Genomic DNA, 62,133 nt, shown 5'->3' with positions numbered 1-62,133 from the left:
AATTAATTCATGTTTAATTCCTATATGATATCATGACAATACCTTCTCCTTTAGCGCATTCTTGTCCTAAGAATATAGAAAGTAAGGGACTGAGCTGCTAACACAGAATGATTCACCCAAGTAGTGTCTAAGGTTGCTCCATAGTCTTCGTTTTGGAGTAATGTCTCCACGCATCTTGAATAAGAAGACTCATTGTGCCGTCAAGCCTCCTGAACTCTAGACACTACTGCAGGTCCAACATACCAGTCCATTGTGAGAGAGTAATATGGGATGACCCAGTGAATAATTCCACAAGCTCCCCTTTAGGGATTACTACCTGCTTAATAGCTATCGGGTCAGTGGCGAATATATGATTATTTAGTTGGAAGGCCGATTTTACGCCTGGTGTGTAATTTTTTTTTTTTTTGCTAAATTTAACTTGTTCAAATTTTTCCGTATATATACTTGTTATAATCAGAGTGGTCAAGAAGAAATTTTTAAGTACCAATGTAAAACTTTTTAAAATTAAGCTATATTATGTATAAGATTCTTAACGTGTAAAAAATTTGTGTCTAATAGACAAAATCGGATCTAGAAAGAGCCTAATAGGCAAAAAAACTCAGAATTTTGGATTTAAGAAGGGCCTAATAGACATAAAAAAAATTTGGATTTAGAGAGGACCTAACAGGATCCGGACCAATTTTGTGGTGCTAATTCAGCACCCGATTATTATTTCTTGAAAACAGGGGGGCCAGAACCACCACAACCTCAAATTTCGTGGAGACAAAGGGGCCGAAACTACTCGTGGTTATGGTGGTTCCAACAGCCGGAGGGGGCCAGGCCCCCTCTTGTCTCCGACCTTGTCTAGGGTCGCAGTTTAGTTTATTTATATAGTGTTTTAGATTCCTAGTGTATTTAGGGTTAATTGGATAATTTCACATTTACAATTATAATCTAATCACACAAATAAACACCTAAAGTATTTATATTATGTAATTACTTATAATCAGATTAAATATAATTACCGTAATAAAATAAATCACACTGCTTGTGGAATCTGACAACCTCGAAGCTGTCAAAATGATCTCTGATAATAAAACTATATGTTTGAATAACCAGAATTTAGTCAAAGAGATCAGAAGGGCTTGTTCTTTCTTTGATACAATCAACTTAAGCCATGTCTTTAGGGAGCATAATCAGGTGACGGACCGTCTTGCTGCTGAGGGTCATGAGAGGATGTTAGGAGTCTCAACCTTCTCTTCATCTCCTGAGTTCCTGTCATCTTTTCTTTTGGATGATGTTGTGGGGCTTAGCTTTCCTAGACTAATTCCGAGTTAGTTTTTTGGGCGTTTTTGTTTGTTTTTTAGTCCTTTCCTTTTCCTACCAAAAAATAAATAAATAAATTGATATATTAATTCAATTAATTATTTATTGAATGTAATTTTATTAATTTATAAATTAATTAATTACATCATGTGAACTAATTAATTAATTATATCCCAAACTCCTAAATCTATTAATTGATTACTTTGATACAAATAAAGTAACAATTAACCACTAATTAATTATCTTGACATTTTATTGTCAATTAATCCATTAATTTCATCTCTCTAATGTACCGTTCTATAAGTTCTAACTCAGATATCCTATGTGCATGGTCCTATGGGTCTGTCCTTAGCCAACAGTGGCTCACGACCCACAGACAGTAAGTGGGTTTTAGTAAACCATTACTGTCCCTAACTAAGACAACATATTAGCAGTCTAAAGATGCAAAGGCCATGTAGTTATCTCTCAATGTCTTTTATCATTTGATATCGATATTATAAACTAGAGGCATGACGACTGTCATTCTCTCTGCAGTTTATGATATTTCTTGATCTTAAGTAGATTGATGAATCAGATAAGTAAACTACTCATCAGGATATGACCATACACTTATCAATCTCACTTATCAAGTGGTTTGTGATATGGTCTCATTGTTACATGAGCGGTAATTCCATCACTTCACTAACAATCTCAAAGCGTTCACCTGTTTACCTAATCATATCCGTATTTGGCATCCTGTTACAGACATGTTAGGTATATATCAAAGTGAGCCTGATTCCACAATGATATTATAATGAAATATGGTCTGAAGACTATTAGAGATCCACTCAAGAAAACTTATGACACAACCACCATGTAGTTTTCTCAGATGGATCGATCCAGTCACATGTTAACATGTACCCATATTCACAACTAACTATACAAGTACTATGGCTAATAAGTATACTACCATACAGTCATAGAATATACAAGTATGTGATTCCATTCATTCTCATGATTAGAATAGACTTGGGATATTGTTTTACGATTGTCAATTAATGGATACTCTAATATATTATACCATAATATATAAATGAACTAGATTAATATATTTATTAATGTGACACAATCAATGTTTGTATACAAGATAAATCAAAATATAATACATTTTACAAGAATCAATGCTTATGAACTAGGGCACACAAATAGTCTCTCACTTGAACTAGTTCCAGGCGGGCATTGCCATAATCCCTATAGATATGGTGTGACCATCATGTAGGCATCGTGCAAGCGCTTTGGTAAACAGATCTGTGATATTGTTCTCAATGTCAACCCTCTGTAATGTAATGTCACCTCTGCTATGGAACTCTCGAGTAAGGTGAAACTTTCTAAGTACATATTTGGATCTCTTATGTGATTGAGGCTCCAATGCTTGTGCTATGGCACTGATGTTGTCACAACCTAAATCAGTTATGAACTTCTTGATCCAAATTGATTCATTTGTGGCGTCGCATACATCTATGTACTCTACTTCCGTTGTAGAATCCGCAATGGTTGGCTGCTTTGAGGACCTCTAACTAATGGCACCACCATTCAGGAGAAAAACATCACCAGACTGTGGCTAGTTCTCATCCTCGTCAGTCTCGAAACCCGCATCAGTGTAACCTGATATTGCCAGCTCCTATTGACCATCAAATACTAAGAAATGATCCTTTATACGGCTAAGGTACTTTAGGATAGCCCTGACTACCTTCCAGTGCTCCTCATCAAGATAGCCTTGATGACCAGCTCCTCCTTTTGGTTGTGGGGCGTGTCGTGTGTTTCGACAGAATCAGCTCTTTCTTCGAGCTCGTATCGGAGATGCCCTCATCAATTTCTCGGTTCGAAGTTCGTCTGGTATCTTTAGGTGGATTTTACCGCAATTTAAGTTTTTTTGAGTACATTAAGACTCGAACTTAAGATCTCTACTTTAGGCGATTTGAAACTCTTAATCACTAAAGTCAACCTTAACTAATAAATGTATTCTATTTCATTATATCTTACGCAACTACTTAATTTTTTAGACCTCATTATATACTTTCAATGTGAAAAAAAATTGAGATGATGTCACACCCGACCCTAAACGACCTCAATCGGCATCGGGCGTGAAATTGAAAGATCACAATCAACACCTAAGAGTCTCCAAATTATCCAAATATAATAAATTTCAAACTTTTCAAGTATTCCTCTTAGATATATTATAAAATAAATCTATATTTCTACTACATTCAAGTCCTAAAATATTACCCAATACAATCAAATCTCCAAATGAGAGGCAAATGTCCTAACTAAGGACAAAGTCAATGACTTGACACTTCAACCTTGTCTATCAACCAGTAACTTCTCATATGCCTTGCTCTTTCTCACTTAAAACATTAAAACATTTAAAACGTAAGATAAAAATCTCAGTAAGCAATTATCAACTACATAAAATACTCATACTCAAAATAACTATATATATATTTTAATTTTCAAAATGCATCATATAAAATTCATATTCTTCAAAAATAAACATTTTATGGATTAAACCATAATAAAACACTCCAATGATACTTTTACCAAATTTGCAACTTAAGACATCAAGTTTGCTATCAACATTATTTCTCAAAATATCACACATAGTCAAAACGTAATCTCTGTATTAAAATACTTAGTATAAAACTCGTGTTCAAAATAGCTATATATATTATTTGTTTAAAATCTCAACTATACAAAATAAATAAGTTCGCAATTAACCATTTACTCAAATCAACCGTAAATCAATATACACTTCATAAACTGTATTTCGATAAATATTTCATAAACTGTATTTCAATAAAATACTTCATAAACTGTATCTCAATAAATACTTCATCAATTGTATATCATTAAATACTTTATAAACCGTATATCAATAATACTTCACAAATCGTATCTCGATAAACACTTCACAAACTGTATATCAATAAATTCATCACAAATCGTATCTCAATAAATACTTCATAAACTGTATATCAATAAATATTTCATAAACCGTATATCAATAAACTGTATCCATCCGAGAGATCTCATAATTTTGCCTAACCCGCATGGTCTTACTCAACACTTTTTTGTCATACCCGATAGGTCTTTCAACTGTGTACACATGCCATATTTCTCAGTAAATACGGACTTTAATTAAAGCCACCTATCCAGATTACTCTTGATGGATACTAAAAATATTATAATTTCATAATATAATTTAAAATCGGAAATATATATATATATATATATAATTCATAAATCAACATCATAGAACTTTCTCAATACCTTTACTCAATCCATTTTCAAATATTAAATCATAATTCATTATTGAACCAAAATCACCAATAAATAATTTATTGATATATTTATCAATAATAACTTCAATTTCTTAAAACTAAAGGCATCAATAATCATATATATACTTTATTTCAAGAAATCATAAATTCATCAATATGACTATTTTAATAATCTTTAATTAAAACTAAAATTTACTTTGAGAAATAAATTTATAGAAAACCACTTATTATATATACATATACCTTTGATCACAAACCAGTTATCAATAAAGTTTCTCAATACACTTTCTTTTGAATTCTACTCTTCAAAATATCAAATCTTACACAAATATTAATAAAATATACTAAGGTGCTGTTTGATAAAACTGAAAATTAAGTGCTGAAAAAATAAGTACTGAATTTTAAGTGCTGAATATTATAAGTGCTGAAAATATTAAATAATTTAATTTTTAAAAAAGTATTAGTTGATAGTGTTTAACTTAAAATGATAAGTTAAATATTTTGACTTATCAAAATAAGTGGTTTTTAACTTAATTAACTAATTTAAGTGATGAAAAAACAACTATTATCAAACGCACTTAAATGAAATAAGTGCTTAACATTTTAATTTAAGCAATTAAGTGCTTTATCAAACAAGGCCTAAGTTCATCAAAACCAAACTCAATTCATGTATACATAAACATATATTATAGGTTGAAATTGACATGCAGATACATATATAATTACGTGAACTTAACTTTAAGCTCATGTTAAAAACTAAATCATAAAAACTCCAATTAATCAAATACATGTAAAAAATCACCACAAAATTTAATTTTTTTGAAAAATATAGAGTTATATATACATAAAAACTTTAAAGGGTAATTGATAGTTACTTACTTTAGCAAGAATTTGAAGAAAACTCTAAGAAAACATCAAATTCTCCTTAGAATCTTTTTAGGCCGAACTCCTTCTAGAAATATCGAAACCAAAATCCCTCCGGTTAGAACTTAGAAATATGTCTCTAGAAGCTACAGTTTAAATTTCACGACGATCCGACTGTTGAATCTCCGGGAAACATTAATTTAGTATGGCTGGGCAGTTTTGGTGTTTAAATGAGAGCAAGAGGATGATGGAGATGAAGAACTTGGGAAGAATGCAGCTCATCCGCAAGAAATTAAGGCTCTGTTCTTTATCGCTGAAAAAATTGAACTGAACTGAACTGAATTGAACTGAACTGAATTGAACTGAACTGAACTGAACTGAATGCTACTGAATACTGAACTGAATTGAACTGAACTGAATTTAATTGAATGCTACTGAACTTAACTGAATGCTACTGAACTTAACTGAATGCTACCGAACTTAACCGAACTTAACAATAATGATGATATTAGACTTTAAAATAATTTTAATGATAATATTGGACATTAATAAACTTATAATGATAATAATGGTTCTAATAAATTTAATAATATCAATAATAAATAAATATATTATTAAAGATAAAACTAAATTGCATATCAAATAAAAGCTCGGGTTGATAAAATCTTGGCTCGATAAAAGCCTATGAAATTAAATAAAAATGAGTCTATGGCGAAGGAGCGTGATATCGAGAGAGAGCGGCGGAAGGCTAGGGTTTCATCGACGATCAGTGGGGCAGGCAGCCGATCGGAGCTAGGTTTGGGGGATCGGGTGGGCGGGAAGGTGTTGGTTACGGATCCGGAGCCAGATGGGGAGTTGGTGGAGGGGGATGGGAGATCGGCTCCCTTTTTATGTGATAGGCGGGGGAGTGGCAAGAGAGTGCGAGAGCGCTCGAGGGAGAGGGAGCGGCCGGCTCGCAAGGAGAATGAGGGGTCGGATCCGACGGTGCTATTGGCTAGCGATGGGGTCGCGGGGACGCTGTGGTCCAGGGAGCAGATCAGGAGGGATACGGAGCAGGGCGCTTCAGGGGGCGGGATGCCGGCGTCTGGTGCGGCAGTGATGCCGGCACCTGCTGCGGCAAATCTATTTGGGGGAGCCGATGCTGGTGATCAGGCCGCGCGGCCCATAGGACCTGGTGAGGCGATCTCCTGCGCTGCGGGGGAAATCGCTCCGGCTGGGGAACTGGGCAGAAAGCGGTTGGTCGCTGATGCGGTCATAGGCGGTGATGCCATGGTTCTGCCAGCTTCGGAGGAGGCTGGCCAGGCAAGGGGGCCGGATTTTTCCGCGATGGCTAAAGCGATTAGGGAGTTTAATGCTGCCCCGTTGGGCGGGTTATTGGCCCAGGGACCCGTGGGTCAGAATGTTACTCTTTCTAGTGCTACTCTGAGCCTGCATCACTGTGGGGATTCGGTTGTTAATGTTGCTTTTGAGAAAGGTCTGGAGAGATCCTCCTGGAGAGATAAGGTTATGGGGGTGGTCGAGGAGGAACCCATGTTGGAGGAGGATATTATCGAGGATGAGTCGGAAGAAGTCTTTTCCGATTTTGATGTGGATGATGGTGAACAAGAGGACCCGCTGTGTCCTGTGATCCGACTTTCCTCTAAGGATAAGCGCGTGCTCAGATCAAAATGGAAATTAGCCTTAATTGTCACTGTGCTCGGGAAAAGGATTAGCTTTAGCTACTTTGCCCAGAGGATTCAAGCACAATGGGCAAAAAAAGGGAAGGTTACCATTACGGACCTGGAAAATGACTATTATGTCATTAAATTTACAAGGGCAGAGGACTTTAATGCAGTAGTTAATGGTGGCCCTTATATCATATCCAATCATGTGTTGGCGTTGAGGCCATGGGTCCCAAATTTTAATCCCCACGACTGCTCTGTGAATAGGATCCTTACTTGGGTTAGATTCCCAGGTCTTCCTGAATACTACAACGAAAGATTTCTGAATAAGATTGGTGGCCTTGTTGGGAAAGTTCACCATGTTGACAAAACTACCGTTGGGGCAGTGAGGGGCAAGTTTGCCAGGGTTTGTATTGACATTGATCTTGCTAAGCCTCTTCTGTCTAAATTCTGCGTTCAGAATAAGGTCTTTCATATTGAATACGAAGGTATTCACAATATCTGCTATGAGTGTGGCATGTTTGGCCATACTTATGATGGATGTCCTAAAAGAAGGAAGGTGGTTGAGGAGGTGGTGGTGCCTAACATAGGTAGAGCTGAGGAGAGTCAATGTGAAGGGAGGAATTTTGGCCCATGGATGCTTGCCAAAAGGTCGGTCAGAAGGAATCCACGAGCAAATGCTGCTAGGATTCACTCTCCAGATATCAGTAAGGAGATGACTTCTCTCTAGATTGCTCCTGAGATCAAGGTTAAGCCCCCTGACATCAAGAATGGTGCTAGTATGGACTCAGCATCCGGTTCAGGGTCTAGGTTCGGAGTCCTGAGTATTGAGGAGGGACATTATGGGGATCTTTCTAATGAGCATATGGAATTAAGCATGCCAGGCCTTGAATCGGCCGAGCCAGCTTCCATCCTAGGTGACTCTATTAATCCTCTTTTCGTCTCCAAAGCTGATGCCAAGGGGAGTTCCCAGATCTTTGGCTCAACAGGGAAAGTGATGACTAATGAGGTTAGTAATTCGAAAACTATTGTTGATGTCCCAATTGGAAAGTCTATGGGAGTCAATAAATTGAATATGAAGAAACCAAAGGCTAACCCTAAAAAAACACATAGTTCTTTGGATTCTTGGGACAAGATGGGGCCATTTGGCACCTCTTCTAGGCTCTCAGGAGCCCCGAATAAATACCTGATCTAGGGTGTGGGCCTGTGTCAGTAGTCTTCCTTTCTGATGGACTTCTTTGTTTGGAATGTTAGAGGTGCGACTAGCAAGGAGACCCGCATCCATGTCAATGATCTTATTAAGCAATTTAATCCGTCTTGTTTTTCTCTTCTGGAAACAAAAGTTAGTGGTTCCAAAGTAGATGAGGTGGTTAAAAAGTTTAAGAATTGGAGTTGTGTTAGATTAGAGGCTACTGGTCGGGCATGGGGGATTTAGCTTTTTTGGAAGCCAAGTCGTGTTAATATTGACATTATCAGTATGGATAATCAATTCATTCATAGTAAGGTGTGTTACCCTGGTAATAAACCTTTCTTTGTCACCTTTGTCTATGCCGATCCTATTTTGTGTAACCGGAAAAGGTTATGGGAGATCTTGTACTCTATGAGCACAAGCATGGTGGAAGCTTGGTTGGTTGCTGGGGACTTTAATGATATTGCCCTTATGAGTGATCAAAAAAGGGGGGGGGGGGGGTAATCATTATGTGAACCGGTGCCTTAATCACAAGCAGGATATGGATTTATGTGGGCTGTCGGACCTAGGAGCTGTTGGTCACAAGTTTACTTGGAAAAGGAATAGCGTGTTTGTTCGGTTGGACAAAGTTTATACAAATGTTGCTGCGATTTACAGATTTCCCGAGCTGAACATGCTGAATCTCCCTTTCCGTCATTCTGATCATTGCCCTATCCTCTTTAAGCTGGTTAAATGTCATCGGCTTAAAGGGAATAGACCTTTTAGGTATCTTGTTGCTTGGGAGTCCCATCCTGAGTTTAAAAATTTTGTGGAAAGCAATTGGCAACCTTATTCTAATGTTCTCCTTGCCGCGGAAGGGTTCAGAAGGAATGTGGTGGGATGGAATAAAAACATCGTTGGCCACATTATCAGAAGGAAAAATAAACTGTTAAAAAGAATTGAAGGCATTCAACGCTGTTTGGAGATCCGTTTCGAGCACAGTCTGAATTGTCATCTTAGATCTCTCCAGAACGAGTTGGAAGCTGTGCTTAGACAAGAAGAGCTTCTTTGGTTCCAGAAATCTAGAAAGGCTTGGATTAAGGACGGTGACCGGAATACCAGGTTTTTCCACCTTTCTACTATTATTAGGAGGCAGAGGAACCAGATCGATGCTATTAAAGACTCCAATGGTGATTGGGTTTATGAGGATGAAGACATTCATCGCCTTGCCCTTGACTTCTATAAAGACCTTTTTAAAGAGGAAAAGGTGGATCTGGATAAAGCCCACTCTGGGATCTCCTTTCCTAGGCTGGAGGAGGATGCTATTAAGGAATCTTTCCGTCCTATTGACCAGAAAGAAATTGATCTGGTTTTCTCCAGTATTGGAGCTACTAAGGCTCCGAGAATCGATGGTATTCCTGCTAGTTTTTACCATAAACACTGGGATATGGTGAAGGAAGGCATTTACAGTTTTGTTATAGGTGTTTTCGGCGGATCCAACGATATCAGGCTGGTGAATAAAACCCTCCTGGTTCTGATCCCAAAAATCGAAAAACCTTCCTCCTTTTTACAAATGAGGCCGATCAGTCTTTGCAATGTGTTATATAAAGCTATCACTAAAATTGTTGCTAATAGACTCCAGCGTATCCTTCCTGAGATTATAAGCCAGAATCAAGGTAGTTTTGTTCCTGGCATGCAAATGATGGATAATGTGGTTATTGCCCAGGAGGTGGTTCACTCCATGAAAATGAAGAAAGGTAAGAAAGGGATCGTGGCGCTCAAGCTGGATCTGGAAAAAGCCTATGACCGCTTAAATTGGAGTTTTCTTCTGGATAGTTTAAGGAGAGTTGGGATCCCGTAGAACTGGAGGAGATTGGTTGAGGATTGTATTTCTTCTCTTGTTTTCCAGGTTTTGATTAATGGAGATATGTCTGATGCATTCTCTCCCTCCAGGGGTATCCGCCAAGGGGATCCTATAAGCCCCTTTCTATTTGTTATTGCTATGGAGAGGCTGTCTCACCTAATTCAAGAGGTTGTGAGCAAGGGGATTCTCCATCCTATGTCCATCAACAAGTTTTTCCCTCATATTACCCATTTGTTCTTCGCTGTTGATGTGATGATCTTTGTGGAAGGGAATGAGGAGCAAGTTGGTGTGGTTATGGATATCCTTAATTGTTTTTGCGCTGCTTCTGGCCAGAAGATTAATATCCAAAAGTCTCGGATGCTTTGCTCTAAGAACATGGATAGAGGCGTTTGTAAAAGGCTTAGTGATCTGTCCGGCATTCCTCTTACTCACTCTTTGGGTAAGTATCTTGGGGTTCCCCTCCACAGCGACAGAGTTTCCAAAGCCTCCTTTAAAGAGACTCTGGATAAAACTAATGGGTTGTGTGCTAGTTGGAAAGCTAACTCTCTTGTTGGTGTGCCCTAGTTCATAGGCATTGGTTCTTATAAAATGTATTTGTGTCACATTAATAAAGGCATTAATCTAGTTCATTTATATCTTGTGCTATAATATGAATAGAGAATCCATTGATTGATAATCGTAAAACTATATCCCAAGTCTATTCTATCATGAGAATGATTAGGACCACAGACTTATATATTCGACGACTTATGGTAGTAATTGATACTAGCCATAGTACTTGATAAGTCAGTTGTGAATATGGGTACATGTGGTATACATGTGACTGGATCGATCCGCTCGAGAAAACTACATGGTGGTTGTGTCATTAGTTTTCTTAAGTAGGTCTCTAACTGTCTTCAGACCAGATTTCATTATAATATCAATGTGGGATCCGGTTCACTTTGACATATGCCTAACAGGTCTGTAACAGGATGCTAAATACGGGTATGATTGGGTGAACAGGTGAACACGTTGGTATTGATATTGAAGTGATGGAATTACCACTCATGTAATAGTGAGATGATATCACAGGCCACTTGATAAGTGAGATTGATAAGTGTGTGGCCATACCCTGATAAGTAGTTTACTTATCTGTTTCATCAATCTACTTAAGATCAAGAAATATCATAAACATCAAAGAGGATGACAGCCGTCATGCCTCTAGTTTATAATATCGATATCAAATGGTAAAAGAAGTTAAGAGATAACTACAGGGTCTCTGCATCTTTAGACTGCTGAAACTCTGTCTTGGTTAGGGGCAGTAATGGTTTGCTAGAACCCACTTACTGTTTGTGGGCCGTGAGCCCACTGCTAGCTAAGGACAGTCCCATAGGATCGTGCACATCGAACATCTGAGTTAGAACTTATAGAACGGTACATTGGAGAGATGAAATTAATTAATTGATTGATAGTAAAATATCAAGGTAATTAATTGGTGGTTAATTAATTGATTAATTGATACTTTGTATCAAGGTAATTGATTAATGGTCTTAAGTGTTGAGTATTTAATTGATTAATTAGTTTACGGGATGTAATTAATTAATTTGTAAATTAATGAAATTGCATTCGGTGAATAATTAATTAAACTAATACGTTAATTTATTAATTAGTGTTGTTTGTTTAATTGGGGTAATTAAATTTAATCTAATCATAATTAATTGCATAGAATAAATATTATTGGTATTTATTTATATAATTAGATTATGATTGGATTAGTTTTGTAATTAACCAATTAACCCTAAACCAATTAGGTTTAGGAATACACTATATATATAAATTAAAACACTCTAAAACCCTAATTAACCTACACATATTCGGCCACCACTAATCCAGAAAAGGATTTTCGGCCAAAAGCTTGTATTCCACTTGAAAAGTGGGATTTGGATTTGGAAAATATCACAATCTCTCCCGTTCTTCGTTCGTTCTTCGGCTAGCACCGGTTCTAGCTCAATAGCTGTTCGTGCACCTGACTACGGAGATCTTACTGCCTTGTGGATTCTTCAGCCGTCTCTAGAAGAGACAGTCCGGGTATGTTTATATCCTTAAACGGATCAAAAGATTTTATTCAATCAATGGTTAACGGACAAAGATCAAACTAAAAGGGATTAGAAATAAATTTTAAACCGCAATTCCGCTGCGCTACAGTTGATTAACTGGCTTTAATCCCTAACAGTGGTATCAGAGCCATGGTTTAGTCCGTTTTGATTAATTGAAAATTAATAAGATTTGGTTTTTATTATTTTTTCAAATCAGTTTTGAGAATTCCTATTAATTCCTCGGATAGAAATTGTTCTAGGAAGTTTTCTATTTATTATTTCTGTCTGTATTTTGTATTATTTGGTTCTGAAATTAATTTTAAAATAATTAAAAATTAAATAAAAACTACAGCAGCAATTTTTAAACAGAAAAAAGGAAAAAATAATAATTTCGGACATGGAATAGCAGTCGCGGGATTGCTGTCCGCGAACAGCAGCCCCGCGGCTGCTGTTGGGCGGACAGCAGCACTAATGTTGTCCGCCAGACAGCAGCCACGAGGGTGCTGTATGCGGACAGCAGCCCCGTCGCTGTCCCGAGTCCGTTAAACAATTCAGAATTTGTTAATTTTGGATTAGACGGGACTGATTTTTGTTTTTAAATTTTTCTCAGGTAATTTTAATAAAATGAGGGCCCTAGTACCGTTTAATTTATTAAACGTGTTTTAATAAAAACTAATTGGTATTAAAATGTTTTTGATTGGCATGCATATTTAATTTTAATCGAATTGATTATTTGTATAAAATTGAATATGGTTAATTTGTGAAATTGGCCCAATAGACCGTGACACCGGTTTAAATTGGGAGGGCTAAATTTTAGATATGTGACGATCCTAAAAATTAAGTGGGAGCGAAATTATAATTTTGCATACAAATGGATGTTAACCGTTTGGGCCTTTCTGGGCCTTAGTCACATATGGTAAAATTGGCGATTTCACCCTAAGTAACTCGACTTAACTTTATTAGATGATTTTGGAATGCCATGATCATGCATTATATTTGTATGTCTTACCGTGCAGCAATGTGTTATAGAGTTCTATGGGCCCTAAATTAAAGTCGGTTTGTAATTTAATTTATTTTGGGAAATATGGCATGCGTGCCATTCTTTCATTAATGTAATTTTAGAATAGGTTCTATTCATAAAATTGTAATTGGTCGTGAAGAAGCCCATGGTGGGAGTCCAAGGAGACTTGAAGCAAGCCGGTGAAGATTAGATAGTATATCTAGTTTCACTAGGATGTATTATAAGGCCCATAGAGTCTCTATGTTTATTTTGATTATACAATTGCTTAGTATAACATGAAATATAAGTAGCAACGATCACCAGATCATCACCCGCGATAATTATATGTTAAAGCCGTATCACTTAATTAATCCGGATAATGAAATATTGAGTCGCTTAAAAGTGCTTTCCAGATTCACATCTCTTCCTCCCAGGTAGTGCTACAGTGTATGACGTGCCCTAGCAGGTATGCTGTAGTAATTAGTGGGCCGTCGAGGGTTAGGATACTTCGGTATGGCTAACACGTGTATGGTGGTTGGACTCAATGTGGGTAGCATTAGCTCAGAGCGGGCCCTAAGCACAGATGGGCTAAGTGTCACAAAGCCCATCAAACCAAGAGTCCTTGCGGAGGATTGGATAGTTTATCCTACCAAATCGTCAATGGTCGATGGCGGAGCCCTAGCTCGATCGATTATTGATGGATTGTGGATCTTGGTCAAGACAGCCAAATAAATATCACCAATAACAAATTAAAATGGATTATTAATTTGATTTTTGGCTTAAGCCCTTTATTCTAACTCTAATGCAATTTTTCCACGTAGATTAAACTCCACATCAAAATTACACGAAAAGAAAATTAAATGGCTGCAACAAGCAACAACTCACTCAGACCACTCCTGGAAAAGGAAAAGCTTTCAGGGACTAATTTCCTTGACTGGTCCAGGAACTTGCAAATAGTTTTTAGACACGAGTCAAAGGAATATGTGCTGACTGTTGCCTTGCGAGCAGCTCGTCCTCCAGGTCGGGGCGTAACCGTTGATCAAATGGCGGAGTACGACCAACATGTTAAGGATGACAGAGATGTGTCATGCATTATGCTGGGTACCATGGTTCCTGATCTTCAGAAATAGTTCATGGAGCAGCACGCCTTTGAGATCATGGATCAACTCAAAAGGATGTTCCAAGATCAAGCTCGTCAGGAAATATACTTGACAACAAAGGCGCTATGCAGCACTACGATGCAAGCCGGGACTTCTGTTAGCACACATGTGCTGAAGTTGAAGGGTTTTATTGACACATTGTCAAGGCTTGGCTCACCAATGCATGCACAACTAGCAGTCGACATCATTCTTGGATCACTTCCGGCATCCTACAATCAGTTTATCATGCACTACCACATGCAGGGCGTTGATAAGTCTGTAGTAGAATTGCATGGCATGTTGAAACTTGCTGAGCAATCCTACAAGAGGACTCCAGAAGTGTTGCTGGTTAACAAAGGGAACGTACCTAAGGGAAAGGCCAAGTCCAAGTCCAAAGCGAAGGCCCAAAAGGCCAAGCCCAAGGCTAAGAAGGTGACAACTTCTAAAGGTAGGTTGGCCTCAGCAGATGATATCTGCCATGAGTGTAATGAGAAGGGACACTAGAAAAATGCGTGTCCAAAGCTAAGGGAGAAACAGAAGGATGAAGCTTCTGGTTCAGATATTTATATTGTTGAATTTAATCTGGCTATTTCTACATCTTGGGTTGTAAACACTAGATGTGGTACTCACATTTGTTCAAATGTGCAGGGACAAAGAAATAGGAGATTGATGGGATCTGGTGAAGTGGATCTTCGAGTCGACAATGGTGCTCATGTAGAGGCCTTAAAGATCGAAGATTATTCTTAGAGATACCTAATGGATTAGTTTTAGAAATTAGAAATTGCTATCTTGTACCTGCAATGTGCAGGAATATTATTTCAGTTTTTATGTTGGATATTTATGGTTTTAATTTTTAATATTGGACGTGGTATGATTTCTATACATCGTGGCAATATTGTTTATGGAACCGCATTTCTAGAAAATGGTTTGTATATCCTTGATCTAAAACGTAGTGAATCAATCTATAACATAAAAGCTAAAAAGGATTAAGACTAATGAACCGAATCCTACATATATCTGACACTGTCGTCTTAGCCACATAAATGAGAAACGCATAACTAGGCTTCACTCTAGTGGAGCGCTAGGGTCATTTGATATGCAGTCTTATGACATGTGTGAATCTTGTTTAAGAGGGAAGATGACAAAGGCGCCTTTCACCAAAAATGGTGTAAGGGCCACAGAGCTATTGGAACTGATACACCCAGATGTATGCGGTCCAATGAGCACCAGTGCTAGATCTGGTTTTCTGTACTTTGTTACCTTCACAGATGACTATAGCCGGTATGGGTATGTATATCTGATGAAACATAAATCTGAAACTCTTCTGAGATTCAAAGATTTTAAAAATGAAGTAAAAAAAATATCAACTTGGCAAGAAAGTAAAAGCGCTCCGGTCTAATAGAGGGGGCGAATACTTGAGCCAAGAGTTTGTCTCATTCTTGAGAGAGTATGGGATTGTATCCCAACTCACTCCTCCTCGTACACCCTAATGGAATGGAGTGTTAGAAAGGAGGAATAGGACCCTGCTCGACATGGTCCGCTCAATGATGAGTCAAGCTTCTCTCCCTATCTCCTTTTTGGAGATTTGCTTTGGAAACCGCTACTCATATAATTAACAATACACCGAGCAAGGCAATTGAAGGAACACTATATGAATTATGGACGGGCTGAAAGCCCAACGTTTCCTTCATGAAGATTTGGGGCTATGATGCACATGTCAAGAAATTGATAAGTGGCAAACTAGAGTCCAGATTTGTTAAATGTCAGTTCGTGGGTTACCCTAAGGAAACTAAGGGTTATTGCTTCTACAACCCAGCCGAGAATAAAACATTCGTGGCTAGGTTTGCAATCTTTTTGGAAACGGAATTCCTTTCCAAAGTAGACAGTGGGAGCGATATTGATCTCGTTGAGATTCAAGACTCACAAACTCCTGTAGCTTATGCTGAGGATGCTTGGGAACCGATATAGATCCTCAAAGCATTGAGGAGGCTAAACCGGTTATACAGGTGGCGTTTCAAGTAGATTCATACAGAATTCTAATGAACCCTGCGTGTATATGAAATTGAGTGGGAGCATATCCACTTTCCTAATATTGTATGTCGATGACATACTGCTCATTGGAGGCAATATATTAACACTACAAGATCAAGCAGTGGTTGAGTATATGCTTCACAATGAAAGACTTAGGAGAAGCCGATCAAGATCTACAAGGTTAGATCCAACCGACTTCTAGGCTTGAGTCAGGCATCGTACATAGACAAGAATCCATCATGTACTCTATGTTATGTACAAGGCCAGATGTTGCATGTTGCACCAAACATGACTAGTCGGTGCCAGTCAGATCCCGATAAGGAACACTGGAAGATAGTCAAGGCAATCCTGAAGTACCTCAACCGTACCAAGGATGTTTTTCTTAGTATTTGATGGGTAGGAGGAATGGCAATATCAGGTTACACTGAATGAGGTTTTAAGGATGATAACCAGTCACATACTGGGTATATATTTCTCCTAAATGGCGATGCCATTAGTTGGAGATCCTTAAAGTAGCCAACCATTGTCGATTCTATGACGGAAGCTAAGTACATCATTGCATGCGATGATGTAGATGAAGAAGTTTGGATTAAGAAGTTCATAACTGATTTAGGAGTAGGTCAAACTCTCCTAAGATCAGTTGATGTTTTCTGTGACAATAATGGGGCCATAGCACAAGCGCTGGATCCCATGTCACACAAGAGATCCAAACGCGTACTTAGATAGTAACACCTTATCCGGTGACATTACATTGTAGAGGGTTGACACTGAGAACAATGTCGTTGGTCAGTTTACCAAGGCAATTGGTAGTACTAGATCTATAGTGTTTAGGGCAATACCCGCTTGGAACTAGTTCAAGTGGGAGACTGTTGGTGTGCCCTAGTTCATAGGCATTGGTTCTTATAAAATGTATTTGTGTCACATTAATAAAGGCATTAATCTAGTTCATTTATATCTTGTGCTATAATATGAATAGAGAATCCATTGATTGATAATCGTAAAACTATATCCCAAGTCTATTCTATCATGGGAATGATTAGGACCACAGACTTGTATATTCGACGACTGTATGGTAGTAATTGATACTAGCCATAGTACTTGATAAGTTAGTTGTGAATATGGGTACATGTGGTATACATGTGACTGGATCGATCCGCTCGAGAAAACTACATGGTGGTTGTGTCATTAGTTTTCTTAAGTAGGTCTCTAACTGTCTTCAGACCAGATTTCATTATAATATCAATGTGGGATCCGGTTCACTTTGACATATGCCTAACAGGTCTGTAACAGGATGCTAAATACGGGTATGATTGGATGAACAGGTGAACACGTTGGTATTGATAATGAAGTGATGGAATTACCACTCATGTAATAGTGAGATGATATCACATGCCACTTGATAAGTGAGATTGATAAGTGTGTGGCCATACCCTGATAAGTAGTTTACTTATCTGTTTCATCAATCTACTTAAGATCAAGAAATATCATAAACATCAAAGAGGATGACAGCCGCCATGCCTCTAGTTTATAATATCGATATCAAATGGTAAAAGAAGTTAAGAGATAACTACAGGGTCTCTGCATCTTTAGACTGCTGAAACTCTGTCTTGGTTAGAGGCAGTAATGGTTTGCTAGAACCCACTTACTGTTTGTGGGCCGTGAGCCCACTGCTAGCTAAGGACAGTCCCATAGGATCGTGCACATCGAACATCTGAGTTAGAACTTATAGAACGGTACATTGGAGAGATGAAATTAATTAATTGATTGATAGTAAAATATCAAGGTAATTAATTGGTGGTTAATTAATTGATTAATTGATACTTTGTATCAAGGTAATTGATTAATGGTCTTAAGTGTTGAGTATTTAATTGATTAATTAGTTTACGGGATGTAATTAATTAATTTGTAAATTAATGAAATTGCATTCGGTGAATAATTAATTAAACTAATACGTTAATTTATTAATTAGTGTTGTTTGTTTAATTGGGGCAATTAAATTTAATCTAATCATAATTAATTGCATAGAATAAATATTATTGGTATTTATTTATATAATTAGATTAGGATTGGATTAGTTTTGTAATTAACCAATTAACCCTAAACCAATTAGGTTTAGGAATACACTATATATAAAAATTAAAACACTCTAAAATCCTAATTAATCTACACATATTCGGCCACCACTAATCCAGAAAAGGATTTTCGGCCAAAAGCTTGTATTCCACTTGAAAAGTGGGATTTGGATTTGGAAAATATCACAATCTCTCCCGTTCTTCGTTCGTTCTTCGGCTAGCACCGGCTCTAGCTCAATAGCTGTTCGTGCACCTGACTACGGAGATCTTACTGCCTTGTGGATTCTTCAGCCGTCTCTAGAAGAGACAGTCCGGGTATGTTTATATCCTTAAACAGATCAAAAGATTTTATTCAATCAATGGTTAACGGACAAAGATCAAACTAAAAGGGATTAGAAATAAATTTTAAACCTCAATTCCGCTGCGCTATAGTTGATTAACTGGCTTTAATCCCTAACATCTCTTTCCCTGGCAGGCCGTCTAACTTTCATTCAGTCTGTCAATTGCGCGGCTCCCAATCATATCATGCAAGCCTGTAAATTGCCTGAGACGGTTCTTAATGAGCTTGACAAAATTAACCGGCGTTTCCTTTGGGGAGAGTCTGGAGAGGGAAAAAAGATCCAACTGGTCCTTGGAAGGAGGTCTGCCAGCCTAAAAGCATGGGGGGTCTTGGCATTAGACAAGCGAAGGACAACAACAAAGTTTTATTAATGAAGCTTCTCTGGGAGAATGTGGCAGTGCCCCTCTGCTCTTTGGGTTCATCTTCTATGTGGTAAGTATCGGAAAGATAAAATCTTTGGGGGCCCTAAGGAGAGAGTTGTCAATTGTTCTTTCCTCTGGAAAGGGCTTGGCGCTGTGTTTGCTGAGTTCTGCTCGGGGGTTGGCCTGGAGGTGGGGAATGGTAAGTCCATCAGCTTCTGGAATGATACATGGATTGGAGATAAACCGTTATTAGATGTGTGTAGCTCCCCCCCCCCCACCTAGTAATATCCGTAACTGGAGGGTTGCCGATGTGGTGGACTCTGAGGGGGAATGGATCTGGTCAAAGTTTGATACCTTCTTTAGCCTGGATACTCTCCTTAGAATCAGGGGAGTTAAGATTAGTAATCAAGAGGAAGATAAGGATAGGCATTGCTGGGCCCTGACTAACAATGGAGCTTATTCTTGCAAATCTGCCTTTGAAGCTTTTACCCTCAATATATCTGATCCTCTCTCGGATATTTGGAAATCCATTTGGGCCCTTAAAGTCCCTTACCGTATTAGGAGTTTCATGTGGCTGGGAGTGAAGGACAGGTTGCTTACTAATTCGGATAGGCACAGACGGCATTTGGCGGTTTCAGGAGCTTGCAGTAGATGTAGAGGCCATGATGAAACTTTGTGCCATGCTCTTAGGGACTGTTCTAAAAGTAAAGAGGACACCACATTCTTTCTTCCTTCCTGGCCCACTCTGAGTTTGACTGGTTCACTAATGGGGTTAGTGGGAAGTTACTGGCTAACATGGAGCATGGTGACATATTCTTTGCTATTATCTGTCACCATATTTGGAAGTGGAGGAACGAGGAGATTTTTGGTGGTAAAACAGTTTTTATTCAGAACTTACCTGAGTTCTTCTCGAAAAAACTCTCTATTATTAATGAGAGCTTCAAAGGGGATTCCCTTGCCAGGTCTACCCAGAAAAGAGTTGTCCACCTTGTTGGTTGGAACAGGCCGAGAGATGGAGTGGTGAAGTTGAATACGGATGGCTCCTGCCTTAACGATGGAAGGATTGTGGTCGGAGGCGTTCTTAGAGATGCGGGGGGCGCCTGGCTATCTAGTTTTACCCAGAACATGGGGTTGGGCTCTTCCTTTTCTGCGGAACTTTGGGGTATTCTCTCTGGTGTCAAACTTGCAAAAAGGCTGGGTGTTAAAAGGTTATATGTGGAGTCTGATAATATGGAGGCCATCGATATGATTTCTGATAATCATGCTATTTGTCTTAATAGCCGAAACCTTATCAAAGCTATTAAAAATCTTTGCTCTTCCTTTGAGGTCTTAAAGTTCAGCCACATCTTCAGAGAACAGAACCGGGTTGCGGATCGCTTGGCGGCGGCTGGTCATGAGGGGATGTTAGGTGTTACTACCCTTTCTGATCCCCCTATCTTTCTTTCTTCTTTTCTTTTAGAGGATAGGATTTGGGTTAGCTTTCCCAGGCTGATCCCAGGTTAGTTTGTTCTTTGTTTGTTCTTTTCCTTTCCTGTTTCTACCAAAAAATAAAAAATAAAAATGAGTCTAATTTAAATTAAAAATACAAATTACATACAAACACAAATTTACATATAATTTAAAACCTATGAAATTAAATACAAATTTTCATATGAATATAAACTCTTAACTTTTTATTCTAATTAAGGGTTAAAGTGCAAAAATAACGTTTTGGGTCAGGAGTAATTTTACCCCTAACGTCTAAAATGGTGCAATTTTATCTCTAACATTGATAAATTCGATAAATTTTAGAAACAATTCATAATATGAATGCAATTCCTAATTTTTAAATATGGATGCATACTTTAGTTTTAATTTATTTTATTAAACGATATATACTTTAATAAACTATCATTTCTTGACTTTTATCTAATTTATAGATAATGATAAAGTATAAATAATAATAATAAATAATAAATAATGATAAATAATAATAATTATTATAATATAATAAATAATGATAAATTACTGAATGCTGAAATTGGATGCTGAAACTGAATGCTGAACTGAACTGAATTGAACTGAACTGAACTGATTGCTACTGAAATTAAGTGATAAAGAACATGACCTAACTCCTTGAATGGTGTTATTTAGATTCCCAAAGAATGTAGAATGTCCATTTTGATCCCTATAAAATCGAATTTCTTTTAAAACTTACCCTAAACTTTTAATTTGACACTTAAAGCATGGAATTAGTCTCTAAACTATATCCATAATACCCAATTAACTCTCTAATTAATAAATAAATATAATGTAACATAATATTAGGGTATAATAACTAAAATTAGGGATACGGATGTGACAGATGGGGTGTATTTCAATTCTTTAATTTGATTTGGTGTTTTTTTTAATATAGTTTACAAGATTTGCCAAGGAACTCTTTGATATATCATATCCCAATTAAAACTTTTAATTATCTAGTCCACCTATATGTATACACGTGATCCTTTAATTTAATTTTTTTTGGTCAAATCAATTCGAAATTAGATATGTTAATATACAAATTTTAAATTTATTTTAATTGAAAATTCCAAGTTGTACATTAAATTTAAATTAACAGCTAAAATTCTTTAAAAAAAAAAAGATTAACAACTAAAATTCTAAAAATCTATTTATGTTTCACTTTTAGAATTAACAGCTAAAATTCTAAAACTGAAATGTAAATAGATTTTTGGGATAAGATGTAAAAATATCCATAACGTTTATTTAGGAGCAGTTTTACTTTTAACATCTAAAATGACGCAATTTTACCCGTAATGTTAGCAATTAAGAGCATTTTTCTCTCTAATATTGTCAAATTGGGCCAATTTAAAAAATAATTCGTCAAACTGTCTTTCCGGTCATGAATCTTATCATTTACACTCAACATGTGAATCATTTTGTCACTCATTAGTAACATATCATAAACATATGATTAGATATGAAAAAAATAAAAAAAATATATATTGTCTATTGTATGAGTTGGATAAAAAAAATTCAAAATATTTTATCGAATTTATAAATATTAATCTCCAATTCTATTATTAAATCACAAAAAATATGAAATCATTTTTTAAAAAACAAGCTGATATACAATTGGTGTAAAATAAAGAATAAAATATCTGTGTTTTATAGTAATTTTTGAAATTAACCAAACTTGACAATATTAAAAATAAAAAATTCTTAACCGCTAATATTAGAGATAAAATTGTACTATTTTAAATATTAAAAATAAAATTTCTCATTATCCTAAATGTTAGGGTATTTTTAATACTTATCCCTAGATTTTTTTTTTTTTGTTTCTTAAAGAAGGAAAACGGATATTTTGTTGGTACGACACTTAACTAACAAATAACAATAATTTGCACGCGAGACGCCCTGGACTTGTGCAAGTTGAAACAAAAAGAAAGAAAACAGAAATATCGGTTTTGCTGACAAAAACCCATCACTTTCCATCATTCTTTCCCTCATTCCTTGCTGCCAACACCGTCTAATTATTGCCCCTCTTTTTTTTTTTTTTAATAAAACCCCATCACCATACACTTGTAATTTTTCAATTCCACGTTACTAAAGAACTGAGCTTTAATTCCAAATTGGCAATGGTTCCTCTTCGGAGTTCGATTATTCTCTTATTCTCCTTGTGTTTTTATGTGGGTACTTGTGTTTTTGCATTATCTTTGACTGACCCGTTTGCCCAACAAGAGCTTGACAGGGTTCTTCAGCTGCCTGGTCAAAGTTTTAATATTAGCTTTGGACACTTTTCTGGCTATGTTACTGTCAATCAAGAATCTGGTAGAGCTCTTTTCTATTGGCTAATTGAGGCTGTTGAAGATCCTGATTCTAAGCCCCTTGTTCTTTGGCTCAATGGAGGTCTAATCTTACTTTTTAATCAATACTTTCTGTGTCTGCTTTTGATGTTTTAATGTTTTAATTACAGTTTATCGTTAGGATTACTTTATGTACTGTTCCTTATAATGAATATTCTTTTTGTCTTCCAGGTAGGTTTAGAGATTAAAGATTGTCTATTTTTAGGTTTTTATCTCAAGGTTTTTTGGCTTTCTTAGTAACAAACAGAACTACCTTAACTGAAAATTTCTTTGTGCTAGGGAATTTATGTGATACTTTTGTCCTTTTTCCTTTTTGTTGAGAGTTGTTCAGGGCCTGGATGCTCCTCCATTGCCTATGGGGAGGCAGAGGAAATAGGCCCCTTTCATATCCGCCCGGATGGGAAGACCCTTTATGAGAATCCTTACTCTTGGAATAAAGGTACTTACTAACTTGCACTTTAATTTAAACAACCTTGAAGAAATTCAGAGAATCCATGTTGTTGTGATAAAAACTTTCTGTTGTATTAATCTGAACAAGAGAACCATAAGTGGGGAGTAATATATTTTTTTTTTGGTAAATCCTTGAGGTTGATTATACATCTTTTAAGTGGTCTCAATCCTAATTAAAGTTTGTTGCGTTACACTAAGAATCAAACTCGAGATCTAGCTAAAGAGATTAGAGGTCTTTTCCACTTCAGTCAATCTTAGTACAAGTGGGGAGTACTAGTTACATGAATTTAAGGTCTTCCTTCCCTGGCAATAACCATAGAACTGTGAGCTGCAAAATCAGAGTTATGGTATATATTTGGTCAAGTAAAATATCATGCTTAAGTACAATTCACAAATGGATGTTAACTTGCTGCATTCTACTACACTACCTAGTATAGTATCATGCTGCTTTAGGAGTAGCAGCTGAAAATTGGGTTTAAGAATTTCCGACACGCGAAATACTAGTACTAATTCATTCAATTATAACCCAAGAATCACATTTAAGCACATCTGCTACCGCTTTGCAGTTGCAAACATCCTGTTTCTTGATTCCCCCGTTGGAGTTGGTTTTTCGTATTCAAATACTTCCTCTGATTTGTTGGACAATGGTGATAAAAAGACTGGTACTACTTTCTCTACTTTAGATCTTGCTTTAAACTTTTCTCCATTATTGCTACGTTGTACACTTACTCTGTAGCATCCATCTTGCAGCTGGAGACTCCCTTACGTTTTTACTGAATTGGTTTGAGCGCTTTCCCCAGTATAAAGGAAGGAAATTCTATATCACCGGGGAAAGCTATGCAGGTAGCTGATCATTTCATCTTATCCTTCTTTCCTAAATGGCTTTAAGTTGAAGAATATTCATATTTCTTTGTAAGCATTCGCATCCAGTTACGCACTTGCATCATGTTTCTAACTACCAAAGGTTTGTGTTATAGGACACTATGTTCCTCAATTAAGTCAAGCCATTGTAAGGCACAACAAGGCAGAAAAGAAGCCGGCGATTAATTTGAAGGGTTATATGGTATGGACAGAAGACTATTCTTGAATAAACTGTTTCCCTGTAAATTTAAATCAGTGAAATTAAGACAGATATGAACATGTAATGTAATGCAGGTGGGAAATGCTTTAACTGATGATTACCATGATCATTTGGGGCTTTTTCAATTCATGTGGTCAGCTGGCATGATATCTGACCAAACATACAAAAAACTTAATCTTCTTTGCGATTTTGAATCCTTCATCCACTTTTCAGATTCTTGTAATGAGATACTAGACATTGCCAGTGAAGAACTTGGTGACATTGACCCATATAGCATATACACTCCTCCTTGCACTGCCAATACAAGCGGGTCTGCTCGGTCGCTCAGAAAGATGCATGTAAGTCAACATTATGATAATTGTACATATAGTTATACAATTGCACAACACAGTTTTGACCACACGCCTTTTAACAACGTGTGTGATACACTGCTAATAGATTCGCCTATCAATTGTCAAATTTTGAGGAACAGTTAAGTTTTAGGTGTTAAAAATGTCAAAATCAAAATAGTCCATGTTCCATACACATAATGCCCTTAGTCATTTCGTTTTGGTCAGATACTATTGTCATTATTAGTGACTAAAATGATCCATCTTTAGAGTCTCCAAGGAGAACTTCTGTCGGGTTTTGGTTGCACCAGTGATGGTTAAAATTTTCCTGTTGGTCTATGTTCCTACTTTTTGTGCATTATAGAACTTATTGTAAGAAAATTTATGTAAAGATAATAAAATCGTGCATGCAATGTTATACGACAGAGGGTCGGTCGCATCAGTGAGAAGTATGATCCTTGCACTGAGAAACACTCCACTGTATACTTCAATTTGCCTGAGGTTCAGAAGGCACTACATGTTTCACCAGAATTTTCACCTTCAAAATGGGAGACCTGCAGGTATGATATGATATGATTAGAGAAGATAGGAATTTGATTTGCAAAATGTTGCATATTTTAGCCTGCTTGAAGTTGGGTGAACTTTGTGTTGTTATAATGGTGAATGTGTTTGCTTCCTGCAATGCAGTGATGTTGTGAATAACAACTGGAAAGATTCTCCTATTACGGTGCTGGATGTATATCGTGAGCTCATCAAATCAGGACTTCGCATATGGATGTTCAGGTATCTTCGCGCGCTGCAGCTGAGTTACTTGGATTTTCTTTTTATGATGTTGATTTTAACTACAATGCTTGGATTACATTTTCGGCAGTGGTGATACAGACGCGGTAATCCCAGTAACATCGACACGATATACAATAGATGCTCTGAATCTAACGACAACAAAGCCTTGGCATGCTTGGTATGATGATGGAGAGGTTGGAGGATGGACAGAAGAGTACGAGGGACTTACATTTGTCGCGGTGAGGGGAGCGGGGCATGAGGTTCCTCTTCATAGACCTCAACTTGCTTTAACACTCATCAAATCATTCTTAGCTGAAACATCAATGCCTACCCTTCAACTACTCTCTGACTCTTGATTCATTCATCTTTCTTTCTTCTTGTTTTAGATCATTCACTCCTTGATTAACAAAGTTGTGAAATTTCACATATGATAAAGAAATTGAATTTGTAAAACTTTTATATTTTGCCAAACACAGATTTTTGGGGATTAAGAACCAGCTTCTGTCAGCGATGTTAAATTTACTACAAATTCTGAAATTAACGAAATCAACCACGGAATATTTATATTTTCAACAAAATGTTCCGTTAGTAAATGTAATATTTGTTCTTTTCTCGGGAGTCAGGAGGTCGACGGACCCTCCATGACCCCTGTAGTTATGCTCCTGAGCAGCTTAGCAATAATACTGATGAGTACTGATATCAGGGAGAGTTGTGTCAGGATTAGGAATTCTGACTGCAGAGGGTTTGGGAAGAAATTGAAGTAAGGGGAAGAGAAGAATAAGATAGAAGACAGACACGGAGAATTAGGGAAGAAGGAGTAGGGAGGAGAGGAAATAGAAAGGAATAAGATAAACTTCATTTCATTGATAATATTATGATTATCCTCCTTACATAGTGTCAGGATTAGAGCATCTCCAACCGCCTCTTAAGTTGGATCTTAAGTTAAAATTTGAGGAAGAATAAAAAATCAGCTCCAACAGCCTCTTAGCGGCTCTTCGAATCACTAAGAGCCTCTTCATCCTCTCTATTAATAGAGAGTCTCTCTCAACCTCTTAGTGCCTTTTAATTTATTTTTTTATTAATAATTTATTATTGAAGAGTCTCTCCTCACACTATTGGTAAATACAATAATAAATAATAATTTTAATAATAAAATAATAAATAAGGATTGGATATAAGAAGTATTGTTGGAGATGATATGTTTTAGCTACTCTTAAATCACTAAGAGTCAATTATTTATATTATTTTTAGAGAGTGCACTAAGAGTCTTTTGGAGATGTTCTTAGGATTTAGGAATAGAGAAGAGTCAGAAAAGAGAGGAATGAGTAAGAGAGAGAGAGAATAATCATTTTTTTATAGGAATGCTAAAATTTCATTAAAAGATAAGATTGATACATGATGACAATAGTAAGGAGTAAAACCTCACATACATATAGGCTAAGCCTAATACAAGATCCACAAGGGCAAGAAAAAGACTACGAAGAGTACAAAAGACCATTAAAGGTACAGCTAAAATAGAAAAACGTTGAAGCATATATTTATTGTAACTTCAGATACGCAGCAGAACAACCGTAGTCTAATCTTCATGCTTTGAACCATTCTGAAACTTCGGATATATGTCCCTTCTTTTGCAACCACGTAGATCCAGTGATCTACGGATAAGATCTACCTTTTCTGCACTTGTTACAAAAGAAAAGGTTACAAAAGAAAAAATCTTAACCAACAGATGTACTTCAAACGGATCCAGAGATCGGATAGAATATAGTGTTGGTCCCGTGTGATTAATTCCAAAGGGGGGGTTAGGAACTAATATAACTTTTTTCTTTTAATTAATGTGCTGACTTAGTTATTTGGTGAGTTTGTCAACTCAGCTTTTGGTCAGCTTGGCCAGATATGTTGCAAGACCGCTTTGGCCGGATATTGACTAAGGTTGTTCTACTTGTAAGTTAGGAATTGACACTCTTGGAGGTCAGCTTCTAACTCAGCACTTGAATTTACTCAAAGTCAACTTTAAACAATTTTATATGCTCAGTAAATTTATCACACAACACATGCAATTGTATATATTGAGAGAGGGTTAGAGATTACTCAGTATCACTTATCCTGGTTCGGCCTCTCCGCCTACGTCCAGTCCCTAGAGTCCTCCGGGCTTTTTAGAATCCAATACTGAGCTCTTTAAAGGTAGAGCACAAACCGATTACAAGGCAGTTGAATATGCAAGAGTATCTTCCTTTATCCGTCTACTCAACTCCTACTAAGTGCTACAACCCAGCACCTAGATTTCTCTACCATTGAATGTTTACAATCAAACACTCAGCACAACGCTCTCAATGTTACAATTGATAAACACTTGTTCCTTTTCAAATAAAGAACACTTTAGAAGATTACAAGTAATCACTCTAGCATTTACACAAAGAATGGAAGATGGGTGTAAGATCTCTTTTTGTATCTAAGTGCTTTTGTATCTTTTCTCTCTTGTACTTTTTGTTTTTGTCAATCGGCAATGATCCAGGGATTTTGATTGTCCTTATATAGGAGAAAATCTGGAATTGGATCATTTTGAAATGATGTAGCCGTTAATGTTAAAACGGCTCTTTTAGGAGACAGCCTCTGGTCAGCTTCAGAATTCTCAGGCCAATCCTTTTCCTCTGATTTCTTCAGATGCCAGGTTTGTCATTATCTTGCAGGCTTGTCTTTTTGTGCTAGTTGTCCTTTACCAATAATCCATTGACCCATACATCTCGGAATGTGTCTTTTACGTAATTCAAAGGTTTCAATTATTGGCGCAGAGGGTCGGCAATCTTTGTCGTCTTGCAAGCAACTCTTTCATGCTGTCCTGAGGATTCACTCAGCTTTGTTCATTGTCTTTGGCAACTTCTATGCTGAGTTATGCTCATCTTCGCAAGACAGTTGTTAAGACGGCTTCTCATACTGAGTTCTATCTCACTTAGCTCTGTTGGATTTTAAGCCTCAATCTTTTGATGCCAGGTTCGATTCCACTCAGCTTGATCATGAGACTTCTATACTGAGTTTTATTCCACTTAGCTTGTTCTGTCATCTCATGTTGACTTTGTCCTGTTTTACTTTTATATCTATTTATATTTATATTTATACTCAACATTGAACAAACGGATTAGTACAATTAAAATAAAGCACTTAAATTTGATTGTCTCTTAATCATGGATGATTTTGTCAAATCAAAATCTTGTGGAAAGGTGTTTCAACAAACTCCCCCATTTTGATGTTGGAAAAATACATGATTATGGAACTCAGTTTTGAAATTCCCCATGATTGAATTATTTTTCATATTTCTGAAATTGCTCCTCCGAAAGGGTTGCATCTATTAATTCACCTCTAAACCTTCCAAGATTTAATTGAGACAAATTAAGGATATTTGTACTGACTAGATTCAGTCCTAGGAATAAAGTTCTAATTTAGACGAGTCTAGGTCAGCTTTCAGAAATGCTTGAGTACTCAGTTTGATTCATTGATTTGTTTTTATGTATACTGAGTATGTTTCATTATGATTTGTTTGTTCAATTTGGACAGATCAGCATAGGTATTAAGACAAGTTGAATATTAAGACAAGTTGGATAAAGTGATGCTCATCATAATTTTACTTAACAAGAAATATAAATATTAAGCACAAGTGAAGTATGGGCTAGGTTCTAAGCTTTAGACTAGACTACTTCTTTTTCTTCGGATTGACTTGAGCTTGGTGATCAGCTTGAGACTTGCCTTTTCCTTTATCTTTACTCCCTGATGCACCACCAGCGTGTTGAGTTCCATCTTGACTTTTCTCCCCCGTTTTGCCATCATCGGGAGGAGGAGGAATGAAAGTATCATTTCGAGCAGCACCAGACAGAGCGTTTGAATAACGCTTCAACCTTCTTGTACTCTCACTTAAGCCATCAATAACTGGAACACAGTCATCTTAAACATTTCAAGGAACCCGTAAGGAGCTGTTCAGCATGCTGATGAGACATTCATGAGATTTGCTGATCCAAGAGATGGACGCAGTGAGCTGAGCAAAGGATTGATGGTACATCTTGAGCAGAGCTGAGTCGTAGAATTGTCGTTGAGCATTTGTGTAGCGTACTGAGCGAATGATGGCTTGTGAGAAGCTCAGAAGGGTTTCATGAGTGATGGGGTCAACATCCATCTGTGCTTTGTTGATGTTGAGTAGACTTACCGCTTCACTCAGTTGGTCAATTGTACACTGAGAAGAAGAAGAAACTAACTCACGTGTACAAGTAAGATCAGCAGTCAGCTTGGCAAAGCATTCTTGCAACTCGGTAGATGTGGCAGATTCAGAATTTCCCGTAGACCATAGATGGGTCAGCTCTGTAGTCAGCTTAGCAAAGTGTTGGGCTAACTTAGCTGAAGTGACATATCCTGGATTGACCATAGAGAGAGTGTTGATTTTTCCTTCAAGCGAATCCATGCGATTTACCATGAGAAGTAGCAGCTCGGTCAGCTTCGTAATTTGGTCTTGCTTGGGTTGCTGTGTTTGAACTGATGTCATAACACTTATAAGATCCTTGAGCCCCTTGATTTCATTAAGAAGTTGAGCGATGGATGAGATGTTAGATGACTCAGGATGAACAGACCCAGCAGCATCAGAAGTGTTGAACTCCTGGAGAAGGGATTGAGCAGTTTCTACGATGCGACGGCCAGATTGAGTTGCACTAAGATAGGCAAATTGACCAGCTGGATTTGACTCAGAAGCAGGTATGGAAGTTGAGCTGGATGGTGGTGGAGTTGGCTGCCTATCAGCTTGAGTTGAGTGATCAACAGTTGGTCCTTGAGGTAATTCAGTACCAGGAGCTGAGTGTTCTTCATGAGGTGGAAATTGTGCAGGTGGATTCATGGTTTGGTCTTCTTTTTTAGTAGCTGTGACTTCGAGTTCTTGCTCGGCAGATTTTGGATCCTCTAGAGTCTTGGCTTGTTCCTCAATATGAGTAACAGAGGCTTGATTTTTGGCCGGTTCTTTAGGAGGAGACTCTACGGTGTGGGAGAAGTATTCAAACTGAATATCAGACATATCGGTGATTGGGTCCAAAGGCGGAGAATCTATAAGTAGATCAATAATTGGTCCCTTGAAGGCCTTCTTCTTGAGCCTTTTGAATGACGTAGCTTTGGGAGGAGATGGGTCAGCTTGAATGTCATCTGGACTTTGTGTGAGCCTCTCCTCTTGCTGATCATCTTCTTCTTGTTCAGTATCTTTCGCTTGATGTTGCTCAACATCATCTGACTCAGTATGAACTTCTTCCTCAACATCAGGTTGATTGACATCATGTCGTTGTTCTTCCTCTTCTTCTGTTTGTTCAACTGGAGTTTTCTCCAAGTCAATTCCAAGACCTTGAGCGTAGTGTGTCTTGGGTGGCACAACCCAATCAATGGGATCATCTTCAACAATATTCAAGCCAGAACTTTGACTCTTCTTCTTTAGGGGTTGTTCTAGGGTGTCATCACTTTCTTCTTCGGGCTCAGCTTTCCCTTTTCTTTTCTCTGCTGACTTAGGTGTAACCTGAGGTTGGTCAGCATCAATGTTCTTGCCCTTAGCCATGGCCCGCTTCTTCTTTGGGACGGCAGAGATGTCCTTTGTGCACGTTTCAAGTGCTTTCCTTTTCTTCTTTGCCTTTGGTGACTCAGTAGGGACATCCTTTCCTTTCTTAGGTTCAACTTCTGGCTCAGCATCACCTGCTTCTTGCTCTTCCACAATTTCTTCAGCCCCTTTCAATGGCTGGTTGAATACTAACCCAAACAGCAAAGCTGCGGTTATTTCTGTTCCCAAACTCTTAGTCTCAGTGATTGTCTCTATTTTGTGATCTTCAAGGATTTTGGTGATTAGAGAACCTAGTCTAAGTTTCTTACCTCCACGTTGAAGTGCACCAACCAGAAACACAGGCAGATTGAGTGGGCTGTAGGTCAGCATGTGCCATATAAAGCACTGCTCGAAGTTGGAGGCCGACGAGGCTGAGTTGAGTTTAGGGAAGATGAAGTTGGTCAGTATGTAGTGTGCCATCTTCTGGTTTTGTCCCATACAGGTGCTGGGTATCTCTCCTTTGTGGTTTTTGGGTTTGCAGAATCCCTTGACATGATCAAGCTTTTCCTTTGTTGTTCTAAACTCAGTCCCTTCTTCTGGCAGATTTAGCAGGGTTGCCAAGTAGGATGGTGTGATTGTTATCTTGTGACCCTTGACATGGGTTTCCAAGTAGTCTGCATCGTCTTCATCCACAAACATACCGGAGTAAAATTCCCTAACCAGGCGAGGATAGGTAGTTCCGGGGAGAGAGAAAAAGCCAGCCCAATCGTTTTTCTCAATCCACTCACAGAATGGCTTCTCGGCTGTGATGAAGCTGGGAGAGAACCATCGACATTTTAGGACTTCGAGATTGTTGACGTTCTTGTGAACCTTTACCATGGTTCTAGCCTTGGGTTTCTGTTGTTTCGAGGAGCTTGCTGGGTCAGCTTGAGGGTTTTTGTTAAGAACAGGAGATTTGGGATTGTCATCGGTGTGATGTTTGCTGGAATCACCACCGGAGATGTTCTGAGGGTTCGACATTCTCAGAGATTTTTAGGGATTTTGAAATTTTGACAGAGAGTGAAGAATTCAAATGCCTAAGAATTCACGCGTGAAAAGGATTAAGGGAGAATCCTCCTCTATTTATGGACAGCTAAATTGCCCCCATTTATTAGACTAGCCGTTTCACTTTGGGATATTCAATCGACAGAGATTCTGTGACTTATGACATCTTCGGCGCATGGGTTATGTCATTATTGTTTGCCTCTTCGAGGTGCTATTTATTACACGTGTTGGCATTTAATGGTGCGAGTAGGTTTTAACTCTGTTTTATTAGGAAGTGAAACGTTTGTGATATTGAGTGCCTAATTTTACTTGGATGAATTTTCATTTCTTAGTAACTCAGCATAAGATAATAACACAGTTTGTATATCTACTCAGTACAAGGTTATTACTCAGCATATGTACCTACTCAGGATGATCACTCAACATGTATATTTGCTCAGCATAGAGTGATTTTCTACGTTTCAAGCTTAGTAAGTAGAAGTTACTAATTTTTGAATTTACTTAGCATGGCAATTTCACAACATTCAATTTTTCTCATAGAATTATTGAAGGGGATTGGACATACCGATGGCTTCCCTTAGTATGTTGAATTGTTCACGTGCCAGGGGCTTAGTGAAGATATCTGCAAGCTGTTCATTAGTTGGCACATAGGTCAGTTTGATCTCATCCTTTAGTACGTGATCTCTAATGAAGTGATGCCTTATGCTGACATGCTTCATCCTGCTGTGTTGGATTGGATTTTTGGATAAATCAATGGCACTCTTGTTGTCACATTTGATCTCTATTGTCTCAGTTTTTACTCCATAATCCTCAAGCTGTTGCTTTATCCATAGGACTTGAGCAACACAGCTTCCAACAGCTACGTACTCAGCTTCAGTTGTAGACAGGGCTACAGATGATTGCTTTTTACTGAACCAAGATACTAGACAGCTTCCAAGAAAATGACATCCTCCCGAAGTACTCTTACGCTCTAGCTTATCTCGTCCATAGGCAGCATCAGTATATCCAATGAGTGTGAAGTCATTTGAAGTTGGATACCATAATCCTGCATCAACTGAGCTCTGCAAATATCTAAAAATTCTCTTTACAGCAGTTAAGTGAGATTCCCTGGGGCCAGTTTGATATCTCGCACAATAACATACTGAGTACTGTATATCAGGTCTACTAGCTGTGAGATAAAGTAAGGAGCCTATCATACCTCGATAGAGTTTGCTATCTATTGACTTACTTTTCTCATCTTTGCATAGGACAGTATCTGTACTCATAGGGGTTGATATGGGTTTGCAATCCACCATGCTGAATTTCTTTAACATTTCTTTGGTGTACTTGGACTGACTTATGAAGATGCCATTCTTACCTTGCTTAATTTGAAGTCCAAGGAAGAAGTTGAGTTCACCCATCATGGACATTTCAAACTCAGTTCGCATCTGTTTGCTAAATTCTTTACACAAAGATTCGTCAGTAGCACCAAATATTATATCATCTACATATATTTGTGCAAGTAGGGTATGTTTACCCTTTTTCTTAATAAACAAGGTTGTGTCAGCTTTTCCCCTGACATAGTTCCTGGTCAGCAGGAAGTTGGTCAACCTCTCATACCAAGCTCTTAGAGCTTGCTTTAGGCCGTACAAGGCCTTTTTGAGTTTATAAACGTGGTTTGGAAATTTTGGATCTTCAAACCCAGGAGGTTGATTAACATATACCTCTTCGTTTATGAAACCATTAAGAAATGCACTTTTAACATCCATTTGATATAACTTAAAGTTCATGAAACTAGCATAAGCACACAATATACGTATTGCTTCTAACCTAGCAACTGGTGCAAAAGTTTCTCCATAGTCAATACCCTCTTGCTGACTATAGCCTTGGGCTACAAGTCGAGCCTTGTTTCTTATTACGTTTCCGTGCTCATCTAGTTTATTTCTAAAGACCCACTTGGTTCCTATAGCCTTTTGATTCCTAGGTTTAGGTACTAAATCCCATACCTCATTCCTGGTGAATTGATCAAGTTCTTCTTGCATAGCATTGATCCAATATTCATCGTGCTCAGCATCATCAAAGTTCTTTGGCTCATGCATTGAGACGAATGCTACGTTGCTGAGAAACTTCCTAAGCTGATCTCTAGTCATCAACTTGTTGTCAGCAGCATCAAGAATAGACTTTTCTGAGTGTCCTCTTGGGATTTTTATTTCCTTAGGTAGTGTTGAGTCGTTTGGAACAGGTGTTTCTACAATCTCTACAGGAATAGACTGGTCAGCAAATGTAATTTCAACTTCTTGCTTACCTTTGGTCAGCTCTTGTATTCATGATTCAGAGGCTCCATTTTGATAAGTGGAAACTGAGCTTGGTTCATCTTCAGTGAGCTGAGTTGACTTTCCTGCAGGATCAGTGATGCTTGTAAAGTATATAGCATTTAATAGGACAAGTGTATCCTATCGCAACAAGTAATATTGTGCTAAGCACGAGATCGAACCACAAAGACTATTCGTTATAACTAGCAAATCTACCTAGAATGATCTAATTGTTTAGAGGGTTAGATAAAAGTTGGGTTTTTGATAACTAATTAACTAATTGAAAGCAATAAAGATAACAAAATAAAGTGAACAATTGACAGGGTAGAAGGTGAATTGACGGATGGCACAATATAGGTTGAGGATTCCTTTGATTAAATCCTAGGTATGGGTTTAGGGAGTTCAGATTTGTGTTTTACCAATGATTGAAGGTAATTGTCCTAAGTGAAAGACAAATTTGTACGTGATTTATCTAACCTATTCACATGCATTCGGGTGACAGCTTGATTAGGCATATACCCTAGGTCATGCAAAGCATTAGGTTTATTGACAACTAAGGCTAAAGCCGTAGCCCAGCCACAAAGCCTCATTCCTAGTGGTCTCTAGCGAAGTCAGATTTACACAAGTTCGGTATAGACGATTCCATGGCCAGGTTCTCATCTATCTATAATCCTATTTAATGTCAGGGTCATAGACATTAAGCACATTATATACATAAACAGGCTAGTTGATCATTATCAATGTTCATTCTAGCATAAATCATGTTCCTAACAATTTCTAGGCATTAAGCATGCATAAACTAATCAATCAAAGGTCCTAGATCCCTAATCATACATATTCATACAATCAATTTCATCCCCATCCCAAATTGGATGGACATCAGTTCATAGACAAACCAATCATAGCAATAGAAAAATAGGAACAATGGAAAAAGCTTCAATTGAATATAATCGCAAAAGATGAAAGGGAAAGAGATAGAAATCCAAAACCCGTTTTGCCGATTCCAATTATAAAAATAGAAGATGCGGAGCTTCTCCCATCAATCGTTCTTGACAAAAGAAAATAAAAACTGAAATAAACCTAATCTAGAAACATGAAAATAAAACTGAAATAAAAGCTAAATCTACATTGTGGAGGAGAGAAAGCCCTAGCGGCTCTCCAATTTATTGAATGGCTAATCCCCCCCTAGAAGATTAGGTTTAGCTCCCTATTTATAGAGTTAGGGAGGAAACCCTAATGCCTCAGGGGTAACAAGGGCATTTACAAAGTGTTCAAATGGGCTTTTAGGCCCAAATCCGCGCATTCCAGCAAGGGGGAAGGCGCTGGTGCGCCTTTCCCCGCCTCGTCTCGTCGAGACGATGAGTGTCTCGACGAGACATGTATTGTCTCGACGAGACAGGTCCTAAATGGGGCGATTTTGCTCCGGCTTTTATCTGTTTAGGTCCCTGGGCTTTCGAAAAGTGCTCTAATGGTCCCTGATGAATCCCAAAAGTGCTATGATGGTCCCTGAAGAATCCGAAAATGCTCCAATAGGCTTGGGTCTGGTTCGAAAATGCTCAAATAGGCCCAAAAACACCTGAAAACACAGAAAATGCCAAAAATAAGAGAAATTACTAATTCTAACTAAAAGATAACAAAACGATAATAAAACTGAAAGGAAATAAAGCAAAAGGAAGCTAAAAGGGGCCTAAAAACCCTATACAAATGGGAGCTATCAACCTCCCCACACTTGAATCTTGCTTGTCCTCAAGCAAAACAGAATCTAAAGCAGAGAAAAATCAACAAATAGCTCCCTTACAAAAACAAGAATCTACTACACTTTATTATTCACAACAGTTCAGACTACTTATTTTGCAATTAAAAACATAATGAACCTCAAATGTGTCTCCAAAACTGATTAATTGGTTTTATCAATCAACACTTCATGAAAATGAAAGAAGATAACTAAAATTGATAGCTCACAAGTGGTCACTCTAACGCTCAAGTGTTTGGGTAAATTTTTTTTGTAAGCGCTCTACATGTTATTGCACAAAGTGGTCACGTTGGGATTGCATCATCCATCCGGTCAAAATTAATGTATTAAAATTAAACAAAATCATAGGTCTTTAAAGGTTGTAACATTGGCTAAAGGTTGGGGTAGGAAAAAGGGAATTTATAGGCAAAAAGTTTAAATGACTCAAATAGTTAAAATTTTTGCAAAAAGGACACATTTTTCGCATTAGGGAGCTATAAACCACCTCCCCACACTTAAAATTTTGCTTGTCCTCAAGCAATTCAGAATCCAAAAGGGACACTGTTTCCGCTATGTATATGAAGGTTGAAGCTCAAGGTTGTGTTTATGAGGCAATGAAGTATTCGGGAAGCAACTAAAAATATAAACACGTCTTTTATCCTTTCCTCTATTTTATTGTTTTTTTTATTTGGTTTTTAACCATTTTTTTTTCTTTGAATAGAGGGGAAAAAGAGTGAAATTCAATTGGGTAAAGGTTGCTTCTTCTATTAAAATTACAACCTTTTAATGATTGCTAGCGAGAATTTGAAGGATAAGTGTGTCTAAGGATTTATGAAAACTAAATTGAGTCAATTAACTTGGGTAAGAAATGATATTTAAGAAGGCTAAGGTTTGTAACATGGTTGATCAAAGAAAGGGGTAAAAGGCTCAAAGGGGCTTATCTAGTGGAATTGTTAAGGGATTTTGGCTAAACAAAGAATAGGCTAAATTCACAAAGGGCTATACCTAGGTTGCCTAATCATTTCAAGTTTAATAAAAACACAAAATTCAACCAGTATTGGATGCAATTCCTATGAGCACAAAGACAATAAATGTAATCTCACACCTAAGAGATCAATTGTTCCTAATCATGAGTCTAAAATATTGATCTTTCTGGCTCTAACTCACAATTTAAGGGTTATTGGTATCAATCTTAGCCTCAACTAACATTCCGTTCCATGTCAATTTTAGGCAAATAATACTCTTTGGAGACTCAAACGTTGTTCAAGATTTTTCGCATGCATAAATTTCATTTAGAATGTGCAAATTTTTAAGCGCATTGTCAACTGTATTGCGGGATAGCTAAATGTATCAAATTCAACTGCCTAGGATTCTGTTTATTCCTAGAATTAAAAAGCAAACAAAAACAAAAAGCATAAAATCCTAAAATTAAAACTAAAACATGAAACCTAATATAGAAAAACAAAAAGAAATTAAAAACATTCAAATGGCAGAATCAAAAATCGTCATATCCTAGTATTTCCTCCTCACACTTACAACATGCATTTACTTCCATCATTACATAAAAGTAAAACATAAAGTGCATAAAAGAAATAGGATAGAAAAACTCCCTCAGGGGTGGCTTGTCAATCAAACCCCGAATTTCCGATGCTAAATTTTCAATCCAAGCTGCAGTCCTGAAAATCAAACCGGCGTCGGTGAGTATTCCGATTAGACGGTTCTGCCAATAGAAAAAAAAAGAAAACAAACATAAGAATAAAGAAAGCAACAGAAAAGAAAAAGAAAAAAAAACGTTTAATTGTTTTTTTTTTGTTTTTTTTTGTGTGTCCGTCTCGGCGAGATGAACAGTGTCTCGCCGAGACGAGACGTTTTTTTTTTCGGAAAAAATTTTTCGGGAAAAAAAAAATATATTTTTTTATGTGTCTCGTCGAGACAGCCAGGTGTCTCGACGAGACGACACGAAAAACCCAAAATATATATATTTTTTTAAATTTTTATATACAAATCTAAACAATTGTTTCAACCTATTCAATTTACACAGATTATAAACGAAATAGTTCCTAGCAACACTTGATGGTGTTGTTGTCGGGTATTTCGAAATATAATCTAATTATAAATAAAATAGTTCCAAGCAAATTTAATCTAATTATAATCAAAATAGTCCCCGGCAACGGCGCCAAAAACTTGATGCTCGTAAAGTATATAGCATTTAATAGGACAAGTGTATCCTATCGCAACAAGTAATATTGTGCTAAGCACGAGATCGAACCACAAAGACTATTCGTTATAACTAGCAAATCTACCTAGAATGATCTAATTGTTTAGAGGGTTGGATAAAAGTTGGGTTTTTGATAACTAATTAACTAATTGAAAACAATAAAGATAACAAAATAAAGTGAACAATTGACAGGGTAGAAGGTGAATTGACGGATGGCACAATATAGGTTGAGGATTCCTTTGATTAAATCCTAGGTATGGGTTTAGGGAGTTCAGATTTGTGTTTTACCAATGATTGAAGGTAATTGTCCTAAGTGAAAGACAAATTTGTACGTGATTTGTCTAACCTATTCACATGCATTCGGGTGACGGTTTGATTAGGCATATACCCTAGGTCATGCAAAGCATTAGGTTTATTGACAACTAAGGCTAAAGCCCTAGCCCAGCCACAAAGCCTCATTCCTAGTGGTCTCTAGCGAAGTCAGATTTACACAAGTTCGGTATAGACGATTCCATGGTCAGGTTCTCATCTATCTATAATCCTATTTAATGTCAGGGTCATAGGCATTAAGCACATTATATACATAAACAGGCTAGTTGATCATTATCAATGTTCATTCTAGCATAAATCATGTTCCTAACAATTTCTAGGCATTAAGCATGCATAAACTAATCAATCAAAGGTCCTAGATCCCTAATCATACATATTCATACAATCAATTTCATCCCCATCCCAAATTGGATGGAGATCAGTTCATAGACAAACCAATCATAGCAATAGGAAAATAGGAACAATGGAAAAAGCTTCAATTGAATATAATCGCAAAAGATGAAAGGGAAAGAGATAGAAATCCAAAACCCGTTTTGCCGATTCCAATTATATAAATAGAAGATGCGGAGCTTCTCCCATCAATCGCTCTTCACAAAAGAAAATAAAAACTGAAATAAACCTAATCTAGAAACATGAAAATAAAACTGAAATAAAAGCTAAATCTACATTGTGGAGGAGAGAAAGCCCTGGCGGCTCTCCAATTTATTGAATGGCTAATCCCCCCTAGAAGATTAGGTTTAGCTCCCTATTTATAGAGTTAGGGAGGAAACCCTAATGCCTCAGGGGTAACAAGGGCATTTACAAAGTGTTCAAATGGGCTTTTAGGCCCAAATCCGCGCATTCCAGCAAGGGGGAAGGCGCTGGTGCGCCTTTCCCCGCCTCGTCTCGTCGAGACGATGAGTGTCTCGACGAGACATGTATTGTCTCGACGAGACAGGTCCTAAATGGGGCGATTTTGCTCCGGCTTTTATCTGTTTAGGTCCCTGGGCTTCCGAAAAGTGCTCTAATAGTCCCTGATGAATCCCAAAAGTGCTATGATGGTCCCTGAAGAATCCGAAAATGCTCCAATAGGCTTGGGTCTGGTTCGAAAATGCTCAAATAGGCCCAAAAACACCTGAAAACACAGAAAATGCCAAAAATAAGAGAAATTACTAATTCTAACTAAAAGATAACAAAACGATAATAAAACTGAAAGGAAATAAAGCAAAAGGAAGCTAAAAGGGGCCTAAAAACCCTATACAAATGGGAGCTATCAGTCAGCTTCATCGAACTCAACATGGACAGACACTTCTACAACCTAAGTTTGTTTATTATAGACTCTATATGCTTTACTGTTTGTTGAGTACCCTAAGAAGATCGCTTCGTCAGCTTTAGCATCAAATTTTGCAAGATTGTCCTTTGTATTGAGTATAAAGCATTTACACCCAAAGGCACGAAAGTACCCAATGTTGGGCTTTCGTCCTTTCCAAAGTTCATATGGGGTTTTCTTAAGTATAGGTCTTACTAGAGCCATATTCAGTATATAGCATGTTGTGTGGACACCTTCATCCCAGAAGTACTTTGGAAGCCTATTTTCACTCAGCATGGTTCTAGCAATTTCGACAGTAGTTCTATTCTTCCTCTCAACAACCCCATTTTGTTGAGGTGTTCTAGGAGCTGAGAAATTGTGGTCAATACCACTAGCTTCACAGAATTCATCAAACTGTTGGTTTTTGAATTCTCCACCATTGTCACTTCTAATGTGAGCTACTTTTAGGTCTTTGTCATTTTCAAGTTTCTTAATTAGTGTGGTGAACATCTCAAATGTTTCATCTTTGCTACTCAGCAGGATGATCCAAGTATACCTAGAGAAATCATCTACAATGACTAAGGAAAATTTCTTACCTCCCAATCTGAGTGGCTGGATAGGTCCGAAAAGATCCAAGTGTAGTAATTCCAATGGTCTCTTGGTTGAGACTATTTTTACTTTGAAATGACTTTTTGGTTTGTTTCCCTTGCTGACAAGCTCTACATAATTGATCTTTTTTAAATTTTAATTTGGGTAATCCCTCAACTAATTGCTTTCTAGCTAATTTGGCAAGAAGATCCATGCTGACATGCCCAAGTCTTCTATGCCATAGTCAGGAGTTATCCTCTTTAGACACTAAGCATATATTTTTAGAAAATTGTTTTTCCAGACTCAGCATGTATACATTTTCTACTCGAGGAGCAGTCAAGATTAATTCATTTGTATTTCCCTCGAGTATTTGACACTTAGTATCATCAAATACAACCTTTCTACCACTTTTGCAAAGCTGAGCTACACTCAGTAGATTGTATTTGAGACCTCTGACTAAGGAGACAGACTCAATAGTTGGGTTACCTCCGATAGTACCTGAGCCGACTATCTTACCCTTCTTATTGTCTCCGAAGCTTACACTTCCACCTCGTTTAAGTTCTAGTGTGATGAATTGAGTTTCATCACCTGTCATGTGTCTTGAGCATGCGCTGTCTATATACCAAAGCTTTGACTTCTCCACGCATGTCAAGCCGACCTGCATTTTAAACTATTCATCTTTAGGTACCCAATTCTTTTTGGGTCCTTTCTTGTTAGTGTAAATAGGTGCAAAATCATACTTTAACTTATGACGACATACTTTTATAGTGTGGCCTGATTTACCACAGAAGTCACAGAAAGCTACCCTTTGAGGGTGATACTGAGTGTGGTCAGCATTGTTATGCTGAGCGTGCCAACATACCTTAGTGGTATGTCCTTTTCTTCCGCAGAAGTCACATTGAACAATCTGCTTGTTGAACCAACACACCTCTTTTCTGTGCCCCCTTTTTCTATAACATACACATTGAGTGAACTGCATATGCTGACTGGTACTTGCGTACTCAGCATGGGGTTTATTTCTTTTTGGGCCTTTTATTTGACTATGTAAGATTGTAACATCCTTTCTAAGTTTCTTTGACTCAGATTGAACTTCCGTGACAAGCTTATGCATTATTTGCATGTTGGTATGTAAATCTGGGTTGTCCTGTAGGAGATATCGGAGGTCACTCAGCTTGACCTCTTCAATTTCGTCACATCGCCTGCTGAGTGATTTTATTTTGTTGTTGCATTTTTTAGTCAGCTTATATAAATCACTCAGGGCATTTACCATCTCATTTCTAAACAAGAGTAAGGTTGTTACCTCATTGTTGTGTACCTCCTGGTCAGTTTCATCAGAGAGGTCAGCTTGCTCAGATTGAGAGTGGTCAACATCATCAGCCATGAAGCATATGTTGGCTGTTTCATTTGCATCAGCTTCAGATGAGGTTGACTCATCACTATCACTCCATGTTGCTACGGTACCATAGCCTTTTTGCTTCCATTCTTTTCTTTCTTGAGGTTGGGACAGCTTGACTTGATATGCCCAGTTTGATGGCACTCAAAGCAAGTGACAGACTTGGAGCTGTCCTTCTTGTATTTGTCGCTGGACTCAGCTTTGTACCTATCACTTCTTCTGAATGGCCTTTTACCGTTTCTGTCATTTCTTCTGAACAGCTTTTTCATTTTTCTAGTGAACATAGCTATTTCCTCATCATCAGTTGACTCAGCTTCTGTGGAGTCAGCTTTCATCACTAGTGATTTCTGCTTCTTATCTTCGGATTTTTCTTTATCTTCAAAGTTTTTCATAGAGATTTCATGGGTCAGCAAGGATCCGATCAGCTCATTATATTTGTAGGTAGTCAAGTCTTGAGCTTCTTCTACGGCTGTTTTCTTTGCTTGCCAGCTCTTAGGCGGACTCCTCAGGATTTTCTTCACCTATTCCTCTTCAGTGAAGTTCTTTCCAAGTCTTTTGAGCTCGTTTATAATGTTTGTGAATCTTGAGTTCATTTCTGAGATGTCTTCATTCTCATTCATCTCAAACAGCTCGTAGAGTCTCATATGCTGATTGACTTTAGACTCCTTAACCTTGCTTGTGCCTTCATAGGTTACTTCCAGCTTCTTCCAAATCTCCTGTGCTGACTCACAACCTGAAATCTTATTGTATTCTGCAGCATCTAAAGCACAGTGAAGCATATTTATAGTCGAAGCATTATTTTGTAATTTTTTGAGGTCATCCTCTGTCCACTCAGCTTCACTCTTAACAACTTTCTCATTGTTAACAGTTTTGTATGGCACATGTGGACCTTGAACAATGGCAAGCCATGCACTCATGTTTGTGGCTTGAATAAAGTTCTTCATCCTATTCTTCCAGAATGTATAATTGGACCCAAAGAATAGGGGAGGTCTAGTGATTGATAATCCCTCAGGGAGTATCTGTGTTGTTTAGTTCCCTGGAAGGAAACGAGTGCTGTTTTCAGCCATTTATGGGAATCCGCTCAAGATAGTTATATCTTTGAGTAGTGAGCTTAGGCTCTGATACCACTTGTTGGTCCCGTGTGATTAGTTCCAAATGGGAGGTTAGGAACTAATATAACTTTTTTCTTTTAATTAATGTGCTGACTTAGTTATTTGGTGAGTTTGTCAACTCAGATTTTGGTCAGCTTGGCCAGATATGTTGCAAGACCACTTTGGCCGGATATTGACTAAGGCTGTTCTACTTGTAAGTTAGGAATTGACACTCTTGGAGGTCAGCTTCTAACTCAGCACTTGAATTTACTCAGAGTCAACTTTAAACAATTTTATATGCTCAGTAAATTTATCACACAACACATGCAATTGTATATATTGAGAGAGGGTTAGAGATTACTCAGTATCACTTATCCTGGTTCGGCCTCTCCGCCTACGTCTAGTTCCCAGAGTCCTCCGGGCTTTTTAGAATCCAATACTGAGCTCTTTAAAGGTAGAGCACAAACCGATTACAAGGCAGTTGAATATGCAAGAGTACCTTCCTCTATCCGTCTACTCAACTCCTACTAAGTGCTACAACCCAGCACCTAGATTTCTCTACCACTGAATGTTTACAATCAAACACTCAGCACAACGCTCTCAATGTTACAATTGATAAACACTTGTTCCTTTTCAAATAAAGAACACTTTAGAAGATTACAAGTAATCACTCTAGCATTTACACAAAGAATGGAAGATGGGTGTAAGATCTCTTTTTGTATCTAAGTGCTTTTGTATCTTTTCTCTCTTGTACTTTTTGTTTTTGTCAATCGGCAATGATCCAGGGATTTTGATTGTCCTTATATAGGAGAAAATTTGGAATTGGATCATTTTGAAATGATGTAGCCGTTAATGTTAAAACGGCTCTTTTAGGAGACAGCCTCTGGTCAGCTTCAGAATTCTCAGGCCAATCCTTTTCCTCTGATTTCTTCAGATGCGAGGTTTGTCATTATCTTGCAGACTTGTCTTTTTGTGCCAGTTGTCCTTTACCAATAATCCATTGACCCATACATCTCGGAATGTGTCTTTTACGTAACTCAAAGGTTTCAATTATTGGCGCAGAGGGTCGGCAATCTTTGTCGTCTTGCAAGCAACTCTTTCATGCTATCATGAGGATTCACTCAGCTTTGTTCATTGTCTTTGGCAACTTCTATGCTGAGTTATGCTCATCTTCGTAAGACAGTTAGTTGTTAAGACGGCTTCTCATACTGAGTTCTATCTCACCTAGCTCTGTTGGATTTTAAGCCTCAATCTTTTGATGCCGGGTCCGATTCCACTCAGCTTGATCATGAGACTTCTATACTGAGTTTTATTCCACTTAGCTTGTTCTGTCATCTCATGCTGACTTTGTCCTGTTTTACTTTTATATCTATTTATATTTATATTTATACTCAACATTGAATAAACGGATTAGTACAATTAAAATAAAGCACTTAAATTTGATTGTCTCTTAATCATAGATGATTTTGTCAAATCAAAATCTTGTGAAAAGGTGTTTTAACATATAGATCCAACCAAAATAAACTGATACACACGACTTGGGCTTTTGAGCCCCTTTATAATAAAAAGTTTGTATTTATTTCCCTTTTTATTTTATTTTAAGGTTAAAATGTCTATAAACCTTAATCAGTTACACAAATTTCATTTAACTTCTAATCATTCAAAATATCCATTAGTATTTTTGATACTCATGTGCTCAAAACGTGCTAGTTTAACTTAATTAATTAAATCTTCTAGTAGGCCTATTATCTTAAAAATGGTATTCTTTCAATTAATAACTAACGTTCCAATCAATTGACTAAACCCTTATAATATAAACATTTAGTCAAATGATAATTACCATAAGTATAATTCAACCATTTTTTCATTCGAAAATATAAATATTTACAAAAAATAAAAAAAGTAAAAAAATGACAGTTTATCCTGGACAAAATGGGTATCTACAGTGGCTACTGAACTTGAATTCTTAACAGTAAAGTCACTGAATTTTACGCTTTCTAACACCGGTAGCAACTCAACTTTAATTAACTCCTCAAAATAACCGTTAACGGCCTGAAAATGAAAATATTCAAGAATTAAAGTTGTTAAGAACGACATTTACCATGAAACCACATTTTTTATTTTCCAAACTCACTTTTTTGGAGCTTTTTCTGTCTAAAAATTCTAGCTCTCTCTTTTAACCAAACACCTGAATAATCTCAAAACGAAAATTTTCAAGAATTAAGGTTTTTTAGAATATCATTAACTCTTTTTATTTTGAAGCTGTCAACGGTCGTTTTGAAACGTTGAGTGGTCACAGATGTTAAAAAGTGTAAAGGTCAGTGGTCATACCGTTAACAATTGAATTCAGTGGCCACAATGTTAAAATGGATAAAATTCAGTGGCCATACATGTAATTTACCCATAAGTTATTAGCTCCACTTGGTATGTCGTATCATCGAAATACTGTTGTCGTTTAATAATCAAAGCAACTGTTCTAGTTTTTGTAATAAAAAAGAAAACAGAAATCCGACAGCACAACAATTCCCATTATAAATAGAATTCCTAAACCAAAAGGGGAAAGGATTCCTAATCTCACAATAAAAATCTTAAATTTCGTTCATCTATATAATTCTTATGCTTTGCTCTTTCTCATACAATTCAATCATTAATGACAATGGCAATTCTAAGTTCGAAAAAACTTATACCCAAACATAGAAAAGAGAAACAATGCGACTTACCAACAGATTTATTATGCGACATTCTTGCCACAATTGCTTCAACATCATTGACCGATCTTTTCAACGCCAAATCAACTTGCAAAGAATGGTTCAAAGCAGCATCAGAAGATCACATTTTTGAGTGCGTTACAATTGATTCTTTACCCGTAATTCCATGGAAGTGTACGAGTAAATCCGTCGTCTCATTCCTCGAGAAGTGCATAGAAGTTGGAAACCCTGAATCATTATTCCGACAAGGAATGATCGATTATTTTAACTATTCAAGACCCGATTCAGGACTTAAGTATTTGAGAAAAGCAAGTGATAAAGGTCATTTGGAATCGAACTATGTTTGTTGTATAATTCTTGTCTGTTATGGCGGGAAATTTAGGAAACAAGGTCTAAAGTTGGTTTGTAATTTGAAATCGGAATTGGTGGATGAATGTAGAGAGAGAGTGAGGAAGGTTATGCAATGGATGTGGAAGCCTAAATTTATAGTTGGAGAAGGAGAAGAAAAAGAGTTAAGATGGAGAATAAGAAATTGCGGTTGCAAAAAAATATTATTGTGTGCGGAGATGAAAAAGAAATCAATGGAATGGAGAGATGAGGAAGAGTTTGATGATGGAGTTTCATGCAATGGTTGTTTATGGGATACTGAAACAATTCGGTTCAGTCATATGCTTAGAACCGGCAGGTTTTATAGAAATTAACCTATATTTTTACAAATACATATAATTGCAATTTATTCTTATTCTTATTCTGCCTTTAATGTAATTATAAATTCAAACTGAAATAATTTCAGCAGTTTATTATCCTCACAAGTCATAAGTCCAGTTGTTGTTTCTTTTGTTTTATTTTTGAGTAATTTTCATCGTTATTATAAAATTGGTAAGGTAAAGAAAATTACAGATTAAAGGATACGACATACAAAAATTGCCAATAAAAATTACTCCATGTATAATCAGTAATTTCCAGTAAATTGAATTGATGACATTGAGTAATTTTCTTGAAATAAAAATAAAAATTCAATAATTTTATTATCATGCTCCTTTCTTCAAATTAAATTCAATGCATAAATGCATAATAAAATAGGAATGTCTTCGATTCCTAAACCAAAAAGAAAAAGCAATTCCCAATCTTCGAAACATAAAAATTATTGCAAATCTTAATCTGACAATAAAAATGTTAAATTCATTAGTATGTATAAACATCTCCTTAATTCCTATAATTTGTTTTATTCTCTGTGATTCAATCATTAGTTTCTAAGCTCAAACAAAGTTATAAACAAATGGCAGAAAATATCTTTTTGTGCAATTTTTAATTACGGTTAATCCAGTGTGAATTAAGACATAAATAATTTAAATTTTGAATTGAAGTCCATGCATTTATAGCCAAACGTGCATGTTCAATTTTTCACAGCAAATAATTTTAAACACTCAAATTGTCAGTTAACCAATTCATTAATAAAAAATATTAATATTAACTAATTGATTTAATTTGATTAACCTATTAGTGACGGCTGCCGGCGGTGGATACCTTTATGAACTAAAAATATATATTAATAAATGTGTACAATATAACTTAATATATTAATAAATATGTACATATATTCCATATTAATAAATATATTGATAATTAAAATTGTAATTTTTATAACAAGATCTACACAAAGCCCTTACTATTATTATTTTTATAGAAAAAAAAAACCCGATTATTACTAAAGATTGTCAAAGAGCCTCGTCTAGGTAATTAGGAGTAACAACATCATTAAAAAAAATTAGCATTGGAATGGGAAAGACAAGTCATTAAATAGATCACTACGTTTGCTAATCTAGGGACAAAAGTCACAGATAACTAACATATCTTGAATTTCATCTAAAACAATCCAAAACTCTATAACATGATGGATCTTTATTGACATGTGATCCACTACCCTCTTAGCATGAGTTCGAACTGAACATTCTGAAATTGGAGTGAAATTACCCAGAGTATCGCATCACGAAGAGCCAACGCCTCAGCTAGCGAAACCTGAATGTTGCCTACTGCAAACGAGTTATACAACATACAATAAAAGTATTGGTACAACTCCGAAGAACTGCTCCTATGCTGAAACTATTCTCTGATTGAAAATGGCTGCATCGATATTACACTTAACATAACCCGTAATTGGCTTTTGCCGTTGAGCCGCCGTCTCCTTCCTCACACCGAATCTCCTAAACTCGACCAACACCCTCCTTCTTGCACATTTCAGAAACTCTATCTGCACCGCTGCCCATTCTGAAAAAAAAAACTGACATGCACTTGTAATGCAGCCACATAAGACTTGCACTTTCCCGTCCACAGCTTTGCATTACGCCCAGATTTTCCACAAAATAACAAACACGCTTCCCACAAAATGTACTCGATCAATTCAACTTTCACTGATTAAGCCTTTTTTTATTATTGCTGTCCAACATTTGTTTATAACCAATGTTATGGAATTCAGACCGGATCGGCCAGTTTAACCGGTTAAACCGAAAACCGGGTAAATCTCCGATCTGGATTGAACCTGTTTGTTGCATTAGTAACAAACCGAACTAAATCAGGGTTAGATCGAGAACCGATGGTCCAGTCGGTACCCGGTGTGACTCTCGTAATAAAAAAAAAGTTAACACTCCCTTTATTTTCATTTCGTGTTGAATTGAAACTTGATTTATAACATGTAACCAGGGGGGAGCCAGCCTAGGGCTCGGGGGGCCGGAGCATCTCCGCCCTTGAGTACGGGTCGTTTTGTCCCTTGTAGCCCCCCCTAAAGTTTGTATATATATAGATTCTATGTAGTACTTTTTTAATGTTTAAAGATAGATGAGATGATTAAAGACTCATGTTCCTACTTAAAAGGTCTCAGGTTAAATTTTAATTTATGAAAAATATAAAAATTTAAAACTAAAAATAAAACAGTAAAGATGTAAATTTTTAGAAACGGCGGTGGTTTGCTAAACATTAAAAGTGTCTAACGTGAAAAGAGTAAACATATTTAATTTTCTTTTGGTTCAATGCTAGTTTCTAAAAAAAATTATAATATTTTATAGTTTTAACACATTGGAGGTTAAAAAAATTTATCCAACCCTTACGGGCTGGACTTGAAAAGTTTATCATCAACCATACGGTAAAAATCAGCCCCCCAAGTCTAAATTTCTGGCTCCGCCATTGCATGTAACTTCGGATTGTTTTGACTACCTTTATCAAAGAGAAATTTCAAACATCACGCAGCTACTACAGTAAAAACTCTACAAATTAATAGGGTTAGACTATGTTTACTTTGTTTTTGACAAAGTAAGCTTTACTTTCTTTTTTCTACCATTGAATGAGCTTACTTTGTCAAAAACAAAGCATAGAAGGTACCCAAATTAATAATGTTGGGACTATGAAATTTTATTAATTTATAGAGATATTAATTATTAATTATTAATTTATAGAGGTGAAAACAATGAATGCTCATAGGTCCAAAGTTTAGGAGAAATTGTGGAGAGTGTCATGCAAAATTCAATTGAGGATGAAGCTGCGGATGATTCGGTCCATTTGGAACCAATCACAAGAAATAAAGCAATTATAGCATCAACCACTCTTTACAATTATTTGTTACAATTTGACAAGGGTATACCAAAACTTTTGAATTTACTCAGAATAGTTAGATATGAAATAACTAGATTTAAATTTCAAGAAAAAATAAGTATATATCTATATATTCTTGGCATATGTATTTGAGAAATTATTAATTTATAGAGATAATAAAACAACGTATTTATAAAGGATTGTTCCAAAAAATTATTATCTTATTAATTTATTAAAATTGATCATTTTTTGAACTGATCCAAATTGTGACCAGAAGAAATTATTATTTTAAAGAAATTATTAATTTATTGACTATTAATTTATGAAGGTTTTACTGTATTTTCTTTTTTTTAAGGAGCCATTAACTTAGGATTTTTTTTAAGTAAACTTGTATTGAACTATTTATATTTTTAAAGGGTCCAATTGAATTATATTATGTGCGGCTTGGTTCAATATATTATTGGCCTAATGCTTCCCCAACCCCCTTAACTTATCTAAAATGGTCATTTTACTCCTCCAACTCATCGAATGTCCTATTTACCTCCTTAACTTCATAAAAGTGGTATTTCTCACCCCCTCAACTTGTCCATTTACCCCCACCAACTCATAGAATGTCGTATTTACCCCATTAGCTCCATAAAAGTGGTATTTCTCACCCCTTACAATCCGTTATCGAGGTTTAAATTGATACATTTTTTAAACACTAAACTTATATTGGTGCTATTTTGTATGTGGAATCTAAATTGATACTTCTCCAAAAACCATAGGCCTATTTTGGTACCTTATCCATACATATAATGTCTTTAACTTGTTTACGGAGTTAATGGGGTAAATAGGATTATAAAAGGTGAGAAATACCACTTTTATGGAGTTAAGGGGGTAAATAGGACATTCAATGAGTTGGGGAGGGGTAAAATGACCAATTTGGACAAATTAAAGAGGTGAGAAATACCATTTTTATGAAGTTAATGGGATAAATAGTACATTCAATGAATTAAATGGATAAAATGACCAATTTGGACAAGGTAATGGGACTGGAAGAGCATTAGGCCTATATTGTTTAAAATCATTATATTATGGATAAATTTTAAATAAAACCCTTTGGTTTCACTAATTTTGAGATAAAGAATTGTGGTTTACTTTTTGTCAAAATGAAGACTGAGGTTTTCAACTTTAGCAAAATAATGACTTTTTCGATTGATACTACTAAAATCACCATTGACGACTTCAAAAATGACATATTTTAAGAACTACTAATGTTCTAAGTAACTTTAATTCTTCAACTTTTTTATTTTGAGATTATTTAGATAATGTTTGGAAAAGAGAAAGAAAGTTAATATTTAGAGAGAGAAAGTTCAAAAAAAGATGATTTTCGAAAATTGAAATGTAATTCCGTAGCAAATATGATATTGAACAACTTTAATTCTTGAAATTTTTCATTTTCAGACCATTGAACAATTTTCATTTTCAGTCCGTTAAAGATGATCTTAATAGCATTAATCCAAAAAAAAGTTATTGTTTTCTTAAAAGTGAAACTTCAATTCTAAAGTAAACTAGTAAAACCAAGAAATTTACCCTTATATTACTATACAAATTATATATAATTTATTATACCATGAATTATACTATATAATTTACAAAAAATAATTTTAAATTATTAATATAAATTTTTTTATTATGTCGTCCAGTCACCAGTCCTGTTCTGATTAATTACATAACAGACTTTGGATTAGAAAAAAAAAACCCTTATGCACGTTTTATCTTTCAATTTAAAATAAAACAAAAGAAAAAATTATAACTCATATTGTAGGGCTTTACCCGAAGGAAGCCCTTCCAGAAATTCTCTACAGCCCAGGTCAAGCCAACGCCGCAGAGGGGGTTTGGAAATAGTTTTCAACCAGCAATTGACGCGCCTCGGTTAGAACCTCACTAGCTGCGTCATTGCCCCAAGCGCAAAGATGCTTTTGAACCTTTTGGCACTACCTTATTTATATTCACACAGCTCCCTGCTTCAGCTCTATATTAGCGATGTGGGATAAGTATCACACTCTTCGATGCTCTTAACTGCTGCTCCGATGTGGGATAAATTATTATAGTATTGAAGTTCAGATGCAGCGATGGAATGCGGATTTCCAGAATGAAGCAGAGATCGGTGCCTTTGTTTCAGTATGTAGAATTCAATTCTCATTTACACCTATTCCTTAGCTGATTTGTTGCTCATGATGCTCATTTTAGGGTTTATTTTGGACTTTGCCCTCTGTACTGTATTCTCTACTTCTTTTTAAAAAAATTGTCGGGCATCGTTTGATTCTGGTACATTGGGACAAGGTGTGGGGGACGTGAATATGAGTTATATTGATGATACTTTTGACTGTTTGAAATTCAATTCCATGATTATGGTTATAGTTATCTGAGTTTTTCAATAACCATCAGTTTTTTGTCACTTTATTTGTTTCATCATAAAATAGGATTTTCTCCCACTTATGATTATGATCTGTTGAAACATTTAACGTTGCTCTATCAGTATCTTTAAAAAATGGAGGTTGAAGCTAGAAAGTGATATTTGCATAAGATATATTCACCCCTATTGATCAAATTATCTTATAAATAAAGTTTAATGGCACATCTAAAACCCCTATTTGCATAAGATATATTCACCCTTATTGATCAAAAGTTTAATGTATCCTTTTCCTATTCTGGTAACTTTTTCCTCTTGAAGCTAATAGATTCACTACCAATTCCGAAAATTCTGAAGTGGGTTGTATTGAGATAGAGAAGAAAGCACTTATTAATTTCAAGAAGGGTCTTAATGATTCTTCAGGTCAGCTTTCAAAGGCTTCAACTGTCAAACTTAAGTGGTAAGGTAAATCCTTCTTTGATTGACTTGAAGCATTGGAACAACCTTAGTCTAAGTTCAAATGATTTCCAAGGAGCATCAATACCGAAATTCACTGGTTCTTTTAGTGAATTGAGTTATCTTGATCTTTCTAATTCATCATTTTCCGGATCAGTTCCTCCTCATCTCGGAAACTTATCAAACTTGCTTTATCTTCATCTCAATGCAAATAACAAGATATGGGTATCTGATTCGAATCGGATCACTAGATTCTCTCATTTGCAATATCTAAATCTAGGAGATGTGGATCTTAGTTTAGCATCAACCACTTGGCTGCATTCTGTTAACATGCTTCCATCTCTTGAACAAATCCATTTGCCTCGTTCCGAACTACAAAACTTCCTGATTATATACCAAATTCAAATTTTAGCACTCTGAAAATCCTGAACCTAGAGAACAATCTCCTGAACACTTCATTTCCTCAATGGTTGTTTTATATTAGCACCCTTGTGAAACTTCAACCTGGAATCTTTAGATCTGTCTTATAGCGAACTTAGTGGTCAAATCGATGAGTTTTTAGGAAGTTTGTCAGAATGTAGCAATACAAGCTTGATGGAGCTAGATTTCTGGGATAAGCAATTAAATGGAGAGATCGAGTTAATAGGGCAGTTTTAAGAATTTGAAAATCCTAATGTTAGGGGAGAACTCAATTTCAGATTCAATCCCATCATCTATTGGAAATTTATCATATTTGGAGTCATTTTATCTACCTGCCAATGCAATGGATGGGACTATTCCTGATACCATTGGGCAGCTAACAGATTTAGTCTTAATAGGTCTTTCTAGAAATTCTTCGGAAGGTGTTCTGTCTGAAACTCATTTTCTTAGGGTAACAAAGTTAAAAGACTTTTGGTGTGTCATCTCTGAGGATGTCTTTAACTTTTAACATAAGTCATGATTGGATTCCTCCTTTTAGTCTTGACTACATGGAAATCTCTGCCTGTAATTTGGGTTGAATGTTCCGTTTGTGGATCGAGACTCAAACGATCTTTCGTTTATGATACTGAAGGATGATGCTCTTTCGGGAGAAATACCGTATTGGCTTTGGAAACTTTCTGGTAACCAATTCAAAGGCAAAGTGCCGAATTCACTAGTTTTCGCTTCTGAAGCTTGGGTTGATTTGCATTCCAATTACTTGGAGGGCTCACTTCCAATTTGGACTAATGTCAAGGATCTGAATTTAGATGACAACACATTTTCTGGTCCAATTCCTATGAAGGTTTGTAAAGAATGTCATTGTTAAGAACCTTGCTACTCTCTGGAAACTTCTTAAGTGGAAGCATTCCTCAATGTATAAGTGGCCTAAAAGATTTGATGACCCTTGATCTTTCAAACAACAACTTCTCTGGGAATCTCCAAATTCCATGGGAGGAAATGAGTTTACATGTCGTGGACCTATCTAAGAACAATCTAACAGGTGAAATTCCTTCCTCCATATGCTCCTCACCCAACCTTAACGTGCTGAAATTATTCAGGAACCAACTTTCTGGGGAAATCTCACGGTCCTTGGAGAGCTGCACAGGCTTGAACATCCTTGGTCTTGGAGAAAACATGCTTTCCGGAAACATACCGGAGATAATTGCTGAATGGCACCGGATCTTGAAGCTCTAGGCCTACGGGGAAACTTGTTTGATGGAGACATTACTGAATAGCTTTGTCGTCTTTAATACCTCCATGTTTTGGATCTTGCCAACAACGATTTCTCAGGATCCATCCCCTCTTGTGTCGGCAATCTTTTTGGATTTCAATCTCGTTCTATCTATTTCCCAAGTGTCATATACTTACTTGTATTGTATGAATGAAGAGAAGATGGAGCTGATTATGAAAGGAAGGCAAGTTGAACAGATTCGAATACTTGGCATTTTAAATGTGATAGACTTGTGAAACAATGATTTCAGGGGAGGAATTCCTGAAGAAATAGCAGATCTTGCATATCTGGGTTCGTTGAATTTATCCTGGAATCACTTGACAGGAAAGATTCCTGAGAAGTTCAGAGACCTGAACTGACTAGAGAGACCTCTCCTGCAACAAAATTGCAGGTCCTATTCCTCTCAGTATGGTTTCTATGACATTCTTGAACTCTTATCTTTTCCGGTCTCCCTTGACAAAGGAATGTTCGAACTCCAAGGATAAGGATGATGATTTTCCAAGGGAGAACGATGATGAAAGTGAAGACGATGATTGGATTGAAATGAAATGGTTCTACATTGGAATGGCTCCAGGGTTTGTTAATGACAGGAGTTCTTTTGTTGTCTGTTTTTTAAGAAAATTCTAGATTGGTCCCGGACCAAACTGATCAGGGACGGTTGAGATCAGGTGCAATGGACCCCACTGATGGACAGAGAACATAAATGAAAAGTGAGTGTTTTTTCTATCATATCTTCTACAGCATATAATACGCAGAGACGAAGGTTTGTAAGAGCAACTCTAATGGTCTTTAAAAGGAAGAGCAACTCTAATGGTCTTTAAAAGGACCGATTTGATATTTTCAGGGAGTCTCCAACCAGTAGAAGAGAAAGCTAGAGACTCTCTAAAACCAAGCAGGTCGCTCAATCGAGCTACTTGTTTGGAAAAACAATGACTCAGCACATGCTAATTTACAAGGAGTGGAATTGAAGTACACCGCCTCTGTTGTGTTGAAAAGATGAGGGCGTAGGAGTTAATTGTGTAAATTGGCGCGTCATTTGTTGAACAACCCAAATTTTAATTATACTATTTTTTGTTCTGTTCAAATACATACAACCGTAATATTTGAGTGTTTCAATTTTTTTTTTATAATTTGATATCAACAACGGTAATATTTTTTTTTATACTATAAAACATCTATAAAACATCTCATTTAACCCATAAAAATCACATTCAATTTAAAAAACCTCTTCTACTCTTAATATATTTTTGTGCAATGGATTCCAATCAGTCAATATTACTCTTACGTTCCAAATTCTCAAAACGCAGCGAATCAAAATTCCCAAAACCCGGCCCCAAATACTTATAATTCTCAAAGTTCTCCAATCCGACTTATTTCACGTAATTTTCAATATGATCCTAATATGTCATATGCTTCGAGTCCTTTGATTTATTATAATCTTGATGGTTACTTCCCTTTTGTGAATGCAGCAGGTAATCGACCAATGATGTCGGGATACTTTCCTCATACCACGTATCCTCAAGAACCATATATGGTTCCTGAAAATATGAGAAGAGACAGTTTCGGATCGTCCACCATGCCAGACGAATCTCCGAACACTGGTTCCGTTGCCGAGTCTGAAGTTCCAATAGTTCGGGAACCAAATGCAAACAATAAAAAATCAGCGAAAATGAAGTGGACCAATGTATGTGATGTACATTTATGCTAGAGTTGGTTGATAATAACCACAGATCCGGGTAAATTACATACGTGGTGTACAACCTTTACACCATTTCACACTTTGGTGTACAACCTTCAATTTTGCACACAAAAGTATACAACCTTTTGACGACTTTCCATTAAAGTGTACAGCCGGTAATTATGACCGGTAAACGCTTGGTCAACACACCAACTCAGCATTTTGACTTTTCTAAAAGTAAAAAAATAACTCCTTTAATAACAAATTACTTTTATACCCTTTATCAAATCATCTTCTTCAACCTTCATCCTTATTTTTTTATCTCCGCCATTGTTAAACATCATTTCTCTCTCTAACTCATCTCTCTCATTCTCTCTCTAATTATAATAAAAGGAAAAAGGATGCTTTGGGACCAATACAAATCGTTCATCTCAAATGAAGAAAGAACATGGACTAAGCATGGCAACATTTATACCGACGATTAATGGTTCCAGCGATTAGTGGATGCTTGAGCTTGATCTGTCACTACTTGAATTTACACTGGATATAGTAGGAGAAACTGGTATTAAATTGAAACAATTTTAGAAGTCAAAATCAATCTCTACAGTATTCTCACAATTATTCCTCAAGCTAAAGATTGTATCTTTTGCCGAATAGCAGTTAATCCTGCAATTTTCTTTTTGATCATTAGAAGCAATGAGTTTAGTACAATCTTCAAGATAACGATTAATTATAGTAAAAGGAAAGCAAGAGGTAGAGAGAGAATGGGAGAAAGATGAGAGTTAGAGAGATTAATCTTTAACAATGGAGCCTTCAAATCTTCTAGAATCTTGTTGGCTCGCTTAATCGGATGATGTAAAAGGAAGATGGTAGAACAACTCAACAAATCCATACAACTAAAATTATAATTGATTCAAAAACCCAAATAAAAAAGCTTCGAGATTGCACGACTATGGAGTCTGGGTTTGATTTCCTGATTATTCTAGATTTTTTGGAATAAATTTAATATTAAAAAGGAAGATGAAATTCTCTCAAATTGGGATTCAATTAAGCTATTGGGTTACTTCCAACATTAAATTTGGAGAGAGAGAGAGAGAGAGAGAGAGAGAGAGAGAGAGAGAGAGAGAGAGAGAGAGAGAGAGAGAGAGAGAGAGGAGTTAGAGAGAGCAATTTAGAGAGAGAGATGTTAGAGAGAAGTTAAAAGATACAATAGATGATGGAAAGTAATAATATTAAGGGTATTTGGGTAATTATATATTTAATGGGTCCTATTATGTTTTTTAAATTGTTAAAAATGCTGAGTTGGCACGTTGACCAGATATTGACCGGTCACAATTACCGGCTGTACACTTTAGTGGAAGGTCATCAAAAGATTGTACACTTTTGTATGTCAAATTGAAGGTTGCGCACCAAAATATGAAATTGTACAAAAGTTGTACACCACGTATGTAATTTACCCCCACATATCCAATTGTGGGCACAAATCAAGCGAAGATGGATTATTGGAAGAAAATTCCAAATTACTATAATCAGTGGAAGAAGGAAGGTCCTGATGTGAATGACCAAACAACTAAGGATGTATCTCGTTTCTATAGAGCATACACTACCATTAGGAATTTGGATTAATATTAAATATTGATAGATTATATTTATCTATTAATTTTTAAATTCAATTAAATAAATTATTTAAATTATAAATATTTATTCGATTAATATTAAATATTGATAGATTTTTATTTCATTGATATTAATTCATTAATGATTTTTACTATTATTATAAAATAAGTTAATTGATTAAAAGTAAAGAAAATTAAATATTATATGACGTGTGGGACCCGTAATTGTGACTAACCACTAGAGAAAATTTTTTACTAAAATTGTTTTATAGAAAGAGTTATTAGAAATTGGTGAGATATAGTGGTTGGAGGGTGTGCAACCCTCCAACCCTAGAATTGTTCTAATTCATCCAAAATGAACTTTGAAATTATCAAAAAGTGAACTTTCTCTCTCTTTATTTCTTTCTTTCCTTCTCCATTTTTATTTCTTTTCGTTCTCTCCAGAGCTCTCTTCCATCCAAAATGTTGGCCTCATGTTGGTTTGAAAATATGAACCCTATTTATAGAGATTTGAAAAAAGAGCTGGGATCGGGGCCGAGACCTCACAAGGGCTATGAAACAAAATGTTAAAATAAAAAATAAACTAATAGAAAATAAAAGATAAGGTTTAAATTTGCTCAGTTCGTTTCTTAGAAAATGTATTTTCCATTCCCATTCCCCAACTAGTCGGAGATTTTTCATTTCCGTCACCGTCAGTTAAATGGTGACATATTTGTCCCTATCCCCGTCCCATGGGGAATCCCCATCCCCGTTTATAGATATTCAAAATAACTTTTTTCTCATTCCTCGTTCCCCGCTGGAAATCACCAATTATGTTTAAAAAAATCAATATGGCATTGGCAGTAATGCTTTTAGGTTAGGAGGAAAAATAATAGATATTTTTTCTATCCCATTTTTTTTTTTTTTTGAAAAATAAGTCCATTTAATTTAGGGCTCATTTGTTTTACCTACTGTTTGTTGTTGTTGTTTGCTGTTGCTAGTTACTGTTTGCTGTTACGGTTTGCTGTTTGCTGTTGGAAAATGCTGTTTTTTCAAAAAGCAGAGATTCTCTGCTTTTGTAAAAGGCTGATTTTCATGTGGAAAAAGCAAAACAGGTGGTCATTAACCAAACACATAATGCTGCTTTTTAAGTGTAAAAGGCAAACAGTAATGTCACTAACCAAACACCTAAAACTCTCAATTTCGAACTGAAAAGGCAAACATGCGCACGAAAAGGAGCACCCAAACGCCCCCTTAATTTAAAAGTTATAAATTATAATATTCAAAATATAAATTTAATTATCACAAAGAATAACAGGAGATCCATCGGAAATTAACGGGACGGGATTAGGTACCCCCGTGGGACGGAGGTACCATTCCCCATCCCCGCTACAGGGGATAAAAGTATCCACATCCCCGTCCCGGAGACGAGGAATCCATGCTCATTTGCATCCCTACGAGCAGTAAAACAAAAAAAAGAGAAAAGGAGAGAAAATCGCATCGCATTGAAACGACACGAATAAGGCAAAGAATAGTAATGATGTTAATTGAGGAGAATAAAGAGTTTACCTTACTCGTATTGAAAAAAGTCCAAATTAGCAAGGAAATAGGGGATTTCGATCAAATTGAAGAGAGAGGACATAAAAAAAATATAACAAATAATATTAAATAAAATTTTAATTTTAATTTTAATTGGCAAAAACTCAGATAAATAGTATAAATAACTGGATCGTGACTACGTCAATACTTTGACTTCCTTCTTTCTCACTGTTCAAGATCTTTGGTCTCTACCCGGATCCGATGAAAAAAATGGAATCACTTATTATGGACTTGTTGAGAATGATTCGGATCTAGTTCATGGTCTATTAGAAGTAGAAGGCGCTCTGGTGGGATTAGATCATGGTCTATTAGAAGACGCCGCCAGCCGACCTAACTCAAACGACGAACAGAGCTGGTTGGGTGATTTTGAGGATTAGGGATTTTGGGGTTTGGTCAGGGTCCAAAATACAAGTTTTTCCGAACTATTATGCACAAAATTGTTCATATATTCAGTGAGGAAACATTCTCAAGTCAAAGAGCTTTTAAGCACTTGCATCGTTGCTGCATCAGCATCAGAGCTATAGCTTTGAGGGATTGAAATCCAAGAGACCAATTTTTCTTATCATGTTTATTCCCATACCAAGGCTAGACAGTGCACTAATTCAAGAAGGCTTACCTGGAAAAATGCTGACCAAGGCTTATTTGGAACCATAATTTAACCCATTCTGCCTTCACAGACAAAGATGGATAGGGTGGCAGCAAGAATGGAATCCAACATTCCAAGTTTAGACTTGAGCCGCCAGCCAACTGCTGCAGATCACAATGCAGCCACCCACTGGAAACAGAAAATTGATTGCCTCATAACAATATGAAGCAGAAGCATACCACTTCATGAACAAATTCTCCATGAAGTTTTCTAGCTCACTCAAGAATCTGTAACATGCACATGTTACACCAGTTGAACGAGCAACTTAGCTATTTTTCTGCACCAACTAGATACCCTTTTCCACCATATAGCTTACAAAGAGTAAGCAACAATATTTCAATGCTAATGCTACATTAAGACAATCATGATTTTGTGCATTAACAATAATCACATTGACATGAACCCCGCGCTTAAGCCTAATTGACAAAACCATGCATTTCAGAATTAAGAAATATACATCATTGTCTCAAAGTTTATTCTCAAAGCGGAAAGCTGTAGGCTGAGAGAATAAATAACAAAACTTCATAATAATCAAATTCTAAAGACCAAAATTCTTAGAACAAAACCAAAAGGGAAAATAAATAATGACTTAACTTTTCCTTCTCAAGCATAATCCTCCATAGACTTATATCCAGCCAACATAAGCTCTGCGTGCTCCTTTACCAACTCGTTCCGCTTCAAAAACAACTCGAGTTCAGCCACATGCAAGTCCCTCCATTTTTCTTCCATCTCAGCCTTTTTAGCACCCTCCACCATATCCAGCCCCTTCTTGATCACATAATCCTCCATTCCCAGAACATCTACTCTCTTATCAAATTTAGTTATCCCTTTCAAACCTAAATGGTTTTCTATTTCAGCTTCCTTCTTGTCCGCCTTTTCAGTCTCATCCACACCTATACCCAATTCTGCCTTCAGTGCTGCCAGGTTTTTGCCTCTTGCATTATTGTTGTTGCTATTATTATTATGATTATTACCACTGCTGCTCATTGCCTTGCCATTCATCTTGATAGTCAATTCCCCATTTCCTCCACAAATTCCATCTCTGCCCCATATCCTCTTTGACAAATCAAAAAGTTTCTGTTCATGAGCTTTTGAAAATGTCTTGTCTTCACCGTTCTTCCCTTTGCTTAAATGGTTTTCAAACCTCTTCTTTAGTCTCGAAAACTTATCCTTCAACTGACTTAAAGCGACATTGAAGTGCAGTGATTTCTTAATGAAATCACAAAAGGAATTCATATCTTTTGCTGGATCAATTCCTTTCTTTTCAGTAAAATCAATAATACCTTTCAGAACTACAATCTCATCATCTTCGCTCCATAGCCGTTGAAACAACTGCTTCTTAGCATCCTCAGACTTGTCAGCAACTCCATTGGATTCTGAATCTCTCTTGGCCCGCTTGGAGTCCTTTGCATCACTCTCAACTTCATTGCCCCTCTTGGCAGTCAACTTCCCAGAAGCAACAGTTGATACAGGGGGCTTCGATCTAGGCTTTGCAGTCTTGGTTAGGGTCTCCTCAATTGGCCTGGAGGCAACGGGCTTGACATTTGAGATTGGACCATCATCAGAGTCGGACTCGGTTTCAGTTTCCGTCTCAGACTCAGCTTGTTCAGCAACAGGATTGGATTTTCTGCCAGCTGCTTTTGCAGTTTGGGTTTGCAAGGGTGAGGGAGCAAACCTTTTTTTGGGAGTTTGAGTTTGTGCTTCTTCAGATGAAGAAGATCCCTCTCCTTCACCATCTTCTTCCTCCTCATCACTACAAGTATCTTCATCCTCTTCTGAAGAAGCAGCTGGCGGCGGAGCATCCAAGAGAGTTGAGCGTTTTGGTGCCATTGAAGCCAGAATTTTCAAGAAACTATGGTTATAATAGTTCAAGAAGAAATCACACAGCAGAAAATTCCTCTAAACAACCTTGATGAAAAAACACCTGCAGTGAAATTTCAAGGTAGAATTTTCAGGCAATAGAAGCTCACAGTTAAAACAATCCTGAAGTGCAAGAGAAGTGAAGCACACTTCATCATAAGTGAAAGTCAACAATATAGCCATCAACCAGATGTATTAACAATTTAGAACAGATTCATCAACATTGTACCAACAAGCACTATTATAGCCATCAACATCGTACGATTCGATTCGATTCAGCTCTATTTCAAGCCAGATCTACAGGGCAAATCTAAATTATAACATAATCTTACGATTCAGCTCTCATACCAAGTTGTTATGAACACGGGTTTGGGATCTTATTATAGGACCTTGCACCCTAAAATCCTCTAGGAAAGAATCCTTAGAGCATCCCTAATGGTTGGAGGGTTTTCAACCCTCCAACCATGCCACATCATCCTAATAAAACACTTCTAACAAAAAAATCTTATATCACATTTGAAAAAAAAAACTGAACAAACTTAATATATTAAATTAAAATGATAAAATGCATAATTAAAAGAGCAAAATTTTTTAATTTCTACACAACAATTTTTTTATAATACAACGCAATAATTTTTTATATTTGTAATTTGTTTTCAAAAAAATAATAATACAATGGCACTTTTTCTTTGTTAAAAAATCAATTCAA

The 62,133-nt window shown here is 36.6% G+C and overlaps 2 protein-coding genes and 1 non-coding gene across 4 annotated transcripts in view; 1 reads left to right on the top strand and 2 right to left on the bottom strand.

Moving 5' to 3' along the window:
- Positions 1-22,613: 22,613 nt before the first annotated feature.
- On the top strand, positions 22,614-26,264 carry LOC136203411 (serine carboxypeptidase II-2). Of its 2 annotated transcripts, none has more exons than XM_065994563.1 (9): positions 22,614-23,086; positions 23,375-23,482; positions 24,060-24,155; positions 24,244-24,336; positions 24,471-24,556; positions 24,649-24,912; positions 25,330-25,463; positions 25,591-25,686; positions 25,775-26,264. In XM_065994563.1, the coding sequence occupies exons 1-9, from the start codon at positions 22,816-22,818 to the stop codon at positions 26,040-26,042; spliced, it is 1,416 nt and encodes a 471-aa protein (XP_065850635.1). In that variant the 5' UTR covers positions 22,614-22,815; the 3' UTR covers positions 26,043-26,264. The 2 variants fall into 2 exon arrangements, with proteins under 2 accessions (XP_065850635.1, XP_065850636.1); XM_065994564.1 differs by having other exon boundaries at positions 22,948-23,086; positions 23,323-23,482.
- Positions 26,265-51,312: 25,048 nt separating this feature from the next.
- LOC136204908 (U4 spliceosomal RNA) lies at positions 51,313-51,462 on the bottom strand. Its single transcript, XR_010675721.1, has one exon. It is a non-coding gene; the product is annotated as a U4 spliceosomal RNA (small nuclear RNA).
- Positions 51,463-59,974: 8,512 nt separating this feature from the next.
- LOC136202514 (GLABROUS1 enhancer-binding protein-like) overlaps positions 59,975-62,133 on the bottom strand; it is a 6,286-nt gene continuing 4,127 nt past the window's right edge. Inside the window, exon 2 of the mRNA XM_065993176.1 lies at positions 59,975-61,488. Within this exon, the coding sequence (XP_065849248.1) occupies positions 60,168-61,394 (1,227 nt within the window). The 5' untranslated portion in view covers positions 61,395-61,488 and the 3' untranslated portion in view covers positions 59,975-60,167. The remainder of the gene's footprint in view (positions 61,489-62,133) is intronic.

The sequence above is a fragment of the Euphorbia lathyris genome, chromosome 8 (assembly GCF_963576675.1).
Source record: "Euphorbia lathyris chromosome 8, ddEupLath1.1, whole genome shotgun sequence".
In the NCBI taxonomy this organism is placed as follows: Eukaryota; Viridiplantae; Streptophyta; class Magnoliopsida; order Malpighiales; family Euphorbiaceae; genus Euphorbia; species Euphorbia lathyris.
Note: the sequence above shows the minus strand (reverse complement) of the source record. Positions and strands in the feature narration are given on the sequence as shown.

What these genes read in the sequence shown, in the direction of transcription:
- LOC136203411 (XM_065994563.1), top strand. Translation starts at nt 22,816, where the DNA reads ATGGTTCCTCTTCGGAGTTCGATTATTCTCTTATTCTCCTTGTGTTTT. An exon ending in GGTCGCTCAGAAAGATGCAT is followed by an intron (nt 24,913 to 25,329) that starts GTAAGTCAACAT and finishes GTTATACGACAG; the next exon opens with AGGGTCGGTCGCATCAGTGA. An exon ending in CTTCGCATATGGATGTTCAG is followed by an intron (nt 25,687 to 25,774) that starts GTATCTTCGCGC and finishes CATTTTCGGCAG; the next exon opens with TGGTGATACAGACGCGGTAA.